The sequence below is a fragment of the Schistocerca gregaria genome, chromosome 8 (genome assembly GCF_023897955.1).
Source record: "Schistocerca gregaria isolate iqSchGreg1 chromosome 8, iqSchGreg1.2, whole genome shotgun sequence".
Taxonomy (NCBI): domain Eukaryota; kingdom Metazoa; phylum Arthropoda; class Insecta; order Orthoptera; family Acrididae; genus Schistocerca; species Schistocerca gregaria.
Window position 1 is genome coordinate 182,748,652 of NC_064927.1, and position 72,089 is coordinate 182,820,740.

General features: G+C 41.2%; 1 pseudogene; it reads right to left on the reverse strand.

The window, feature by feature from the left end:
* Positions 1–31,735: 31,735 nt before the first annotated feature.
* On the reverse strand, positions 31,736–31,853 carry LOC126285471 (5S ribosomal RNA; annotated as a pseudogene).
* Between the last annotated feature and the right edge of the window lie 40,236 nt (positions 31,854–72,089).

Below are 72,089 nucleotides of genomic sequence, written 5' to 3' on the forward strand. Positions count from 1 at the left end.
TCAGCAGGTAACGAAGTTCAAGAATTTGTACTGCAATGTTTGGACAAATAAATAAAGTTATGGGTGTTCGAGTGTAAGTGACAGCCGCTCATTTTGGCCCCTTTCCACAATTCCAACTACCTGTCCTGTCCTGTCCTGCAGGTCCAGCAGTGCGTTTCAACCTCCTTTCAAGAAACTACACATCCAATTCAACTCATCTTCCACCTCGCTTGCGGTTTCTAACAGAATTACAGTGTCATACTCAAACTCCACTTCTTCTCCTTGTACTTTAATCCTTACCAAATTTTTCCTTGGTTGCCTTTACTTCTTGCTTAATGTACAGATTAAGTAATATTGGAGAGAGGCTACAAGCCTGCTTGTCTTACCTCTCATCCCCTCTAATGTTCTTCGACTATTTTAACTGCGCTCTGGATTCTGTTCAAGCTACAAATATCTTTTTGTGTGTTATCCCTGCATCCATCCACACCATGAGTGACCACTATTGCACAGAGCTAATCTGGAGAAACTTGGGCCAAAGAAATGTTCAAAAGTGTGTGAAATTTTATGGGACTTAACTGCTAAGGTCATCAGTCGCTAATCTTACACACTACTTAACCTGAATTATCCTATGGACAAACACACACACCCAAGCCCGAGGGAGGACTCGAAACTCCGCCAGAACCAGCCAAATTGGGACAAGTAGTTAAAATCAGCACAAAGCTCTAAAAATCAGACATCACGAAAACGTGAATTTTCTATTAGTAAATGAATACATTTGCTTAAGAATTACTTAAAAAGCTGCAGTGGTAGAATCATATATGAGGAAGCAATTTATTATGAATCTAAAGTGGATAACGAATTAAGATTGGGAATGTTCTACTAGAAACATTCTAAAGGGTTTGAAAATAAATCATTAAGGTAGTAAAACATTAAAAACCGTTTGTTTAAATATTTTTATGTTCTTTAGTGGAATTTGACCATTATTACAATCTTAAAGATGAATAAAATTGTTGACGTCATTCTTACCATTTAGGATCATGTAATTTGAATTCTACAGTTTTTAGTCTTATTTCTACTACATAATTATTACTTTCATATTTCCCATTAATTTCCCTGGCGTTCATATGGGTTTTTTAGTAGTAGGACGGGGAAGGCATGAGGACAATTTTGATATCATATTGATATGCAAATTACTGAAGTTTATTTTCTTCTTATTTCGTCTAAGGTTGATTAATTGTATCAATTTTGACTGCAACTCAAATGTTACCTACAATCCACAACCCACTAGCCCAGTCCCCCACACATGTCCACTGCCACCACCACTCCCAGATGATGTCATGTGTTTTTCTCAGCCTGCACTTGGCTTCCCTGCCCCCTCCCCACGCATCTCCTTCCCCCACGTAGCCTATCGGAGGGAATTTCGAATCTTGGCTGGCATTTCGAATTTTCTTTGTCCGACGGCTGTGATGAGATCCACCCTACCTACATCCGGGAATTGGCTGTTAATAAAAAATCCCGGTGCCCTTTCTGAGACTCAAACCGTGGTCCTTCTGGACAGAAAGCATAAAATACACCCCACAACACATGGAAACTGTCCAGATGCAAGAGAAGAAGCTTAGGTTAGTGTACTTTATTTATTTTAGTTGAGAAACCGAAGTAAAGATCCTAATTACGTAATTATAAAAGTAGAGCCAAATTACAGAGCTATATCCATAGTGTTACATACGGAATGCCTAAAATCGCCATTCCGCTCAAAAAGTGACGATGCGATGCAACTGCCGTAATCCTGCTGGGAAAAAGAATTGCACCATACCACTCACAACTAATGGCAGACATACTCAAACTCTTCTCTTCACCTACGACCTGGCAGGAGAAAAGGTTTGAGTGAAAGGTACTATCTCTTACCTGACGAGATGAGCGTGTTGGACAGAGTCTAATAAGTGCATTAGCGCATTCATTGCTCGACAATCACCCTGCAGTGCAGGTAATCGTGACCAATACACGCTATCACAAGCGATGTAAAATTCTTCACTGTTCTATTTACGCATCGAAATTGTCGCGAAAAACCCAGCACTTATAACCAATAGGTCATAATGCAACACATGTATAAGGTTTGGGGAAAAATCATTGTAGTAACACAACTATCTCAAAAACCGACCCCAGAGGACTGCAGAGGGGTGGCATTTGCAGTTGTGTCCTCCTTGATGCACGGTCACGAACTAACCATCTTAGAGGCAGTCTTACTATCCCCCCTACCACTTATCATGACTCCCTCTCCTCACCCTAGGTAGGAGTAGAGGCCTATCTTGCCACTGATGGTCCACAAAGAGGTATTTCTGGTGGTACTGATATACTGTCCCCAGTCTGCGGAAATCAGTCAACGATAGACAAAAGATAAGAAAATGACACTTTGTGGAATATACGTATTTAATGTATTTCTCAGAAAAACTGAACCCCACCGAAACAACACCGAAATTCCATTGAACTTTCCAGGTCGCTTTTTCAAATATCTGCTGCTTGGAGAACAGGCAGCTGCTTCTGCCACATCTGCCAGCTACAGCCCCCACCCCACTGTGTCTGGAAACAGAGCTTCAGTCAACTGCAGCATACAGACCTTCTGCTGGCTGACAAGCACGAGATCCCTGGCTGCACCTGGTCTGCCTTGAGGCGACAGTCGAGGCATTGGCCCTTAGCCATTACAAAAGTATGGAAAGCAAACTCAATAGTACGAGACAAATGAGAGCCACAGCAAACAAAACTTATTTGTCTAAAACATAGCAACACCAACCGCCCCACACACTGCGCCCTGGCCGAACCGCAGTGGCCTCCAGCGAACACATGCACACACACACACACACACACACACACACACACACACACACACACACACACACACAGAGAGAGAGAGAGAGAGAGAGAGAGAGACTGGACAGTGCCCCACACCACCCCAACAAGTACCATCCATTCTGAATGTGAAAACACTTCACTGTAACAATTGTAGTTAACGTCCACACATCTCCTTTAAGCGAACACCAATTAAAAAGGTACACAAAAGTGACAATAATAAGTGTCCTGTTTCATGAAAATAAGCGTAGTCCATTTTTTTGCTTTGTGCGCAAAATCGGTGTAGTTTTTATGCTCTACTGCAGGATTCAATGCGCCTCTCATTATTTTGCGACAACCAATGAAGTGAAAAAAATGTACAGCACCACTGCCGATTAGTGATGACCTGACTGCAGAGGCCTACACATGCACAGCCTGCATAAAACCGGAAAGAAAACGTCCACAATTTTGCTGCGAATACTACCGATCACAGCAGAATGTCGTTATTTCGAAATCATTATCAGAGTAAAGAAAAACCGAAAATTTAAACTCTGAAGAAAAAACATCTATGTTAAGCAATGTCTTTCACTCTGATAGACAAATTACGCAACTTGAGAGCGTCTCTCGTGATCAGTTCAGTTCCTGTAAATACAATCAATTTATGTTCGGCAACAAGAAGCTATAATTCAAGAGGACATGGCTGTTTTAAAAATATCGCAGGTCCCATTTCACCAATGTGATGCTATATCATACTGGCGTTTATGAAACTAAACGTGAGAGCCTGTCTTGTACCAGAACCTCCTATAATATTTTACTGTATCTCTCTCTTCCAATACATCAAAAGCATATACCATCTGCACGCTTACATTTGACAGTCTTGATCCATAACTCCACTCTACTGACCTGTCTGTAAAGTTTCTATCATACACCAGACAAACATTAGCAAGCTACTCGTATGTCAGGAGAAACACTATCATTTTGAGATTCCACGACAAGCTATAGTTCTAATGGTGAAGTTTGGAATAACATAGGGCTTGCAGTAGCAACTATTTTTAAACACGCAACATGGCAATAATACTAAAAACAATCATTATTCCATGAGAACAGTTTCAAACCATTTCTGTTAGTTTCATGAGCAAAACCGGTGTAGTTTTGAGAGAACTATATTTATCCAGAGTTTAACCATTGTTATACCACTCCTTGTAATAGAACCTCATATAAAATTTTACCACATCTTTCTCTTACAATTAATCGAAAAACAAATTCCGCCGGCATGTTGACATTGAGCACACTACGTACACACCTACAGCTCCATTGGAGCTGGTAGTCAGTGGTCAAGTCGCTTGCACAGAGCTGTGCACAGTTTTGTCAGCTGTGTTGGAGGAAGACCATTACCAATAGACCACCAGTCACAAGAGAGGGTAGCTGTTTTGTTCCTTCATAAGCAGTTGCGTACATTGTCTTTCAGCTGTAACATCCATGCACTGTATGACTACAGCTTTGTACATCGCCATATATTTTGATTTTCCACCATGACAGCGAGTGAAGGTCATGTGCTATACTGATATTACCACATTTCATTCCATTGACCTTCACAGAAAGCTGAACATAGCACCGTGTAAACGATACAACTCCCACAACGCAGAGGTTGGTAGAAATAAAACACAGAGGTGATGTTTCTCATTGACAAAAACGTGAAAGACATCGATACATTTCCAATAGATATCTGAAGCTCATGACCTACACAGTTAATCTCTTCTTCTGCAGCGATGGGTAGTGGATGTCTAAGTCTTCCATGTTGAAGAGCATTATTCCCTAATTTTGTAGTCATGTACATGATTACTGTCTCAGTGTTGAGCATTGCCAGGACGCACTGTTCGTAACATGCATGAGGTAGTAGAAATAAAGAGGTACTGTTATCTTACTGATGATAAAAAACCATGTGGAGGGCATTGCTGCATATGGAATTAGGGCAAGTCTGTAGCATTGAGGAATTGTACCAAACAATTGTCTGAAGGTGATGACCCTACATTTAATCCTATGCTCCATGGTGACAATTAGCAGATATTTAATGCTCTGCCAAAGCTATCTCCATCTCAACCAAGTGGTGTCAACCAGTCATTATGTGGTAATCAACAGTGTAGCAATGGATGGATAGGATATATTTGTTGACATGGGACACTGTACAGTATTAAGCATGATGCATTATATATGGAACGGTGTCTAGAGGATGATTCGCAGTGCAGTGGTTCTGGGATAGTGCACGAAGGTGGATTCTCCAGCGAGAGGGCTGGGTGAGGTTTACAGAAGCTATTCGCAACACTTGCATAGACATAGGCATAGAAAAAAATAGAGAAAATGCAACGCATTTGTAGAATATTGGTTGTGAGTGAATGGGCATATTCGAGTACAGTGTTATACTGTAGCCGGCCACTGTGGCTCATCGGTTCTAGGCGCTTCATCCCGGAACCATTCTGCTGCTATGTCAGAGGTTCGAATCCTGCTTCGGACATGGATGTGTGTGATGTCCTTAGGTTAGTTAGGTTTAAGTAGCTGTAAGTCTAGAGGACTGATGACCTCAGACGTTAAGCTCCATAGTGCTTAGAGCCATTTGAACCATTTTTGTTATACAGTACTATATTGTCTGACTAATGTGCTGTTCTACCTCGTACTGTACATAAGAATAATATTCACGATGGACGCTCTCCATCCTTCCAATGAACATAAAGCACACAAAATAGCGGAATCGGGATGATAATGTGCCGTGATCATCGATCTTTAAGTGTATAAAAGGAGGTGTGACAGGCGCAGCAGGATATGTTGTTTTGTTGTTATACCGGAGAATATCGACAGTATTTTTATGAAATATTTGTAATATAACTTACATCGAAGATGTTATGCTCTTTAGCAGGATCAATTTGAGCGTGCTTACAGCCCCTGCAGAATTTTTTGCGAAGAGTTTTTCGCTATTTGCAGGGCTGTAACGGTGTCGAAAATATCGTACAAGCTGTTGATGTGGTTGAAATTAGGACCTCGTAATTGGTAATATGTATGCATACGCTATAGTATATGTGTGTGTAGAGCTGTCAGTGGCAGACGGTTGCAGTTTGAATGTATAATTTGTTAACTGTTCATTTATAAATTACATTCTGGGGGTGCGCACTCTGTAGGTAGTGGGTCTGGTGGTAATTAATTAATCAATTTAATTAATTTGCATATCAGTTTGATACCAATTTCATGTCGAAATTGTCTTCATACTCCCTTATCCTACTAGCTATATTTTGTAAAGCATATTCTTATGACATTTATCTGAATTTCTACCTTTAGATCCTCTGTTCTCAAACGATTACAGATTTTGGACCACATAAAAAAGCATGAGGAAAGACTTTCAACAGCCACAGCATTAGAGACTCCCAACGAAGTCATAAATAAAAGTATGTTGAGCAGGTTAGGAACGTAGTTTTCGAAAATCTTTCCTATTGTTCAAGAGGATGCATGTTTAGGGGTTTGGACAGCAACGTCTCAATAATATTTGAAACAGCTGGATAAGTTAGTGCATTGCTTCGTAAACATATTTTGCTTTTATTGAACTCATATTTCAACGCATTGGAATACGTTCTTGAACAAAAGCAAGTATATGTCTTTCAGCACGGCAGCTGTTTGTGTATTGAGTTGTTCCAGCAAATGGTGGCCAAAAAGTTGCTCATAATTCCTCTCTTCTAATTTGTTTCTAATTCCTATCATTGCATTATTAACTACAAAACAAAGTGTTATGTCACTTCCTAAGTTCAGGACTGCATATTGCACAACTTAAAAGAGTTTTGAAAAGGGAAAAAGATATAGATCAGTAACTGTGTCTCGGAAAATGTGCCATGATTCTGTTGAATACTGATCTTTTCTTAAGAAAATGAAATAGTCTTCCAGTTCAGGAAAATATTTAGTTTAGACTCTACAGCGGTAAGAAGCGACAAGTATTGGTGTTTTAAAGCGTGGAGTAACTGCAACATACTTTTTCCATAGAAACCTTTTAATGTATGGACGCTTCTGCCTAGTATGACAAACAACTGAATGATTTTACTATTAAAATTCTTTATCTCGAGCGAAGCATTATCAGGAGCATATTTACAATTTTTATGTACTGTGTGACTCAGGAATTCAGCAGGAATAATACAAGATCTGTTCAAAAAATGCCGGAACTATGTCCAACAATTTTTCTGCTCTTAACGTTTACGTATTGTGCGTTGTCTCCTTCGAAATACTCTCTTCCACAACTGATAGACTTCTCTCAACGCCATTTCTACTTCTGAAAGCAGTCTTGGTACGCATCTTGCTGGATCACTCGAAGCACCGCCTGCGAATTTTCTTTTATCTCGTCTATCGATGCAAGTCTTCGTCCTTTCAACGGGATTTTCAACTCTGGGAAAAGAAAAAGGTCCGCAGGGGCCAGGTCTGGAGAGTAAGAAGGATGAGGCAGCGCAGTGATTTCGTTTGTTGTGCAATGGTCACGCACCAACAGGATTGAATGTGCGGGTACTTTATCGTGGTGCAAAAGCCATGAATTGTCTCGTCACATTTCAGGTCGGTTTCATCACACATTTTTTCGCAGGGGTCGCAACACGCACCGATACTACCATCGATAAACATGTTGTCGCTGCAGCATGAATCGTGATGAACTAACCCTTCAAAGTAAAAGAACGCTATCAGCATGGCCTTGACATTTTACCTGAACTGACGAACCTTTCCCGATCCCTTCTGAAGACTGGATCTTGGTCTCATCATAACGCTATCATCATCAGTTACGATTTTTAAAGGAACATCTCGTTCTCATTTGTGCGATCGAAAAGCTATTCACGGATTGCGAGGCGAAGGTCTTTCTGGCGTGAGTCATGAGCCGTGGGACGAACTCGGCGGCAACACGATGCATTCCAAGACGCTGTGTCAGGACATGATTCAAATGAAATGTAAATTTCTTCTATAATCTCTCGGACAGTCGATTGGCATGCGCAATTTCGTTGACGTTCTTGACTTTAGCGTCGTCGGTAGACGTCGAAGGATGTCCTGAACGATATCACCTTTAACTTCCGTCCACACAGTTTTAAACCGTGTGAACCATTCGTAACACCAACTCCGGTTTAAGCACTCACCACCGTGGGCTTTCTGCAGCATTTGGTGTGCCTCTATAAAGGATTTGCTGAGTTTCACGCAAAATTTACTGCAGACTCATTGCTCCTTTAACACTGACATATCGTAATTCACAAACCGTACGACACAACGTTATACTAAATACACACTGAAGAACAACTAATAGAGATGCAACAATGTAACTTGCGGCAGTTACACAATAAACACTAGATTGTGCTGCAAGGATGCCAACCGCATTTTGATCCAACACACCACTGGCGCGAAGTTACAAAAAATGGTTCAAATGGCTCTGAGCACTATGGGACTTAACACCTGTGGTCATCAGTCCCCTAGAACTTAGAACTACTTATACCTAACTAACCTAAGGACATCACACACATCCATGCCCGAGGCAGGATTGGAACCTGCGACCGTAGCAGTCACGCGGTTCCGGACTGAGCGCCTTAACCGCGAGACCGAAGTTACAAATGTTCCGGAATTTTTTGAACAAACCTCGTACGTTTGCTTTTATTTTGAAGTAATTGGAGAAGCAAATTATGCCATCGAAAGTTGACATTAGCGTTGTCTACAGAAAAAAAGGTTAAATAGTTAGTATAAATATTTTGTGCTTGGAAATTATGTTTTTGTAAATACCCGAATCTAAATTATCTAAATCCTCATAAGGATACAGTGCACAATTTTCAAATTAGTCTGTCAGTATCAAATGTTGCATACAGTGCAAACTTTATTGTTGGACCATGATTTGAACCATCTGTTGATACTCTATTAACTGCAACATTTCGAAGATATTCGTTTTGCAATTTATTTCTTGAGTCATGCGCTTGCACACTTTTGAAGTGTATAACAATTATATCTCAAACTTTTAGTTCTGTCCAAAACACGGGCATCTTGTGTCCTCCGAAAAACTTACACGAAATAGGTAAGTGCAACACGAAAAAATCAGGACTTTTGCGAATATGAGTACAGCAATTGTATTCTGTGCGCAAAGACGTACAGTTCTACTATGATGGAGTCCCAACATCTTTCACTATTAATGCGCAAGCACAGCTCACTGTCAGGTAGGTCATGTAGGACCTGTTGCTTTGCAAAGTCTGCCGCTTGATTCTAGCTCGACCCCTCTTTCCTTAATTGTTTTTCTCTTAGGAGACTAACACTGCTCCACTTCCAAACAAAGATGAACTGACAGAACGCGTCAGTAACTCATCTTACCTACGTCTACATCTACATCTGTTGTTGTTGTGGTCTTCAGTCCTGAGACTGGTTTGATGCAGCTCTCCATGCTACCCTATCCTATGCAAGCTTCTTCATCTCCCAGTACTTACTGCAACCTACTTCCTTCGGAATCTGCTTAGTGTATTCATCTCTTGGTCTCCCTCTACGATTTTTACCCCCCACGCTGCCCTTCAATGCTAAATTTGTGATCCCTTGATGTCTCAGAACATGTCCTACTAACCGGTCCATTCTTCTTGTCACGTTGTGCCATAAACTCCTCTTCTCTTCAATTCTATTCAATACCTCCTCATTAGTTATGTGATCTACCCATCTACTCTTCAGCATTCTTCTGTAGTACGACATTTCGAAAGCTTCTACTCTATTTTTGTCCAAACTATTTATCGTCCATGTTTCACTTCCATACATGGCTACACTCCATACAAATACTTTCAGAAACGACTTCCTGACACTTAAATCTATACTCGATGTTAACAAATTTCTCTTCTTCAGAAACGCTTTCCTTGCCATTGCCAGTCTACATTTTATATCCTCTCTACTTCGACCATTATCAGTTATTTTGCTCCCCAAATAGCAAAACTCCTTTACTATAAGTGTCTCATTTCCTAAACTAATTCCCTCAGAATCACCCGATTTAATTCGACTACAGTCCATTATCCTCGTTTTGCTTTTGCTGATGTTCATCCTCCTTTCAAAACACTGTCCATTCCGTTCAACTGCTCTTCCAAGTCCTTTGCTGTCTCTGACAGAATAACAATGTCATTGGCGAACCTCAAAGTTTATTTCTTCTCCATGGATTTTAATACCTACTCCGAATGTTTCTTTTGTTTCCTATACTGCTTGCTCAATATACAGATTGAATAACATCGGGGAGAGGCTACAACCCTGTCTCACTCCCTTCCCAACCACTGTTTCCCTTTCATATCCCTCGACTCTTATAACTGCCATCTGGTTTCTGTACAGATTGTAAATAGCCTTTCACTCCCTTTATTTTAGCCCTGACACCTTTAGAATTTGAAAGAGGGTATTCAAGTCAACATTGTCACAATCTTTCTCTAAGTCAGCAAATGGTAGAAACGTAGGTTTGCCTTTCCTTAATCTATTTTCTATGATAAGTCGTAAGGTCAGTATTGCCTGACGTGTTCTACATCCACAGAGTGAAAAGTATTTAAACGGACAAAGTCTGGGAGATTGTAGGGACATCAAACCAAATATTTTCCCCTAATGTCAATTTTTTCCCTATGAGGAGTATTTAAACCGGTAGAGGAAGATTTCTCTGGCGGCAAATTAATTAAACCCAGAAACACTTTTCCATTTTTTATGGCCAGGAGACAACACATTAACACAACCCAATTTCAATTACAGTAGATTTTCAAAAATGCCTCCATTGACACGTAAACAAAAGTTACACCGTCGGATCACGTTCTGTCTGACACGGGCGAAAACCACAGGAGAATCGTGAATTGTTCTTGCTTCTGCTACTATCTGGGCAACCAGATCCTCTTCTGATACAACAGGAGTTGCATAAACAAGGTTGCGCATCTCTCCCTACACAAAGTCCAGAGGGAACATATCTGCGGATCGAGCAGGCCATGGTACAGGACCACCTCTGCCAATCCACGTTTCTGGGAACCGTCGGTCCAGGAATCGACACACACCATGTCTGAAATGTGCCGGCGCCCCGTCATGTTGGAACCACATGCGTTGTCTTATAGGGAGCGGGACGTCTTCCAGAAATTCTGGCAATGCTCTGGGTGGATAACTGGTTCCAGGTTGTGGACACGCTGGAGTCGAAAGAAGATGTATGATCTACGCAAGTCTTAACGATTGTTTCTGTCATTTTCACTGATCATTTCAGTGAAGAAATTTGTTATACGAGGGCTGTTCGGAACATAAAGAACGACAGGTCGCGAAATGGAAATCACAGTGAAAATCAAAACTGTTTTATTTACAAGAGTTAGCTACACCTTACAGCTACTTCTCTACAGTCGCCGATCAGACTTAGACATCTGTCGTAGCGTTGCACCAACTTTTGAATCCCCTCGTAATAGAAGACAGCCCACAGTGCTTTTCGACAATTTTGTACTCTGGACTGCAACTCGTTGTCTGTGTCAAAATATTGTCTTCATAGCTAGCGGTTCACTTGATCAGAGATGAATCTCAGGGGTAGCCAATTACAGGCTGTGTTGTGGGTGATCAAACAGTTCCCATCGAAAACGCTGCAGGAGTATCTTCACTGTCGCTGCAGAGGGTGGCCGAGAATTGTCGTGTAGAACGAAACGCATGACAGGTATGTTATGTGGATTGCATAGCTTCAGGCGATAATTTCGAAAACAGTTATTTTTGAAGTATAAAAAATGAAATATTTGCCAACTCATTGATAAAAATGTAACTGTTAGACAACAGAGATGTTTAAAAAAATATTCATCAGATTTTACTAGACTATACATTTTACATGGATAAAAATTGAAGTTTGGGGTGGATTTTAACTTACGCAATGAAATTAAAAATTTCCCTTGGCACCAGTTTAAATGCTCCTTGTCCAGACACTCAAGTACAAAGAGACGTGGGCTGTCCACCTTGTCACGCTCTGGAACAGCTGACTTGCTCTCTCAATCGTTCATTCATTACCCACAGTGTACCCAAACGAGGTTCGTTTTGCATTACCTCCTGCGACAGGTGCAACTCAATTACCACTATGCGGCGTAAGTTTCGTCCATAGAACAGCACTATATCTCCTGCAGCGTTACGGGCGCCTGGATCTCGCATCGCCTTCAAGGTTGCCAGATCTCAAGGTATGCGTTCTTATTATTATTATTTTTTTTTTTTGAAAGTATGGGGCTATGTGATAGAGTACTTCTACGTGCCTCTCTTTTGCAAATCGTCGAATGAATAGCGATGTTGCACAGTGATGACAGTGAATGAAGTAACTCTAGATATAGTCGCAGAAGTGTGGCATGCGTTTGACAATCGTCTGTATGTTTGATTGCTTGAAATTCTGGCTGTCAATAAACACCAATCACAGATACCTGGCTTAATCCCTAATGATCAGATACCCTTATTAAAATAAAAGCAGTTAGTTAATATGTCTCACCATAAGATAATATTAAAGGAATTCCTCGTCCACTCCCTCAAGGCCTTTGCCTACATTCCAAATCATTAAATATTCCCACCAGAGTTACCTTTCACAGTTTTAATAAGTTTATCATACACAAAATACCTAATTTCAGCTGACAGACAGTTATACTTAAGCTGATCTAAAAGACCCTGTTTAGACATTCATCTATAGAGTAGAAGGAGCTACCTACAAAAAGTCTTTCAAACTCTGTCTAAACTGTGGTTTATCGGAAATCAAGTTTTTAATGGTTGCTGCAACTTATTGTGTTCCTGAATATTGGACCCCATTTGGGACCAAGGTAAGTGAATTTAGATCTTTATTTAGATTGTTCTTATTTCTACTATTGGTACTGTGCATTGAGTTACTGGTTGTGTAGGGAAGCAGCCTACTCACGCCTTATAAAATTCACATCAGTCTTTCCATTGTGTGCCAGCCAGTCCGCTGTAACTAGCTCTGACGTCATAAATATTGTGCAATACTTTAAAATGAAGTAAATAACCTGAAACATTTCTAGCATGTCAGGAGTAATACAAAATCAATATGTGTTGGATATCAGTTCAATAACTTTAACCATTTTCAGAAATTTGGATCTTTTTCTGTAAAAATCATTGGCGCAACAGAAAAGAGCTAGAAACTTAAAACATTATATTTAGATTCCTTTTGCATAATAATTTAGTAAAAACAGTATTCTGGATCTCACAAATTAAAATTTTAGTTGAAATTCATGATTTTCTGGTTTTCGTCTTAGAAATTAGGGAAGCAAGATGGATTAAGTAGGCGAATAAATAAAGCTAGGATGTTTAAATTTAAGTAGAAGGGAGATCCGCTTTAATCATAAAAATGTGAGAAGTTTCAACAGAATAACTATAAAACTATAGCTATAGCGTATCTCCAAAGAGCAAGTCTACTGCGTGTAGTGTAATTAAATTAATTCTCTCGCCCAAAATATTTGACTTAGCCACGTCAGATTTTTATTATGATTACTTACTTGTGTGCTGATTGCACACTTAAATTGAAAGCTTCATCGGCCATCAGTAAAGGACGCAATGATTTATTCGATAACTTAAAGTGGAGCATTACTAGCCCAGCGGCTAGTCGGGAGAGAAGATTTAATCAGACGTTCCCTTAGCCGTCGGCACCGTGGCTTTATATGTAAGAAAGCTGCGCGAGAAAAGGAAGGCCTCAGTTTTCTCCAGACGCTGATTAGTGCACCAGCTGTGCCGTGAGTTCCGTTGCGTAGCGTCAGTATAATTGCTATAAACAGCCTCGGATGCCGTAATAAGTTACTCGGGATACGCGTAACCATGAAATCGCTTTCGAGTGAAGTGTTAATTCTGGGATGACTTTAATGATTTATCTTCATTTTGCGTATGTCCTATTTCCACGTGCCACCGAAGAACAGACATTCTACCATTATGTAGTGTGGTGTTTGATGAACATTATCATCAAATTATGGCGAGCATTCACTTAAACATTTAATTTGAACAGTTATAGTTTCATCGGTGCATTAGACTCTGAACTGCTCTGGTAGTTGGATTGTATGGATTCCTTTTGGTCTGTGACTTTCAGAATATGGTGAACATTTTAGAGAGAATGGTTTTTGATTATGAATCCCAGACAATCTCCTAATTCCTCAGAGCTATAAGCTGTAGCTATAAATGTATTTCTCAGATGAAGTGAACACTACGAATTCTATTTACAGGCTTCACGTTTTGCTAATCACTTTCTGGTTGCCAATATTGTAGTTAGAGAGCCAGTGTTGAGAACGGCAAACAACATCATTAAATAAATAATAGGAACATTAACAATTATTCCACCCGCCGCCCCACAGTTGGAATTAAAAATATAACACTTGCAACAATTTTCATTAATGAACAAATACACTGAGAAGAACTGGTTAGAATACAAAGTTCCTTGAAGTCATTGTTCTTGAATTTACACAACAAATCAGTCTTATTACACGATATTGCACGCAAAAACTTTTACTCAGTTTGACAAGCTACTCTAAAATATGACCCGTATGACATAATAGAATGAAAGTAAGCAGAGTATGCAAGTTTTTCTGTGTATATCCGACACTGGACATAGCTGGTAGACGTGATGGAGACGTGCAGATAAACAAATGATTACAATTTCAAAAAATTGGATGATTTATTCAAGAGAAAAAGCTTCACAAACTGAAGAAGTCAGTAACATGTTGATCCGCATCTGGCCGTTTTACAAGCAGTTATTTTGGCTTGTCAGTGATTGATAGGATTGTTGGATGTCCTCTTGTGGAATATCATGCGAAATTCAGTTGATTTGGTGCTTTAGGTCGTTAGAGGCCGAGCTGGTTGGAGGACGCTGGCCATTATGCTACAAACGATCTCAGGTGGGGTGGGATCCGTTGACATTGCTGGGCAAGGAGGTGTTTGGCAAAAACGAAGACAAGCAGTAGAAACTATCGCTGTGTGCGAACGGATATTATCTTGTTGAAATGTAAGACCTTGACGGCCTGCCAAGAAGGGCAATAAAATGTGGCATAAAATATCGTCATCGCAACGTCGCGCTGTAAGAATGTCGCGGATGGCACTCAAAGGGGTTCTGCTATGAAATGGAAGAGCACCCTGGAGCATCTGTTTTCGAACTGTATGGTGAGCGACAGTCAGTTTGGTATCCCACCGCTCTCCGTGGCGTCTCCAGACGCGTCTTTGCCGTTCATTGGGGCTCAGTTCAAAACCGCACTCATCACTGAAAACAACTCTACTCGCCAGTGATATTCCATGCTGAACAATCCCTACATCACTGCGAGCCACCAGTTGCATTTCCGATCGATGATAATGATGAAACCGGGGCTCTGAGAGCCTGTCTGACAATTGCTCGACGTTCTATCGTCATTCCAGGTCGATCACTTCCTACTTGACGGTGTGTTCGGCCGTGGGTTACCCATTGCTGCCAACATCATCGAACAGCGGCTTGACTCCAGTTCAAATGTCGAGAGGTTCGCCGATTACTGCAACCGCATTATTTGAGCTCAACGACACTTCTTCTCTCAAATGCTAACATCTGCGTATATTGTTGCCCGTCTTCGAGGCATAGTTACTATCCACCTGAGTACACGGAATGAAATTCGCAAAGACTATGTGTCCTGGTATTGACATATGCCTTGTTTACTATCCGTGTCAACTGCTCGGTGAAATTGCATTGCCACGTCAAACATTCATCCATCGGTTGCGTATACTATTTTGCATTTTCCGTCAATACCTACATGAATATCAGTTTGTGCCCAATTTGCCTAACTTTTTTCTGTCTTAGAATGTATTTATATCGTGATAAGTCTTGCAACTAAGAGTTTCAAGTTGTCCCCAGTAAAAGAATTTAGCATTATTTCGGAGGTCGCCTTGTGTCACTACCACTTATAAATCTGTAATCATCCCAGTCGATTGTATGATTAGAGGTATCTTCAGTGACGACGGTGTGACTGGGAAACATACGTATCAGAGAGTTGAAGTTTTTTCAAGATTTTTGGGAATGAGTGTGGTGGTCGATAAAAACATCAGGTCGCAAGTTCATGTTCACCCTTGAGACTAAGTCCTGTCCAACAATCTCGCATATAGTTCTGTTTATATATATACGGATTTGTATTTCTTGTCTGCTGCGACAAATACACAAATTCCATTTCTTATTAGCTTGTTCTTTCTTTATATTCTTACATTAAATGTCCCTGCTGTCATTTTCGAATTCTAGATAGCTTTCTGTAGCTAGAATATTACGATCTTAACTTCTTTTTAGGACTGTTTCAGACCCTGAGGTATTATTGCCAAAGCTTCGACACTTGATTACTGAGATTATAATCTTCTTATCTGAGCGGACCGTCCGTTTCTTTGTGTCGTACAGTATTACTTCGGGATCTCCTACAGCTGTTATCGTGAGGAGCAAATGAATAGTTGCCTCCGTTAAATAGTTGTTACTTGCCCTCCACGCACTTTCAGCCACATGTGCAGCAGCCTACGATGTGCAGTGCACGCATGATCCAAAATTCTAATGAGTCTGTTTAGCAGAGATGTCCACCATCAATGTAGCCAGGCATAAAAATGTAGAATGGTGTAGCACAATTGATGGACTCACTTCCTCACCCCGTACACAAAAGCCTAGATACGCTTGCAGTTATGCACGCAGAGTGATTTTTTTTTACGGCTGTTTCAAGTCGTGGCTATCGAAATAACACTCTCCAAAACTATTCATACACACAAAAGTTCTTCACTCACTGTTGCCTGTTCCGCCCCATCGGTAAGTCTGTTTTCCTTTGAGCACCTCACATTCCTTAATTCCCGTATTTTCTAAACGATTTATTTTGTCTAATGATGGTGTTTCTGACTTCTTTGAATTCTAATGGTGTCACGACTTAATAAAACCTTAACTGGTACAACTTAATGATCATGTCTGTCATGTGCTACGTAAACGAATGTTGTTAGGCATGTTTCTACATCTGAAAGATGAAGTCTATTGAAATATCGCGATAGTCGCGTAGTAGCGCCACATTAAGGATGCATATCAGGTTTGCTTTAAATGCGCGCCGTAACGGTCGTGAGCTTTAGTTACCGTTGACGTTGAACATGGTGATTTGACGTTAGTCAAGAATACCCTTAAGGTGAGAGAGACGGAATTATCAACAACTCACTGGGTTGAAACGACGTCGTTTAATAGTGCTAAGAGAAGATGGGCGTTCCTTCTGCGGTACTGTAGGATAACTTGGCAGGAATGTAGACCCTATTGTAAGTAGACTGTTTAGGTTTTTTTATTTGTAACGCCACCGCCACGTAGCGCTCTGTATGAAAATCACTGGCTGTGCTGTGTGCAGTCTGTGGCTGGTTGGCATTGTTGCAATATTCGCCATTGTAGTGTTGGGCAGCGGCAGCTGGATGCTAACAGCGCGTAGCGTTGCGCAGTTGGAGGTGAGCCGCCAGCAGTGGTGGACGTGGGAGACAGATGGCGGAATTTTGAAATTTGTACGAATTGGTGTCATGAACTGATATCTATATTATGACTATTAAGGTAAATACATTGTTTGTTCTCTATTAAAATCTTACATTTGCTAACTGTGCCTATCAGTGGTTAATGACTTCCGTAGTTTGAATCTTTTAGTTAGCTGGCAGTAGTGGCGCTCGCTGTATTGCAGTAGTTCGAGTAACGAAGATTTTTGTGAGGTAAGTGATTTGTGAAACATATAGGTTAATGTTAGTCAGGGCCATTCTCTTGTTGGGATTACTGAAAGTCAGATTGCGTTGCGCTAAAAAAAAATATTGTGTGTCAGTTTGAGCACTGTCGTGTATAAATTTTTCTAAGGGGAAGTTTCATATGTCGACCCTTAGCCGAGGATACCTCACTGGAATCTTCTGATTTTTTTCTTGTAGTTTGTGTAGTTAGTGTAGCCTTTGTTTATTGCTAGCGCATAATTGTAGAGAGAATTTCCTTTGTAGTTGCAGTCTTTCATTGTTGTACAGTAAAACAGGTGTGGCACGCATTTAAATTTGCACCAAGTATTTAACAGTTGCGCTTGCAATTAACTAGTTATTATTTCCAGTGCTATGTTAATGTGTTTTCTTATTTTTGCTCTTCAAATTGTTCTTTTCTGTGTTATCGTGTGAAATATTGTGACAATAATGGCGTGTGAAAAACGTAATACTAGGCTCCAAAGTAAACTGAGAAATGACAGTGAAGACGAAAGCAGTGTGTTAGTGCCACCATTTAATGAATCAATTAATGTTCAGAGTAGTAATTTGGTAATTGTACATAGGGAAATGGAGCGGGCTGCAACCAATGGTGTAGACAGTGAAACAATTAGTGAACAGGGAAGCATTATCGATCGATCGGTCGGCAACCGCTCGCCTCAGGAGTCCGAAATGACAGGACACGTTCTTGCAAATACTGTAGATTCAGGTTTTGCGTCCTCGCCGGTTTCTCAAATAAGTCAAGACACATTTTCTGTTTTTCAAACTGCGAATATTGCCGGTTCAAATGTGTTGCCGAATAGCACTAAGGAACATGTTTCAGACACCAGTGCACTGTTATTACAATTAATGCAACAAATGGGACAAAAGCTTCAAAAGTTAGACACAATGGAATAAAATCAGAGACAAACACAGCAAAAGCTTCAAAAGTTAGACACAATAGAACAAAATCGGAGACAAACACAACAAAAGCTTCAAAAGTTAGACACAATGGAACAAAATCTTTGAAAGTTAGACACAATGGAACAACACCAGAGACAAGCACAGCAACAGTTGGACACAATGGAACATAATCTTCAAAAGTTAGACACAATGGAACAAAATCTTCGGAAGTTAGACACCACACTTGAACAAACACGTGAAGATTTAACTACTGAGTTACATAACATTGAATCGAAATGTCAAAAAATCTGTAATGACGTAAAAACACAAATCTGTGAGCATTTTCAACCTATTTTTTCGCGGCATGAAAACGCATTACAGAATCACGAAGCAGCCATAAAAGAACTGCAAACTATAGTTCGTGAATATCACAACACCCTGCAAGCTAAAATTGACTCAGTTGCATCCACCGATTCGGTTACACAACTTGCAAAAACTCAAGAGAACTTAAAGGACACAGTAGATACTCTGAAAATTTGTTCAGAAAGACACATGGAGCAAATTAGTTCACTATCTGTAAAGTAGCCGAACTTTCAGATCAGTTCACTAACTAATCTACAAAGGTAGATGATGATCTGAATGACACAAAACCTGTAGCCTTCTCTGACACTGAAGAGTAGGAACAAATTAGAAAATTCGAACAGAAACAAAATCAAATCAACACACACTACAAAAGAGAAATGCGGGAAGTACAAGATCAGTTGGCTCAAGTAATACAAGAATTACATATTTCAGAGGACACTCGCGCCCCAGTATGGGAAGAGGGACATAGAAATACAGAACAACCACAAAATAATGACACAGGACATTTCGGAAATCATGAAAGAAATTGACAAGGTAAACCGAATTTTGAGGTGGAACCGCCGAAACGACGTAACAATGACCGACATGCGACTCGCTGACATGATGATTTTGGCTATAAACTTTTCATTACTGCACGTAAATTCAAAACATTTAAGAATTCCTGCAACGACATTCATCCACAAGCGTGGCTCCATCAATTCTCTCATTGTTTTCCTCCCAACTGGTCATTAGAGCACAGATTAGAATTTATTTGTGGCTACTTGGAGAATGAACCAGCTGTAAGAATGCGATCGGTCATTCACGATTGTCACAGTGAAGGAGAATTTTATCATGCCTTCCTCTCAGCATATTGGTCTCAAGCTACACAAGACCGAGTAAAACATAGCATCATGATGATGAAACACTTTGAACAATCTGAATTTTCCAGTCTCGTCAAATATTTTGAAGACATGTTACATAAGAATCAATATCTTTCAAATCCATATACCCATTCAGAACTCATCCGCATTTGCAAAATGAAATTGCCTGAACATTTAAGGAATGTTATTTTGGCAGGGCGTTGCAAAGACGCACATTGAAGCTTTCCAGGGACTCTTACAAGAATTAGAAATTGACACAGACAGTCGCGCAATGCGAAAAGAGGAAAACAATCACTACAGTTCACATCCGTCACAATTCCGTGACGACAGAAACAATAACTGGACACGACAAGTCTATTCTTACAACGCAAATCATGACCAAAACAGACACCACCCATATGACAACCACTGGCGGAGTAATAATAGTTACAGAGAAAGATCGCATTTCAGTAGTAATGACTATCACAGAGACAATCAGAGAAACAGACAATATGGAAACCAAAATAATTATTATCAAGGGAGACAGAATAACTTAAGACGCAACGGTCCAGCGCGCAGTTACGATTCAGGGAGAAACTCTCCACCACGTGACCGACAAGAAAGAAACTATGGAATCTACCGACATGACCACAGACGATATCATCGTAATGACAGACCTGAATTTCATCAGAACTGGCGGGGTTCAAACAGGTCTGGGCCCTCTCGGCAAGGTGAATTTTTAGAAGGCAGGTCTCCTAATCCCAATAACGACGCGCCCCAACAAAGAAACAGACAATGCATATGCACCACAGGCAGCCACGTGCGCCGGCTGGATCAGAGAAAAATAACATAGACGCTAACCTTGAGAACAATTTTAGCATTCTTTAGCGACGTATACCACATGATAATTGCTTTGAAGTTGAAAGTCTGCGAACTATAAAGGGTAAAAGATTGCACCAAATTTCACATGCAAAACCGTTTATTGAAAGATAATCTGCTTTATAACTTAGTCTCTGCCATAAAATTTTTCACATTATGTCACTAGTATACTTTGTCAGACTTAGAAACTGTTAACATGCAACAATGTTTTGAAGTTCACTATCCAGTCTAGAACCTAGGGAACATACTTAAACAGAAATTACAAATGCATTGTTATAGTGAACAGATGACACAGTGTTGTTATTTGTACATTCTTTCTTTTTAATTGCACGATTACGTAACGACTACTTAGAACATATACTGGTGCTGCTAATGAGATTTTAATGCAACATTTTGGTTTCTTGAAAATACATTCTAGATTTAAAGTACTTTCTGAGAGATACCAGATGACATAGTGGTTAGTTTATTTCACAGCTACACGATTTTATCACGACGCTACTAATGAGTGACAATTTACAATGTTGCTTTTGCACTGTATCTGTTTTATATCTGCACAGTTTTTCTGTATTATTCTGGAAAGTAAAACAGATTTTAGTAGTAACTTTGTGGTATAGCTACAATGAGACAGCCTTTTCTGTAGCACAACAATACGTTACAGTACAGTACTTACTTCATCACAGCAATAAGCGTAGTGACTACGATATCTATACGCAAAGCATTTCACTTTGGTTTATCATGAGGTAAGTACATTGACTTCTGTAGAACTTAGCTTTGGGAGGACGATAACTACGACACTTCCACAGAGAGTATCTTACAACACGTTTAGCGCTACAGTACGCGTATTTGAGTGACTAATTTTGTACTTGAAACATTTATTTTTAAAGATATTTGAAATACAATGATACAAAGGTTTTCCGTGATACATTTCATTCCATTGCTGTAATCTGTAACACGTGAGGACATAACTACATTAATCCTCAGGGGGGTACACGCCTACTTTGTGTACCATGTGTGTGGCAAGCACAAGGAGCCCTAGCTAATGTGGTATTTGCTTATACAACTTTACACATCGGTACCATATTTCTCTAACACATAAATTACACAGCTATCTGATCATTTAACTGAGAGAAACAAACATTTATTATACTACATCAGTGACAGATGTTTACGTAATTACACAGTTGGACAACTTCACACTTACGAAATTGTACTGTACTGTGTGAACTGTTCATACTTTTTCGGAACCATTGTGATACTACGAGAGCTTTGAATGACATAATTCGGTATGAGATCATGATTTTCAAATTACGTTTCAGGTAGCTGACACTATTGACATGAGCAGAGAATTTTTTTTAGGTTTTGAAATTATTGGAAGAAGCTACGACGATTTTGAGATTTGGCTGAGGTTTTATGATGTTATGATGACGATGTGTATTACGCTGTTGCGGTATGTTTATGATCAATAAGCTGATGCTATATGAGTTATTTGATTATGCTACGTATCTTTGTGATGAAATATTGAAGAAGTGTCGACGAATAATGTAAGGAATAATGAGTAGTGGTTAGGGACTCTGGTTTATGAAAAACGTGGTTGGAAACCCAGAATCGTACTTTAAGAGTTATGAAATGTATGTAAATGCGTGAATGTATTACAATGCCGACGGAACTTCTTTGGACACTATTATATTTAAAGGATTTTGTTTCTACAGATTTGTAACGCAAGTTCTCAATCTGTGAAAATATTTTTATATGAGACTGCCACTGTAGCGGAAACTGGTGTCGTAAATATTTCGGTATGAAAGGTAAGTGACCGTGACGTAATGCGTCGTGGGCACCCAGCTGTGCGATAGTCGCCTGGGAAAAAATCCATTAGTGTGTGCCTTTCAGAGGCACAGGTAAAAAAAAGGCCATTATCCTCGCTATTGACATTCCTTTGTAGAAAGCATAGTAAATACGACACCCACAAACTTGAAAACATGATTACACTGTAGAGTTCTTAATTTATGATATTTACTGAAATGAAATGATGAGAAACATTCCATGTCTATTGTCTTGCTAGTTGAAAGATTGTTTACTACACTATGAAACGCCATATGGCTAGTGAATGACGTTTCACGCCTTGCTTTGCCTATTTTGTTTAATATCTAGTTTATATCTGCACTGCAGCATTGGTTACTATAAAATTTTATAGATGTACTAATATAAATATTTTATGCCTACAGATCCAGTAAATAATAACTTTATGATGCACTTAAAAAGAAAAAAAACGAAGGAGCTCAAAAAGACATTTCCCTTGACAGGAATTTCAAAAATAATTTTTTTACGATTTGGTAACTTATCTGCTAGCGTATGTTCTCGTGATGCATCGCTCTAGTGTTAAGATGTGACATAGGTATTAAACATTTTTACTGTAATATTTTTTTCTGCTTGTGGGTTTGTCATGTTTAGATATAAGTTATTACATCTACTGCTGCTTGCTTTGCCAATTTCTATTTTTTTGTGATTGCTGTTTGTATTAATTGTTTTGTGCTGCTGCATTGCCTCGTCCCTTAGGTTAGCATCTGAGCTCAGTAGGTTTAAGTTAGCTTAAGAGGGGGTAGACTATATAAGAAACTAACTATGATGAATTGGAAAAAAAAGCATTCAGAAGCTATAAGAAAATGGTTTGGCCAAAAAATTAGTTACAGTGGAGGAAAACTATTTTTAAAAGAGGATGAGAACAGAATACAGAAAGCATGCTTGGATAGGATTTTTTTTGGCTGGAGCAAATGTTGAAATAAGAGGGGCGATCTATGGAATGAAGTTTTGGGTTGGACACCAGTACCAAATGTTACCCTGAAAACAAACCCTGTCCTTTCCTTTTGTGTTATCCCACTATGTGTTTGTGTACCGTTGTGTATTTATTTTCTTCCTGTCTCTGTGTACTGTTTCATAGAATTTTTTCTGTTCTAATACTAAGCTACATTCACTATGATGAGGAATACTGTTATCCTCAAATATAATTTGCATCAATAATATGTCATTTACTTTGTAAAGATGTTTAGACATTATTTATTCTATTTTGTTTTAATGCTCATGTGTGAAGTTGATGTTTCGAAATTTATTCTGATTTTTTATGTATGTGCTCTTGTCATAATTACTGTAACACTGATGTATATGTTATTTCGATTCTTTTGTAAAGCCTGTATTACTGCAAATGTTATCTGTACTATTATGTTCTTTAATGATATATTTTGTACCTTTGTTATTGTATTCTCATGTTATAAAATTGTAATTGACACCTGTTCATCAAATTAAGTAACTTGTATGTTACATTTCACTGCACAGATTTCTGTTGGTCATAGTATATGGACAATATGTGAGAAGTAGGGACTGATAGTGTTTGCACATGTGTTAATAATTCAGTAAGGGACTGGATAACAGCATTGCTGGTTCTAAGGACATTTCAAAAACAATTTTTGTGAGTGCACAAGTGGTAGTTATGGACTTGCTATATTATCCGCAAGACTCTTCAATGGTGATTGTGCGCCTGCACAGTCAAACAGATGGCTGCTGGCCATCTCTACAAGGACTACAGTGGGTCTACACCTTTGATGACCCACCAATACCATTATTTCTACAAGGACTGCAGTGGGTCTGCACCTCTGGTGGCCCACCAATACCGTAATCTCTACCTGGACTACAATGGGTCTACTCTGTCACGACCTACCTACCAATATTCTTTAAAACTTCGACTGACTCTGTTGTGGGTTTGATCTGTTGTGGCCCATTACCTGTCTGCATGTCAAGAGTCAGCACTGTCTTTCCGTTGGAAGGACAACACTACTTCTTCAAGACTGCATGGAAATCCACTACTTCCCTGTGCATTTTCTTTTACTACTCAGACTTTGAGAAAAATACTGCCATTTTACTTTGATGAATGATCAGGACTGTCTTTATGGACTGTAAGAAAATTTTAGCTTTTGACCAACATTGTGTCGCTAAGTGTGTGCATTTCATTTCTTTGTTATTGTAGTTGTGAAAATATTTTCAAATCTGTATTGGCCACTGCCCAAAACAATTTGTAAATTTTTTGTGGGGAGCATGGGGGCTATGTAAGTAGGCTGTTTAGGTTTTTTTATTGGTAACGCCGCCGCCACGTAGCGCTCTGTATGAAAATCACTGGCTGTGCTGTGTGCAGTCTGTTGCTGGTTGGCATTGTTGTAATAATCGCCATTGTAGTGTTGAGCAGCGGCAGCTGGATGCTAACAGCGCGTAGCGTTGCGCAGTTGGAGATGAGCCGCCAGCAGTGGTGGACGTGGGGAGAGAGATGGCGGAATTTTGAAATTTGTACGAAGTGGTGTCATGAACTGATATATATATTATGACTATTAAGGTAAATACATTGTTTGTTCTCTATTAAAATCTTTCATTTGCTAACTGTGCCTATCAGTAGTTAGTGACTTCCGTAGTTTGAATCTTTTATTTAGCTGGCAGTAGTGGCTCTCGCTGTATTGCAGTAGTTCGAGTAATGAAGATTTTTGTGAGGTAAGTGATTTGTCAAACATATAGGTTAATGTTAGTCAGGGCCATTCTCTTGTAGGGATTACTGAAAGTCAGATTGCGTTGCGCTAAAAAAAATATTGTGTGTCAGTTTAAGCACAGTCTTGCACAATTTTTCAAAGGGGACGTTTCACTATGTATGACTACTGTCAGCGATAGTCACGGGAGTGTACGCTCGCAAGATGACCGGACTGTGGACTTGGCGCTACCGAGGACGAAGACCGTTATATTCGGCTTATCTGTAGCTGCAGTTTGGGCAGCATTTGGCATAACAGTGACACAACAAATTGTTACAAATCGGTTACTTGAAGAACAGCCCCGAGCTAGACGCAAAGTAGCTTCATTCCACTGACTCCAAAGCCATCGCCATTTGCGATTTCAATGATGTCAAGCGAGAGCTCGTCTAGATGGCAGAGTAGAGGTCTGTTGTGTTCTCTGATGAAAGCCGGTTCTGTTGCGGCGCCAGCGATGACCATGTTTCGGTGAGAAGGAGGTCAGATGGGCGCCTGCGACCACCTTGTCTGCGGCCTAGACACATTGTACATTGTTACAGTGCGATTTCGTATGGCACCAGGAGCACTCTCGTGGTTATCCAAGGCACCCTAGCTGCAAAATTTTACATTAGTCTGGTGATTCGACCCGTGGCATTCATTAATATCATTCCACAGGGTGTTTTCCATCAGGATAACGCTCTCCTTCTTACCGCTGTTGTAACCCAGCATGCTCTACAGAGCGAAGAAATGTTGCCTTGGTCTGTACTATCACCAATCGAGCACGTATGGGTCATCACTGGACGACAATTCCAGTGTCGTCAACACACAGCATTAACCGTTTCTGTATTGACCAGTCAAGTGTAACATTCATCAACATTCTGTTTGTTAATGTACCAGCATTTCACATTTGCAATGGCTTATCTCGTGCATACAGTCACCTGTGATCTTGCAACGCTTGCAGTGTTAATCACTTAGGTATGTTACACAGACAAATGTCTTCCAGAAGTTACATTACTCTATCTTAATAACTTTTTGGTGTTGCAATTTTTTTCCATCAGCTAGCTGTTAGATTACTAAGAAACTTAGTAGTCCGGCTTCCGTTTTTCTCGAGTGGTGGTATTTCTAATGCAGTCGACCACTCAAAATTTTTTTAATTCCTTAATGTTTCCTACTTTGCTAGCCGTTTCTCCTTATCCACATTCTACTAGCGCACAAAAATTAGTTTATAGGCGTAAGTTTATGAAGTTTCATTTGTATCTTTTCTAAGGTGTCGGTACAAGTTCCCTCCAAATGCTTCGCAGTTTCTAGGAAGTATCTTTCGACGACAGAATTGGATTTTATTTCCCATATTGATGTAATAACTGCTTAAATGCTTTTTGGATGCACAGAGAGTAAGCAAATGTTCGTAATTTTCGAATTAAATAAATTTGGTTAGCCACGTATGAAGAAAGGAATAATGAGTATTAATTCTTGTTTCTTGCTTTCATGTATTGCATCTCTTGCATGTTTTCCTTGTACTCTTTGCTGCAAGATATTTTCTTAGTTCTGTGAGTTAACGAGCATTGCGCTCTCATTTAAATATATGGACGAAAGAGTAAACCTACAGGAAATGTGAAAAGAACCCTGTCATCGAGGACCGTGTGCCACAAAGGGAGCAGATTCTCCACGAAATGGGGAACTTCACAGGCGTCTGTTGTCTACTCAGGCCCCAGCGCTGTACTGTGCGAGTAAGACAGACAAGAACCTATGTCATATGGAAACCCACTGGAACCAGTTTGTGGCCGAGGAGACGTAAGAGTGTTAAAACGCCGGGCCTAAGATTGGCAATAAAGGTAAACTTTTATTAAAACTATTTAACTCTGCAGTGATGCAGGGAATCAAGCCACAGTAATTTTACTCTGTCACCCTCTTTAAATTTTCATGGTGATCCCAATAATACTTGAATACTGATTATATCTATATCTTAGGATTTACTTTTAAAGGAAAATTAATAAGTTTTGTAACAAAGACCTGACTGCTAAAATCTAAACGCTTTGGTCGAGCTTAACGATCGACATTTCATACAGAAGCGCATCATTAAAATGACAAACGTTGTAAATATCAACTCTGTAGCTTTATTTGTTTAACACTTTCGCTGCGGCATCGGTGCAGGCGCGCAACTCTTCAGAGCGGCCCGACAACGTGCGAGTGGGGGCCGGTAACACTCCGAAATGGCAGGTACCGTTCGTAACCGACGCTCCTAAGCACACCTGAGCTACAGGATGATGTCAAGACCTTGTAAAATCTGTAGGGTGATGTTCTATACCGACTTAACGATGACATCTTAGATGCATTACTTCAAATAAGCTTCGACTGTATTGTGGTCATGTTTTGAAGTCTGTTTGCTGTCTGACACCTATAGGGGTCACACAGGCGTCATTAAAATGTTCATTAGCCGCCAATACGAACAATACACGTTCGATAACTGACTACACAAAACAAAAGTTTACACTGCAACTAGACTGAGTAACCGATAGTGAGCGTGGACGCTTATAAACGTCAGCCGCTCTAGCTCATGGCTTGTTGTGACTCTTATAAGCGTCAGCCACAGCGAAAGTGTTAAGAGATACAGTAAATTTAAAGTATCAGTATTTACAGTTAAGCACCATATCATCATTTCCTCCACACAAAACACAATGAACGAAGACAGCATGACACGTTATGGAATCATTAGGTAATAGTATATTTGTTGTAAGGTTTAATGTATAATAGTTACTTTTGTTCTTTATTTATTTATCAGAAAGTACATTGGTGCAACGCTATTTGCCGTGGCATTCGAAGCTAAGAAGGAAATTGTATTGGTTTTATGTAAAAGAATTTAACGTTTTTTTATGTAATGGATATTATTGTTGCTTTATTTAGAACGTGAAAGCAGTCAAGCTTTGATTATTTAAATATGTTAAAATGTAAAATAATCTAGAATAAGCTGCAGCCAATCAGCTGCACGGCTTCAGGAAAGGGAACTGCCTTAGTCAGTTGAGCGACGATATCAGGCGCGCGGGAAACGCGGCCAGGGACGAGCAGAGGGAGTGTTGGTGCAGACGCGCGCCTGGTGTGAACTCTAACTTTTCGCGTAGATAACTAGTATTTCACGTTGAGATTATGAATGATCAAACTGTGTCAAATGGATATGCACTCGAGTGCAACAGTAACTCTAAATACGACCACTTTCGCTGTTAGTTTGCTGAATAAACATTATTCTAGCCAAGTCGAAACTGTGTGACCTACATAATTTATGGGTTGTTAATTTAGTACCAGATATTGTTATTACTGTTATTATATGTTACATTAACTTTGCATTTCGCAAACTTGCCATCAGCCAGACATTTTAACCAAAGGGTCACAAGTGTCTAATTTAGGCCGTGTAATGCGGTACGTGCGGTTCAACCCCTAGACAAGTTTGAGCCAAGACATTTCGACGAAGAGCAACCGCATGTGAGCCCGAACATCGTTGGGATGTTAGCTCGCACTGCTTACTAGCATACGTCGATAGAAACTACGCGGGCTCCTGATTTTTTTTTTTAAATAAAAAAGGTTGCACGCTTCGTCACACTGACCACCATTATTACAGATCCACTTTATCATAGCAACATATACCAAAGGGATAGCTAAAACGTGAATTCCTCGACATATGCTGGCTATGGAAAGAAAATCATCAGAATATTCCAAGAATTATTTATCACTGGGCACATATTTTGAACGGTATATGTGTGATGGGGATACGATATTACCGGATAACTTTGGAAAGGATTACACATAGTCGCGTCCAGATATTGTTAATTCATCAGGTATATAATTTTCTGGTGAGTAAAACGTAATCCTGTATTTTTAAACTATTTATATAATATGTGGATATTTATGCCACTTCTCGTTGATTGTGTGTCATTTAGTACATTTAAACCGAGCAATGTCTTTTACCAACGAACATGTGATACTCGCAAACGACCTAAGTGAAAATATTTTTTCCATGTTACTGGTTTTTTATAATATTTCTGTTTAGTTTGATTTCAGTTACTGATTATTGGTGTGCAGTAAATAATGTAACAGGTTTACTATTAAATGAAGTGTTGAGAAAACTTTTTTGATTGCAGTGCCTTTAAATTTCAACGAATCGTTGTTTTTAGATACATGACCATGTTGTACTTTAGAACATATTTATTTTCACATTTGGGTAAACCTTAGTTTTCCGGAGTAATTTTATTAACTTCAGGATAAGACCGCAGCACATAAAAAGTGAGTGCCATCATTTAAAAATAGAGTAAAAATGTATTAAAATTATATTACAGTGCTGAGTAGAGGCGAAAGTTGAGAAGTGTACCGCTCTCCACTATCACATAAACGACAGGTTGACTGAAGTAAATAGGAATAATTAAAGATGACTCTGAAATACCAACCACAGAGTACATAAAAATAGTCACAATGACAATCACAGTAATGAGATGAATATAACACGTGTGTACTAGACCAATAGAGAGCAATATTGGAAAGGTATAAAAAATGGGGAGTGATACATAAACAGAGTTAACAGTATCGTTGACGATTCTTACGTGGATGGGAATAAGTAAACTAAAACATCTTTGTTAAAAAAACGTAAAATTAAGTATTAATGCAGGGAATATTTGTATATGATAGGAAGAGGATATACCGCGATTTGAAGTACACTGAAAATCTTCTTCTTCTTGTGGATTATCAGCGGCTGGTGCCGTTTCTCCGCCCAAGTTACTATCTTCTTCTCTCTTGACTTTCCTCAACGTTAATATTCCTTTTTCCGTAGCATCCGCCACAACATTGCACCATTTGCTTCTACGCCGACCTCTTTTCCCCTTTTCTTCTGCTAGTATGGTTTCTATTGTACTATCCTATTTGATATCGTCTCTTCATTCATCCTATTCTCACGGCAAAACCACATCAGCTGTTTTGTTGGATGTAGTTAGAGATATCCCTATTCACTTTCATCCTTTGTCGGCTTGCTACTTTTCTCATCCTATCCATCCTAGCACAGACTGAACTTTGTCTTAAGTAATCCATCTCAGTGGCAAACAATTTACTCTTATTTCTTTTGCTAAAGACCCAGACTTCTGCTCCGTATAAAATTACATTCAGGACTGTAGTCTTATACCTTCTCTTCTTCGTTGTTTCTTCCTGTCTTCTTGTTCCACGAAAGAGAGTTCATTGCCCTTATTACAGCTCGTCCTTTGTTAACCCTAACAGTGATTACATCATCGCATGGGCCCTGTTTTTTAAATAACACCCCAAAATATTTTGCCTTTTCCACACCTACATTTACTTCGCCATCTATCTCCAAATTGTTTACTTTTCCCATTCCAACAGGGAACCACTCACACTTCTTCATGTTCATCTTCAGGCAGCCTTATTGAATTCCTCTTAAAGTTTTCTTGCTATATAGCTCAAATGATCTTCATTTTCTGCTAGTATAATCTGGTCATCTGGAAATACATAATAAATATCTTGTTGTTGTCTATTGTCACTCCCATAACCTAGTATTTTCTGTGCCAAGTCTGCAGGATTGCATCTAGATACAGCTTAAAAAGCGTCAGTGACGATACAAATGTCTACTGCAGACCCTTACCTACCTCGAATTCTTCGGTCCAACTATTCCCAATCTTTACTATCGTTGTGTTGTGCTAATATAATTTCATAACAGCATTTAGCAGTCTTTGATCTAACTCTATCTCTTTGAACTTTTCCCGCTGTTTGCTGTTGGGTCCATCATTATGTGCTTTCCGTAGCTCAATCAATGCAACTTGCATGTCCAGCCCAACCTTTGTGCGTTTTCGCATATTAATTTCATTGTGAAGATGTTGTCCTTTACCGATCTTCCCGAATGGAATCCCGCTTGCTCTTCTTGCCACTTGTGAGTTGGTTTTTCCCCGCAAGATCTTTCATTGTTTTCGAGTACAGTCTTCTAACGAAAGAGATAGCTGCCAATCCCCTGTAATTATTTGGGCCATTATGTGACGCTTCCTCACACACCGGTTTCATGTAACATGTTTTCCACCCCAATTAAACATCTTCGCCATTTAATATTCTTCCAGGTAGCCTCCATAGCATCTCCAACAATTGACCAAATTTCACCAGCTCTGGATATATTGATCCATGTCCTGGTGCCTTCTTCGTCTTAGAGCTCCTCGCAGCATGGTGAATAACTTTTATATCTGAGCACCGTAACTATTCCTGTTGCATCAACAATTCACTATTACGTGAAAAATCAGGCCAATTTTCTTGGAATATGTTTTTAAAACAAGTCGACCATTGACCATGACTAATATTATTATTATTATGTAACTTGTCACTAGCTGACACTTGCACTGACCTGATTGTTCTCCATGCCTCAGCACTACGAGCCCCACACATCATCCTCGCTACACAGTCACGTCTTTCATCCAAAGCTTTTTTTCCTTTTTAATGTTTTCTTTTTACTTCTCTATATAGTGCCTTATATTATCTTCACTGAAAATGGCAATAAAATAAAAGCAATCCATCTGCAGGCCACAAGTGGCCCATCGGGACCATCCGACCGCCGTGTCATCCTCAGCTGAGGATGCGGATAGGAGGGGCTTGTGGTCAGCACACCGCTCTCCCGGTCGTTATCAGGGTTTTCTGTGACCTGAGCCGCTACTATTCGGTAGAGTAGCTCCTCAATTGGCATCACGAGGCTGGATGCACCCCGAAAAATGGCAACAGTACATGGCGGCCCGGATGGTCACCCATCCAAGTGCCGGCCACGCCCGACAGCGCTTAACTTCGGTGATCTGACGGGAACCGATGTACCCACTGCGGCAAGGCCGTTGCCGAAATTAAATAAATACAAGATAAAAATGGAAAATGAAACAAACTGCGACAAGGATGTAGAAATGAAGCGCTTAAGTGAAGTTTAGGAGAGGTGAAGTACCAATCTAAAAATGGAAAATCTATGATGCAAAGTAACAGTATTACGAACAGTATAGTTGCTACTCACCGTGTCATGGAGATGCTCAATCACAGATAGGCACAAGGAAATAGCGTCAGAAAATGAGCTTTTGGCCAACAATCCTTCGTCGGAAATAGACGCAAAACACGCACAGATTCACACAAACGCAACCCACATACACATGATCACAGTATCTGGCTGCTGAGATCACACTGCGACCATCAGCACGCTATGGTGGTGGTAACGATGGGGCTCTGGCAGGGAAGGAGAGGGATAGCACGGTAGGAGTGGGGGACGGTAAAGTATTGTTTGTGATCGTACATGGACGAGGTGGAGAGAGGGTTTCATCATTTATTATTAAATGGAAACTGTGTGCCACGTTTCTGTTGATTTGCAGCACATGGAACAGATTCAGCTCTCCCCTTGTTTGCCAACTGAAGGACCTGGGAATGTAGCTAATAGCTGTAACCTTCACTCGGTACGTGCTCAGCAAATGTGGAATCAGTTTTATCCCTTATCTACGTTCATTTTTATCCAAACTAGTTGCTATGTTTCAACCTGACTGACAAAATAGGGCATATTGCAGTCGAGATAACAAATTTTAAATGCCCCACTGTTATGTATCAACTGGGTCTGAACTTTGCAGTTGAAAAAATAGTTGGCCGAAGTGATTCTGCAGTATTATGAAATTTTATTGTTGCAGGATTTCAGACTTTTTGCTACCTTCTCTGATATTTGTTCTAAGTAAGGGATAGTACACTATTCATGGAATTGGAATGAGGAGCAAAGAGAAAACCGGAAGAGGGGAATAATTTTTAGTTGTGTTTCTTACGTAAGATGTAGTCAATCAAAACGAGTTATAGACATTGCTGGAGGAAATATGGTACCTAACTCTCCATGGGAATCGTCGCTAGACTTTAAAACAGGTACGAGACAGTTCACTCTCAAGTGGGAAACTGCTTGTTTGTGTGCTGCTGAGTTTGAGAGCAAGAAGGTATTCCTGAGCCGGTCGTTGTTAAATTGCTGTCCATTCTGAACAATATGTTTGTGTTTTGATGCGAATATAAAGATTTAGGAGGTTTGTGGATTTACTATCTACCTCCATTGTGAACTGAGCCTTGTGGTACGGCCTGCACCAGTAATCAAACAGTAGATCATCTACACGTCTGACCAAATATTTAATATATGGACTCTGAGCTCGTTTACTACAGCAATTTTTTCCAAGTGGTCTGTGATAATTTTTGCCAGAAATGGAGCCAGAGGGAAACATACAGTTTAGCTGTTTAACTGCTTATACAGAGTTTTTCTAAGCGTGTCCGAGCGGTTAGTCTCAGTTCATTCACCTACAAAAGCAAAATAACTGAAGATGCTTCTACACAACATACCCGTTACACCACCGCAACAACAAAGCCAAAATCGCTTTTCAAGCGCGTCACAGTGGGCTTTCTGCCTTGACATAATTCGTAAAGATAACAACATATCGCAATACTATATGGAAGGGTAACATTCGTGTGCTTGTGGGCGCTGGAAAGGGCATATGTTGGTTTCAGCTCATACCTACTACAGGTTGCGAAAGTAGTCCCTTGTAATTGCTGAGGCTTTCATAGCCACTTGTTGAAATATTGTCTGTTGGCTTTCGTTTCAGAATCTTCGGCTGAGATAAGCTTGATGATTTTTCTGACGTTTCGCAGCACAAGTGGCTTGCGTCGTCAGACATTAACCTTCATTTGCTGGTGGCGGGCTAGAGTCAATTCCGCGACCGGAGAGTATGTTACTTGTTTATAACGCTCACCTCTCATGGTTGTTCTCTGGTTGTTTACCGCTGTCATATACAGTGGCCGTTCGCTGCAGCATGTGAGTCCAGGATTAGTTTATCTCGAGGTTTTCTTCTTTCTCGTTAAAACTATTGTCATATTTATGAATTGCTACAGCTTCCCTGAACAAACGGGCGTGATCCGTCCTCGATGATGCTGATTTCTCAATATCCATGGCTGCCGTGAATTTTGTGCAAAATGTTGGACCTCTCGCATACTGCGCAACTGCTTTGAATGTACTTCAGTCTACGAATCACGAACTTTTCATAATGTAAAGAGGCGCGTTACGCTACAGAAGCCACACTTCCTCTTTGTTGCGAAAATATGACAATTATTCATTTTCATCTACATGGATACTGTGCAAATCACACTTAAGTGCCTATCAGAGGTTTCATCGAACCACCTTCACAATAATTCTCTATTAATCCACTCTCGAACGGCTCGCGAAAGAAAACGAACACCTACATCTTTCCGTGCGAGGTCTGATTTCCCTCAGTTTCTTATGATGATCGTGTCTCCCTATGTAGGTCGGGGTCAACAAAATATTTGCACATTGCTGATTAGAATTTCGTGTGATGATTCCGCAGCAACGAAATGGTATCCATTCCAAATCCTGTAGCATGTCCGTGACACTCTCTCCTCTATTTCGCTATAACACAAAACCTGTTGCTCTTCTTTGAACTTTGTCGGTGTACTTCGTTAATCTTATCAGGCAAGAATCCTAGACACTCAGCAGTACTCCCATAGAGGACAGACAAGGGTAGCGTAAGCAGTCTGTTTAATAGATCTGTTAGATCTTCTAAATGTTAACCGCCGGTGATGCTGACTACCAGAAAAACCGGAATTTGGTTTTCTTCCCTCACAATGTGTTCTCTACCATTTAAATTGTTCCTAATTCTAATTAATAGGTATTTAGTTGAATTTTCGACCTTTTGATTAGACTGATTTATCGTGCAAACGAAGTTTAACGGGTTCTTTTTAGCACGACCTCACGCTTTTCATTATTTAGCGTTAATTGCCAATTTTTGTACGATTCAGATATCTCTTTTAAATCACTTTGCAATTTGTTTTGGTCTTCTCATGAGTTTACTAGACGATAAACGACAGCAGTATCTGAAAACAACGTAAGGCAGCTGCTCAGATTGTCTCTTAATTCGTTTATGTAGATAAGGAACAGCGGAGGGCGTATAAAACTACCTTGGGAAACGCCAGAAGTCACTTCTGTTTACGAACTATTGACGTCTCGAAGAGTAAACCATTAATCAAGTCACATGAGATATTACATTTGAACATGTGGAAATAACGGAATCAATTTGAAATCCATTGTCAATAGAACTCAACAGTTTGTGTAAATATCTAGTTGCGTTTCACAAGAACGATGTTTTCTAATTCCGTGTTGGCTGTGTGTCAATAGATCGTTCCCTTTGAGGTAATTCATAATATTCGAATACTCTATATATTCCAATATCCTGCTATCAGAGGTTAATGATATGAGCCTGCAATTTAGTGGATTGCTCCTACTACCTTTCTTGAATATTTGTGTGACCTATGAAACTTTCCAGTCTTTGATCACGGATCTTCCGTCGAGCGATCGGTTGTATACGATTGTTAAATATGGAGCTATTGCATCAGCATACTCTGAAAGGAACCTAACCGGTATACAGTCTGGACCAGAAGACTTGCTTTCATTAAGTGATTTAAGTTGCTTCCCTACTCCAAGGATATCTACTTCTAAGTTACTCTTGATTAGAAGTCTGGAATATTTACTTAGTCTTCATTGGTGAAGGACTTTAGAAAGGCTGAGTTTAGTAACTCTGCCTTCGCAGCACTGTCGTCGATAGTATTTCCATAGCTATAGTACAGAGAAGGCAATGACCGCGTCTTGCCGCTAGCGTACTTTACATACGACCAGAATCTCTTTGAATTTTCTGTCAGGTTTCGAGATAAAGTTTCGTTGTGGAGACTATTATAAGCATCTCGCATTAATGTCCGTGCTAAATTTCCAGCTTCTGTAAAAGATCGCCAATCTTGGGGATTTTGCGTTCGTTTAAATTTGGTACGCTGTTTTCGTTGTTTCTGCAACAGTGTTCTGACCTGTTCATCTTTATCTTTCATTCTTTTCATTTTTAACTGTCTTCAAAAAAGGTGAGGCAACGCCCTTGCCGTAGTGGATACACCAGTTCTCGTCAGATCACTGAAGTTAAGCGCTGTCTGGCGTGGCCGGCACTTGGACGAGTGACCATCCGAGTCACCATGTGTTGCTGCCATTTTTCGGGGTGCACTGGTCTGGTACTGGCTGCAGATTTTTCTACCAGAACTGTGAGTGATTTCTGCCGTAACTGTGTGTTCACTTCTTGTTTCTTTTCTTACTTGTTTATATATGTGTTGCCAAGTAACTATTACCAAACTAAGGATTGCTCATTTTATTCTTTCTCTGTACATCTCTCTCTGTACGCCTCTCTCTCTGTACCCCTTCTCCCTCTCTGTATCTCCCTCTCTCTCTCTGTATCTCTGTCTCTCTCTGTGTATCACTCTCTGTCACTCTAGCTCTCTGATCCCTGTCTCTCTTTCTGTCTCTCGCTCTCTCTCTTTCTCTCTGTCTGTTGTCCCTCTTTCTCTCTGTGACTGCTTCTCTGTTTATGTATCTCTGTCTCTTCTGAATCTTCAGCTCTCTGTCTGTAGCTCTGTCTCTCTTTATGTATGTCTTTCTTTCTCTCTGTGCTTGTGTCTATTTCTCACCCCCCCCCCCTCTCTCCACTCGGCGCGCGCGCGCGCTCGCGCGCGCGCGCGCGTGTGTGTGTGTGTGTGTGTGTGTGTGTGCGTATCTCGAAAACATCGGATCATAAATAGCTATAATTCGAATTTATTTGTCTGGGGTGGGGGTGCGACGCACATCCAACGATACCAAAATCTTCAAAGGAGGTCTCCGCTTTTTATTATGGATTATGATTCTACGACAAAATCTAATTACTTTTTGTGTGAAGCATTTTCTTCTTTTCGCGACAGGCGGAGCAATAGAAATGGGTACGCAATCGTTATTTACGACCTGTTACTTGAATATACAATGGCACATGGGACCCCATCTCGATGCTGCGAGGGTAGGACAAGCCATTATTTGGTAACTTCTTATTGGAAACCCCATTCACAACATTGTATTCCTTCGACATGTTGAACAGAATATTACTCGACGCGCCACCATGGCCGTGTATGAACTACGACGTATCACACACAGGCAGTCACTGCGACCGGAGCTCACGTATCGTGCAGACGTGAACAGACAGCGGCTTAAACAGTAGAATACTTCCCCAGTGTTTACTGCCTGCACACCTACCTATCATTTGGAGAATAGGCGTGCAAGTGGACGATGAATGTTGCAACCACAGAAGAAAAATACTAAAATGATACTGATTTGTAGAGAATGTAGGAGAAATGTTGAGGTTGCTGTTGCCTTGTATGCTTAGCGTTCCCCAGAGAAAGTTCTCTCTCTTTTACAGTATTGTGAAAGCCTTTATGTCTGACGGCAGCGTACAGACCAGTAAAAGGAATCGAAGCGTATGTGTTACAGGAGAAGCTAGTGAAATAGCTGTACTATCGATAATGCACCACAACCCACGGATAAGCGACGGTAATTACACCGTGAATCCAGTATGTCTGCTGGTAGTATTGTCACAACAACCATACCACGTGCACTGCATCAAGTGCTTCATGGCACCCATATCCATAACCGGGTAGGGTTTTATGAATGGGAACGTCAACAAATGCAAACGATCCCCACGTACCTTGCATGACTGCTATTTCCCGATGAGTCTACATTCACAAACTATGGTAGTGTTAACTGTCATAATATGCATTACTGAAGTGTAGACAATCCCCCCCGGGTTACGGTAAGTTGACTATATCTGTCCTTGATCGGTTAACGTACGGTATGGCATCATTGAGAACAAACTCACTGGTCCATATTTTACCGACGGCACGTTGAATGGAGGGAAATATCGAACTTTTCCGAACAGGAACTACCGATACTACTGCAGGATGTTGCCCTGGACGTTAGACAACGTATTTGGTTTCAGCATGACGGTTGCCCAGCGCATTACGCAACTGAATCGCGGATGTATTAGACCGAGTTTACATTAGTCGGTGGATCGGCAGAGGTGGCCCTATTAATCGGCCCGCTAGGTCACCGAATTTGACATCGCCGGGTTTCTTTGAGTGGAGATATTTAAAAGGTAAGGAGTACCAGCAAGTGCCAGAAGGCCGTAAAGACATGATCGACCGCATCAGAATCGCCTGTGCTATGTATGGTCATTTGAGATATGGTTCTGTCCTATGAATGGTCATTTGAAAACGGGACACTAAGAGTACTGAAGTTGGTGTTACCACGTTTGAGCACCTACTCTAATTAAGAAAGTAGAGCGGCGTTCGCCTCGAGCCACGGCCAAAGTCGTGCGTTGAGTAGTCCTCTGTTCGGTATATCGGCGAAATACAACGTTGCGGATGGGGTTTCTAATTGGAAGTTATGAAGTATTGGCCTGTCCAACCTTCGCTGCATGGGCGTAGAGTACTACGCGCCACTGGAAATTCAAAGGCCATTGAGTAGCATGTCGTAAATTATGATTGTGTACCCATTTGCATTCCTCTGATTGAAGAGCCTTCTGTGGCGAAACGAACAAAATGCTTCAGGGAAAACGTGTGTAGACTTTTCCGTAGAATCGCAATCTTTAATGAAAAACGGGGGTTCCCACCGAAAGTTTCAGTTTTCCCTCCGCCAGCCACGCATGGGGTGGCGTTGTGAGTCGATATGGTATCATGGGATTTGAGAAAAACAAATTAGAGCTTTAGCTTTTTTTGAGGCGATGTGTAGTTTTCGTGATCTCTGTCTGTTCGATTGTCTTTCTCTGTGTCTCTTTATATGTGTGTGGATGTCTAAATGCATGCAATAGCATTTATTTTGGGAGGGTGATATTTTAGCTATTCAGAGAAGCAGTTACAGAAATTTTACTGTGTTTGTAATAGCTATCAGAGAGTTGGCAATAAGTTCTATGCTTTCGGATTACTGGAATTTTTGGTTTAGAGGCTATTTGGAGGTGGCGATAAAGAGTGAGGAGAAAGAGTTGGTGGTATTATTATTGTCATCATCTGCTGAAGTGTTATTGTATTATTTTATCTGTTAATGTAAATCCTGAGTTTTTTTCGTGTACACATGGACGTTCAAAACGGTTTTCTTGTAAGCTTTGATTTTCTGTACGTGATAATTTTCTTAAATATTTGGAAGGATACAACAGTAACGTAGGGTACAGTAGTAACATAAACACAAACAACAAAATTTAAAAAAATAGCAGTCAACGTAATGCGACAAACAACAACACAACATTACACAAAATATCGTGATGTGAAATTTGTCGATGTCGTATAAGCGAAGTGGCAGTCCGACTCGTAACCTATGACCACGTGAAAGGAAATGTAGATTTCAGATCTAAAAACGTACAACTGTAAGCAGTAAATGAATAACGTAACAATTATGATGTGAATTTTTATCTAATCTATAAGTAACGCATATAAAAACAAAACTGTATTGTTGCAAAGTAAATACACTGAAAACGTCTTAATGTAAAAGGCGAAGCGTGTCTGGAACGTAGAAAATAGAGACGGCAGAAAGAAAAAGGTGATTTAATTTACGAAACAAATATTTGGGTACTTGGTGCAAATAATGGCCATCAAACGTTCTTGTTACACTTTTGACGTTTGTGCGCGAATAGCTACTCAGTGGCTTACTAATTTCAAAGATTCTGAAAGAGTCTGATTTATGGTTCGTTCAGGATTGTCTCAAGCCAGATGGTACAGACTACCATTGGTCCCGTACAAACAAAAGACCACATTTTAATATTCCACACGTGCGTCTGCGAAACACAGTCGTTTTGCGGGCTGCCTACTCTCCGCATTGTAGGCAACACCATAGGATTCGTGTCCGAAGATGTATTGAACGCTGCGGTTATAAGTATTTTGGCATGTTTCAACTAAAATAGAAGATTTTCAGCTATTCCATTTATGTCTTTGTGGGGTACGATGGCTTGATCTTTGCACAAATATTGGTTGGAACGATTTGAAACATCGATGATTTTGAGAACAGTTGGAACTCTGAAAAATAGTAGTAGGAACTGCACGTCACTTAATATTACTTGAACATCAATCTTCTAAAATATTTTTTATGCCTGACAAATTTAATGTCAACGCAGAAGCTAAATTATCAGTAAAAACTTATATTACTTCTACAGGTATGAAATTTTTTTGTATGCTCAAAGAACATCTGCAAATACCTTTGTTACTCGTTTGAAAGTATCCTCATCAAAGGATCTCTCAAGATTAAACTGGTTATTTCTCTCGTCGGATATTGCGTCCTTTGTAATTCGGAGAGTACAGTTTCGCATCATGGTCAACAGGCATACATTTCATTCAGCAGCTTTAGTTATTAATATTTTATCTACTAAAGTGAGTCAACGAAAATATTCTCAAAGCTCTCATTTGAAAGAGGCTTATATATTAAAAACAACAATACTTTCTTCCATTTATTGCTTCTCAGCGTATCAGGATTTATATAGTTTTATGAACTACGCTTCGTTGCTTGTCATTTAGTTTTTCAAACGTTACCATTTTAATTTGCCTGATTTCTTGCAAATGATTTTTTTGTTCATACAGTCAGGAAGCCGAGACCTTATAACTATAAACAGTAATATTTCAAAGCTAACAAAAGGCATGAAATAAAAAAGTTGAAAAAATTAGAAATCTTTCCAAAAGGCTGAAAAGAAAAAAAGCAGCAGGCAATAGTTACTCTCCAAAAATAGAAGAAACTATTTTTCATACAATTATTTTATTCATAGAAAGGCAGCTGGCGCCAAAGTTAAAAAAATAAAGTTGATGGGTACCATGAGTAACTGAACACTGCATTAAGTTCTTACATTGTCCATCTTAAGGGCCGGAGCTAGCAGTTGGGAAATTAATCGTTATAATTATACTAGGCATACAACTGCTAGTGCGAGGAGACTTAAGCTCCCATTCTCTTGCAATCTGTGTTAACCCTACAGAAACATGCACCTAAAAAGCACACCTCGGCAAAAAGCAAGAAACAAGTAAAGTTATTCAGGCACGAAGTCCTCGTCTTACTTTATAATCGGCAATACCAGATCCTCTGCTCCTCCTACCAATGTTACCGCTCATCCACTAGACTGTTCCTTTCCTATAGCGATAAACACCAGTCGCATGAACTCCAAGTCCCATCTGCTAGCTCTCCCTGCACTGGCTAGTTGAGTAAACATATAAACAGCAGTAACAGAGAATAGAGTCTTCCACAATTTCATAGCATTTTCGTGGTGGTAAGTTCCTATGGGACCAAACTGCTGATGTCATCGGTCCCTAGGCTTACACACATCTTAATCTAACTTCAGCTAACTGACGCTAAAGGCAACACATACACCCATGCCCGAGGGAGGACTCGAACCTCCAACGGGGAGAGCCGCGCGAACCGTGGGAAGGCTCCCTAGACCGCGCGGCTACCCGCGCGGCTTCATAGCATTCCAAAGATGTTAAAAGGGTCATGGAAAACCAACGTACCAGTGATTATCTATGCAAAACTGTACTGACGGTAACATTAAAAGAGATCCAAAAAATCGTTGAAGATAGCAATATTAGGTTCAACAAAGATTATTCTAAAACCAATCCTATCTCTAGTTATGTAAGGCGAAAACAGGTGACCAGAAATCTAGAGGAGGACAATAGCGTTTCAAAATGCACTTAGTACGGTTCTTAATCATATGTGTTTCCTGTATACAGAAGAGAAAATGTCATAATAGGAGACCCATGGCACATAAATTAAGACCATAATTACAAGTACACAAAGAACATAACCCTGTCACATCGACTGTTAATGCAAGAGGAAGTCCTGCTTGCAAACTGAAGAATTTACTAAACCTCTTCCTTAGAGGCAATTATGTGTATGGTAACAGCTACTCTGTAAGTATTAGTGTGGCACGAATTAACGGAATTAAAGTTAAGCCGATCTCTGTATTCTCCTCCATCTAGTGTCCCTGGAAGTTAAAAACTTATAAGCTAACGTCACTGTAGATGAAACGATCGAATTATTAAGGATAATTTTCTATTGCATAAGAAGCTCCCATGGCAGGAAATGTTTGAGTTTATAAAGCTGCTGTGACTTGTCTCTGGTTTTAACTATTTATCGCTTAACAACAAATTTTCCGTCCAGGGAAAATAGGCTAGCTATGGGATCAAGCGTTTTGGGAATATCGGTGGGTGTTCTTTACTGGCAATCTGGAAGAGAATGTCTTAAATTCTGATGACCATTTAATGAAATATTATAAACGCTATGTCGATGGCACATTGTTGCTCGTAGATGGAATTAAGAACATTCATGTAACAGTAGATAAATTTAATACGACAAATCTTATGTCCTCAAGATTTTCAGAAAACCAACAGTAGCAGATGTTATGACTCCTAACATGCCTTGCCACAAGCAAAGTACCAGAGTTTTGAGGCGAAATGAACAGAGCCAGTAATGTACCCATTGGAGAACTAGATAGGTTAAATGAAATAAACATTATTAATCCAAAAGCATAACATGAACTGAAACGGCTACGGAATTGAACCGTATGACGAACTCAGCACGTAAATTCACGCTTCACTTTATGACTGTATGGAAGTCTATTTTTTAAGTATGTAGCTTATTGTAAAGCATAGTACAGGTCATGCGTTTGACGTGGAAGCCGATCAAAGTAAAGAACCATCACGGCGAAGACAGTAGTTCATGGGGATGGTGAAGAGGGTTTACAGATGTTTACTGTCTCATTTTCACGACTGTATCACCTACAGACGGATTAAGAAATACCTCCATTCTTTCCTAGTAATCCTTGTCAGCCTTTACAAAGTGATCCTCTAGACAGTCACCGTTCACAGTTCTGGAAAACTTTGTCAGTAGTTCTTTTCCTTAAAGCCTACAAACCTGCCAGCGACGACACTTCCCAACAACGAATCAGCGTCACCGCAGTGTTATCCAAAGTCTACGAGCTGATCCTCTTCCTATGCATACAGGAATACCTAGCCGCCCGGGGTAGCCGCGCGATCGTAGGCGCCTTGTCATGGTCGGCGCGGCCTCCCTCGTCGGAGGTTCGAGTCTTCCCTCGGGCAAGGGTGTGTGTGTCGTCCTTAGCGTAAGTTAGTTTAAGTTAGATTAAGTAGTGCATAAGCTTAGGGACCAGTGACCTGAGACAGTTGTGTCCCATAAGACCTTAGCACAAATTTCCAAAAAACTTTTCCAGGAAAAGCTAAGTTAGCAACTACCAACCTACACATTGCTATTAAGCAGTTGGCTTCCGCCCCAGCTTCTCATCTGAGACAGAATCGTGCACCTCTTCCATGTCCTATTTTATCACCTCTGTACGAAAAATAAGCTTTTTTGTGTTCCTTTGTAGCTTTCCCCAATTTATAGTTTGTTATGCAAATGAATGTGATTGAATGAGCCGAATCGAGTCATGAAATTGAGAAAATCAGTTTTAAATAAATAGTTTACTCCTCTTTCTTCTTAGAAAAATTTTGAATGATTGTTTCAGAGTAGAGCAAATGGAGAACAACAAATACGACGAAAAGCACCACGAAATTATCAGTAACCCAAAGAAAATGAATGAAATTGTTTCTAAGTCCGGTCGTTGGTTGAACCGGACAAATTCTGTGTATTAACCAGTTGGTTATCAATTAGTGTTGTGCAACCTATTTGGACAGGCTTACACTTACAACATAGTTCACACAGGAAACCTACAGGAACACTGTACGAAATAAGAAACAGAAGTTTTTAGGAAAGTTCTAAATTACTAAATGAAATCGATGTAATAATTTGAAAGAAGGAATTCAAATAATATTGGCAGAAGCAGTTAAATGAAGAGCTGTCTGTATTATAATCAAAACTGCGTTACGTCGCAATAATGTTGACCTTCGTAGGCAGAACTCCTCGCCGCGCGGGATTAGCCGAGCGGTCTGGGCGCTGCAGACATGGACTGTGTGGCTGGTCCCGGTGGAAGTTCGAGTCCTTAGGACAATTTAGGTAAAGTAGTGTGTAAGCTTTGGGCCTGGTGACCTTAGCAGTTAAGTCACATAAAATTTCACACACACAAAAGTCCTCAACTTCAGAGACTGAGACTATAGAATTACACTGTTTTAAAAAATTTGAAACTCTTTGAATGAAATAATAGTATCCAGTGCACCTACAACGCTGAAGTGCGAACCAACAAGCGACCAAAAGAAAATACTTTCACAAAATGTCGCTGTCGCTGTGTCTCGTAAAATATGACTTGATCTCACACTGACCAACTTATCACTGCGTTCGAGTTGCACACACCCACTCTACAAGGTGTTACACAAAGGTACGGCCAAACTTTCAGGAAACATTCCTTACACACAAATAAAGATGAGATGTTATGTGGACATGTGTCCGGAAATGCTTAATTTCCATGTTAGAGCTCATTTTAGTTTCTTCCACCTAAGCTCAATGGACCACGTTATCATGATTTCATACGGGATACTCTGCCTGTGCTGCTGGAATATGTGCCTTTACAAATACGACACAACATGTAGTTCATGCATGATGGAGCTCCTGCACATTTCAGTCGAAGTGTTCGTGCGCTTCTCAACAACAGATTCGGTGACCGATGGATTGGTAGAGGCGGACCAATTCCATGGCCTCCACGCTCTCCTGACCTCAACCCTCTTGATTTTCATTTATGTGGGCATTTGAAAGCTCTTGTCTATCCAATCCCGGTACCAAATGTAGAGACTCTTTGCGCTCATATTGTGGACGGCTGTGATACAATACGCCATTCTCCAGGGCTGCATCAGCGCGTCAGGGATTCCACGCGACGGAAGGTGGATGCATGTATCCTCGCTAACGGAGGATATTTTGAACATTTCCTGTAACAAAGTGTTTGAAGTGACGCTGGTACGTTCTGTTGCTGAGTGTTTCCATTCCATGATTAATATAATTTGAAGAGAAGCAATAAAATTAGCTCTAACATGGAAAGTAAGCGTTTCCGGACACATGTCCACATAACATATTTTCTTTTTGTGTGTGTGAGGAATGACTCCTGAAAGTTTGGCCGTACCTTTTTGTAACACCCTGTATATCGTGGCTAACGCTGGGGTGACGAGTACGGACATTCTGACAAAACAACTAGAGGTTTCGTTCCTGAAATTGAACAACACTTCACCCGTATTTGGAAGGACGGTGGTTCCAATCCTTGACTAGCCATATCAGTTTGGATTATCGGTAATTTCGCTAAATATCTTAAAGCGGCTGGTGGAACTGTTTCTTTGTAAGGTACTGCTGACTGCCTCGCCCGAAACGAGCTTGTACATCATTTCTAATGACCGTTATACAACAATCTCCCTTAGCATGTACTGTGAATGTAGTATCACGTATCTGTACCATCCCGCAGGCCTCACAGTTGGCAACGGAATTGCAAGTTTCTGCCTCATGGGACCTGGCGGACTCTATGATGCACGACAGCCGATTCCCGCCTGAAGCGATTGGAGTATGAACGTCCTCTGCCTCTGCGGCATAGGACGGGAGGTGGCAGCCACTTTCCCTACTACCCTCTACACTACGATACAGTCGCCCATGCTTAGTTCAAGGAATCTCATCCTTCTTGCTGCAGTATTTGTAATGAGTTTTCCTACCCTTGTAGAAATACAAGTTAAGTAAATCCCCTTTTTGTTGTGTTAACTTGTTCGATAATCGTTTCTGCTCCTGTCCAGTTTTCCTAAGACTTCAGTTACCTTAGCACCCAGAAACCCACCTCTCCTTACCTTTGTGTACAAGGTCATACAACGCTGAGTAATGAGTAAGCCCTAGATGTGACATCGATCGTAGGATACTAAAGCCCGTACAGGGTCGGTTCGAGAACTTTTGTGGCAGACGTCTACACTATTATTCACCTTGTATACAAATTTTGTATACTATCTACAAATTTCTCAGCTTTGCTGTCCAAGCGGAGGTTAGTGTCGCTTGGGCCCTAAACCGGCCTATACAGTGCGCTTGCCACTGTACAGTTCTGCAAGACATGATTTCCTGACACGACACGCAGAAATCGGCGGGGATCTTACAGCAGACAGTTTGGTTTAAAGAACGTGACGTCTGTGAAAATATCTCTGTGACCGTTGTCTGCGCTGTTTATTACCATCAATAAAGTGACCTTGAATCCACAAAGAACCCAATGATATGAACAAAACACAATGATCTGGCCAAAAGCCGAGAAGCGATCCTACTTGGCGTTGTAAATCTCTGGGCTGTTCTAGGTCAGAGTGTGTTTCTCGGTGACTCGGTGGCTCGAGTGCGTGACTGCACAGCACAGGGCTACAGTGACGTATGGCCCGCGGTGGGTTACGCGCTGTGCCCGCCTGCCGTCCCCAACGCATCTCATACATGATCGATGGGACTCAACCTGACGTAACGGGCATGCCAGTCCATTCGCCGAACATCCTCTTCCAAGAGCTCCTCCGCCTCCGTTATTCGATGTAGGCGCGCATTAGTGTTTATAAAAATGAAGTCGTGGCTGAATGCACACCAGAAAAAAACGTATTTGGGGAAGGAGAACAGTGTCTCAATAATTTTCACCGAAGGGTGTAGCTTGATGAAAGATTTGGACGTCAGTACGCCTATGCAACATTATGCCTCCCCACGCCATAACACCTGCACTACCTGAAATGCCCTGCATAACCTGCAGGACAGGACAAATAGAATAAATTGTGGAAAGAGGCAAAAATAATGGGCTGTCAGTTACACTCGAACATACAACTTTATTATTTGATCAAACATTACAAGATCCCAATTTTATTTTTTAAACACACAGCTTTAATCTTTGAGACTTAAAACGGCTGAAGACCAATAACTTAAAATGCAAGCATAATCAGAAATTTAAAAGGCAAGCCTTATCTTAAAACAGTTCTTTAGTTAGGCTAAAGTAAACAAGTTAGATTCAAATCGGCTGAAGGCCGAACACTTAAAACTCCGAATCATAATTTTTTTTCTTTAAATACCAAAGTCCTTGCGTGAAACAATTCTTTAATTTTGGCTGAAGGCCTTAAGTACAAACAGCTGAAACTCAAACCGGCTGAAGGCCGAAGACTTAAAAATTCAAAACTTTTCTTAAATTCCAAAGATCTTAAGTGAAGCAGTAAACTAGGCTGAAGACCTTAAGAGTAAAACAACTCTAATTGAAAACACAAAACCAGCTGGAAGCCATGCAAGTTCCAACAACAAGAAAAAATAAAAAAAATAAGGCAGTCCACACAAGGGCGCACAGATGTTCGAGGTCGGCCTGCAATTCAAACACTAACACTCGCTTAGGTGAGACAGGCAGTCGGCGCAACCGTTCACGATCCGACGACAACCCAACCAACTGACAATCAGCGGACTCATCGACAAGATAACTTCCACTTCACCCGACCAGGGCACAACAGGGAGTTCAATGGAACAACGTTTAAGATATTGGCGCCCACAACCAATCATACACGGAGCTGTCAAACTACACACCGTGCTGGACAGCAACAACACGATGAGCAAACTAAAGTGCCTGAAATTTGCGTCAACGCCCCGGGCAGGTACTGGAACGTTAACGGCCACAAGGCAGAAGATTCCGCTGATGCACTTCAATTCAAATAACCAAATACAGTGAAACTCCAGCGGAGGGTGGCTATAATTTTCGAACTTCACGTTGTTGCTCGCGGGAGTCATAGAATGTGAACAGTCTTGACTCGCTGGTAGGTTAAATCAAAACTCAACTTTCGTGTCCAAGGTCGGTGAGCTACGGACCCCGTAGCAATGGGAACAGCGCCACACACTCCGACACCGCGTAGAGGCTGCCAGAGGGCCCCGCCGAGAATTCCTCGCAGCTCCACACCAACCGACGGACTCCTCAGAGTCAGTACACCGACAACATTTAAAATAACTTGACGGCCAAATACACGTCTCCCGGCCACACGACCGACCGACCACCAATCAAAGCGGTTCCCACTCACAGCACACGACCCCCGGCAAGTAATGGCAGTCCAACAAAGATAAGCGCTGCTGCTGCCGCTCATGGGCAGGCAAGGCAGCAACTCAGTGACACCAGTAATTTAAAATTAAGATAACGAGGTGGCAGTCCGAAAAAAAACGTAAAATAAGAAATGGCACGATTACGAACCACGCACGGCTCACCGCCAAAACGATCATGTCTGACAATGATTACGTGTTCCCAACTCTTTCCATGCTAGGCTACATCCAGAATCACTAATCAGACTGAATCTGCTCTCATCCGAGAGTAGCACGCGACCACACAGTAGCACGCGACCCCACCCCTCGTTCGTCCGGTCCTTATGGTCTTCCTCCTTTTCAGACTTTACCATCGATGTGCGGGTGTCAACGGAACGTAACGTACTGCCAGTCGGGCACTGAGACCAGCCTGTACAGTCTTCGCGCAACTGTGGTGCGTGAGGTTACGTGCCATGCAGTTCCGTCAAATGTGGTAGCAATTGCACCCTAATCTGATGTGGGGTCTCTTCTTGCGTGAACACACTGAAGCGGTCGTCTGCTGCTGTAGCTTGCCACGGTCGACCAGTTCCTCTCCTTCTGGGAGCAGTGGCTGTTGTTCGGAACGCTCCCTATGGATGTGAAAAAAATGCTCTGAGCAATGCTAAACACCTGGGCTACACTCGTCACACTTCGTCCTTCTTGAAATTTCCCGAAGATTCCTCCGCATGTGAACACATCCAAAAGTGTTTTCCGAGTAATTTATTGCAGAAGACCATCACAATTCACTTATTCGCTCATTGACATACATCATCTTTGCCAATTCCTTAACTGCCTCGTGTTGTGGGGCCAGCCCTATATGGCACTACAGCCACTCTGACCTCATGTCATGTGACGTCCAGCTTTCTGTGTATGACTGGGGGACCTCTGACAACATGATTCCCCCACTTTCATTCATTGCCACCTTTATCTGTCTCGTTCTTCAGTTTTGCATAGCAGCGTAGTTGTGGTCGACTTGTGCGGCGGTTTACGCGTGTGTGAACTTTGAGCTATATTGACCTCGCAAACCCATATTCCTTTGTAATTTTCGATGTGCTATACCCATGCATCTTGCATCGATTGTCATCTAACGTTCACGATCAGAGTACTTACGTCGTGCTGCCATGTGGACTACAGAATAACCTGTAAGAAATCCCTTACACATGTACATCTACAGACATACTCCGCAATCCACCCGTGGCGGAGAGTACCTCCTACCACAACTAGGTTCTTCTCTCCCTGTTCCACTCCCAAACAGAACGAGGGAAAAATGACTGCCTATATGCCTCTGTACGAGCTCTAATCTCTCTTATCTTTGTGATCTTTCGGCGAAATATAAATTGGCTGCAGTAAAATTGTACTGCAGTCAGCCTCAAATTCTGGTTCTCTAAATTTCCTCAGTAACGATTCACGAAAAGAACGCCTCCTTTCCTCCAGAGACTCCCGCCCGAGTTCCTGAGGCATTTCCGTAGCACTCGCGTGATGATCAAACCTACCAGTAACAAATCTAGCAGCCCGCTTCCGAACTGCTTCTATGTCCTACGCCAATCCGACCTGAAAGGGATCCCAAACGCTCGAGCAGTACTCAAGAATAGGTTGTATTAGTGTTTTATAAGCGCTCTCCTTTACAGATGAACCACATCTTCCCAAAATTTTACCAATGAACCGAAGACGACTATCCGCCCTCCCCACAACTGCCATTACATTCTTGTCCCATTTCATATCGCTCTGCAATTTTACCCCCAAATATTTAATCGACGTGACTGTGTCAAGAGCTACACTACTAATGGAGTATTCAAACATTACGGGATTCTTTTTCCTATTCATCTGCATTAATGTACATTTACCTATATTTAGAGTTAGCTGCCATTCTTTACACCAATCAAAAATCCTGTACAAGTCATCTTGTATCCTGCAACAGTCACTCAACGACGACACCGTCCCGTACACCACAGCATCATCAGCAAACAGCCATACATTGCTATCCACCCTATCCAAAAGATCATTTATATAGACAGAAAACAACAGCATACCTACCACACTTCCATGGGGCACTTCACCCCCGATGAACACTCACCATCGAGGGCAACGTACGGTTCTCCAAGCGGCAGATGCTTGAAAAAGCGATCTGGAGAGTTCTCTGTCATTTCGTTGTTGTTTCAGTGGGGTTCAGTTTTCTGAGAAATACATATAATATATTGCACAAAGTGTCCTTTCCTTATCTTTCGTCTATCGTTGACTGATTTCCGCAGACTGGAGACAGTGAAGGACCTCTTTGTGGACCGTCAGTGGCAAGATAGGCCTCTGCCCCTACCTACAGTTAGGAGAGGGAGTGCTGAGAGGATGACAAGACTGTTTTCCCAAACCCTAATGCCTTGAATTATGACCAATTGATTGTGAGCGCTTGGTTTTTCATGACAATCTCGATGTGTAATTCGAACAGTGAAGCATTTTACATCATTTATGGTAGAGTGTATTGGCCTCGATTACCTGGACTGCAGGGTGATTGTCGAGCAATGAATGGAGCGGCATCTCTAACAATCTCTGATGTCAAAAAGCGATATCTATAGCCCTAAGCTTCATGCGTACAGATAATACACATATTAAACTCCTCTCTGTCCAAGACACGTATCTCGTCAGGTAAATAAATTTCCTGCCAAAAATATAGTACCTTCCACTCGAACCTCTTTTCCTGCCAAGTTGTAGGTGAAGAGAAGAGTTAGTGTGTCTCCTATTAGTCTTGAGTGGCACTGTGAAATTTTTTCCCAGCAGGATAACGCCACTTGTATGGCATCGTCTGTTTTTGAGCTGCATAGCGATTTTAGGCTTTCCGTATGTAACACTATGGATCTATTTTTATAATTACGTAATTACGATCTTTACTTCGGTTTCTCAACCAAAATAAATAAAGCTCACTAACCCAAGCTTCTTCTCTTGCATCTGGACAGTTTCTATGTATTGTGGGGTGTATTTTTTGCTTTCTGTCCAGAAGGACCACGGTTTGAGTCTCTAAAAGGGCACCGGAATTTTTTATTTCGAGACAGTTCCAGGGTGGAGGTTGGGTGGATGTCATCAAAACCGTGGGACAAAGAAAATTCGAAATGCCAGCTAAGATTTGATATTCCTTCCGATAGGCTAGGTGCGGGAAGGAATTGCGTGGGGTGGGGGCGGGGAAACCAAGTGCAGGCTGAGAAAAAGACATGACATCATCTGATGGTGGTGGTGGCAGTGGGCATGTGTGGGGGAGTGGGCTAGAGGGTTGTGGATGTAGGTAAGTATAACATTTGGGTTGCATTTAAAAAGTATTGATATAATTAATCAACTTTAGATGAAATAAGAAGCAAATCAATTTAATTAAGTTGCATATCAATTTGACATAACCCGCCACCCCCCCGTCCCCCCCCCCCCTCCCATGAACCATGAATCATGGACCTTGACGTTGGTGGGGAGGCTTGCGTGCCTCAGCGATACAGATAGCCGTACCGTAGGTGCAAACACAACGGAATGGTATCTGTTGACAGACTAGACAGACGTGTGGTTCCTGAAGAGGGGCAGCAGCCTTTTCAATAGTTGCAGGGGCAACAGTCTGGATGATTGACTGATGTGGCCTTGTAACACTAACCAAAACGGCCTTTCTGTTCTGATACTGCGAACGGCTCAAAGCAAAGGAAAACTACAGCCGTAATTTTTTCCGAGGACATGCAGCTTTACTGTATGGTTAAATGGCGATGGCGTCCTCTTGCATAAGTTGTATACATAAAGAATATGCAAGACACAAATGATATTAGTTTTGAACATGAAGGTGAAGTTTAACATGGAAGATAACAAAATATAGAACGTTGTATGGGATTACGCCTATCATGCAGCATGAATTGACTTGTGGGAGCAGGAGGCACGTGACCGTGTCCACTTCCACAGACATGTACAAACATGTTAAAAATTATATCACCAGCGCTTGAAGAAAAAAGTAGAAACAGTATCTGGGCAAAACTGTATACTACCAAAGTGGGAACAGGGTCAAGAGAAATGATACACAGATTGTAAAGTAAAAAAATAATTTCTTTTTCATTTTACATTTTCATAACCAGACACTGTAAAGTAAAAAAATCATTTCTTTTTCATTTTACATTTTCATAACCAGACACGACACCATTTCCATACACCTTTCCTTATTGAGTCGATGGAGAGCAGGACACCAGTAGAATTCCAGTTCCTGAATAGTAATGAACTTGAAGATTCGATACATCTTCTCTTTGCCTTTGACGTAGATTATGGTATCCGTGTGGCCGAATAATCGAAGCTGCGTCATTATACCTGTATAGAATATAAGAGGATCATACCAGCGAATTCCACTGTACAACGATGTTAGGCACTTTGCCCTCATCCATCTTGTAGCACTCTTCCATTTTTGAAAGACCTCGGTAATGCAATGTTTGCTGAGAACATCTCTATTATTTCGGCATCTTCGGTGTATGCTATGAATGTAACATATTTAAATATGAACTGACGATGCTCATCATCATAGAAACCCAATGTGTCTTCAATGATTTTGACACCTTGAAATACCACTGTGAAATTCTGGGTATGGTTCAGCACTTGTGCATTTATGCAGCTTGCCGTTCAATACCAGCGAGTGTACAGTAATTAATTACACGGTCATATAGAAGAGAGAGGCTGCAGTGTGTTCTGGGAAATTTTCCAAAGATTCAAATTCCATTCGCACATCTATAGGTCCAGATGTAACTATCTCGTTTTGTTTTGAGCAGTCTGTAACGATGATCGGCGCCAGCTCCTTGAATTTTCGTGGCCTAAGTAGACATTCTTCCTTTTCTTAGTATGAAGGACGGAACCTCGCATACATGTTATATGCTAGACTGTGTATATTTTCATCCCACTGCATGTGTAAATTGTCATATGGGTACACTTCAGAGTTCAGATAGACTCTGGCATTAGTTAACCTGCAGTTTTCAAATTTGGTCGGATCATTTGTTATATTCCCTCTTCTATTGGTGTGAAATGGAGGTATGATGATCCTGGGCATTTCAGATTGAGTGGAGGTTTTAGTGGACCACTGCTCGGAAACCTCCCATGAACAGTTCGATAGTGGTAGAAATACACCGACATTCAGAGCTCCAAACACTGTTCATGTGATACAGTGATGTGTGGCATTTTTCATATTATTTTATTAATTGCGATCTCGTTGTCCTGCTGAAGTCGTTGAATATATGAGTTGTTATCCGTTGCACTCCATACCAGAATAAGTTCCTGTTTAACATTCAGACCAATTTGCCACAGGTCCACAAAGTATCCCGTAAGCAGTTTTAGGGGTATATATCCAGTAAATTTCTTGTATCTTTCCACTGTTCTATCCACTGGCTTATCTATGATCCATCCAGGATTTTCTAAATCTTTAAAATCCAAGGGAGAAGCAGAGATATACATTTTAAGTGGTGATGTTATGCCTAAATTGTGTGTACGATCAGTCTCGAAGCCGTTAAGTTCATTTCCTATCTCTGAAACAAGAACGCTGAGCAGTTACATGTGAGGTTAGACGCAGCTGTAGAAGTACCACCCCTTTTCGTAAATGATCTGTCAAGATATATCAAACTCCTAGATGGAAGGGCTAAAGCGTCTTGGTGCTGGATGACAATTGTAATTTCATCGTTTTTGTTAAATGTGACTTATGCATAGGGTTTATACGAGAAGTATTCCTGTCGTATAATACACTTGCATATTTCACAGGGCTAGTTATTTAGAATGACGTCACTGCAAGATTTCAGACCTACTGATTTAAGAAACTCGTAGTTTGCATTTGTTGCTGATCTGTTGTGGAGTGCTGCGCTGTGCATTGTGCACGTTGGTTTTATACCTTACGGCCATCCTGTCTTGAGGACACTAGGAGCTGCAATATCTGAGTGATTGAAGTTCGCCGCTGATGCTCCCAGCATCGCAAATTAAAGGCCGTAGCTTCTGCCCTCAACATTTCCCGTCTGGTTGATGGCCGACACCGCTTACCGGATTCTGCACGTACGAGGTCACTGCTGGTTCCACTTTAGGTGTAGTCCTACAATATTTCCTCGCCACGAAAGTCGACAAGTGGATTATCCTGGTCCACAATACGCAGCTCCAGATAGCCCAGTGTGTGAGCTGTTACTGAGAGGCCAATAGCGATGGCAGCGTCTCAGCGACATTATAACTGTTCCAACTGATCTGAAGAATACGTAAATTTTGTGAATCAATCTACTGTTGAGATAAGAGTTTGTTGCAACGTTAAACTCGACATTGGTAGTACTGATAGGAAGCATATCCACAGACTGATCAGATGTGTAAAGCTTGTTAGAATACTTCTTCAAAACCTGTCCTTTTATGAAACCCATTAACCGTCCTGTTGAACCTTTGTGATTGAAGTCAGTCGGTGTCTTTATTTGACATTTAAGTGCATTGATGTTTTCACGTAGCTCAATGCCATTTCCATACCGTTTTAAAACGTCGTTTAAATCGTCATTATCGTACACTGAAGATTCTATTTCCATACTTTGATATCCACCATTAATTTGCAGTTGAAGTTCATTGTTACCCTCTATGTTATTCTGAATGCCGTTGTATGTTTCCAGTCCAATCAGCGCAGTACTCTACTAATTGTTGCTTAAATCAATCAGTGGGAAGTAATTCGCGCGTAATGCTGGCGGTCGTTCTTTTAAAGTAAGAGTTTACGACACTGCGTATGCATCTTATCTGGTGAGTGGAAGTTTAACGCACCTCCTCATATATCCTTCTTCATAAACTTTAGGAGGAACATGGTGCGCCTATGCCCACACAAGTAAGTGTTCAAGACCTGGTAGCGATGAAAATTGTAGAACAACCATCTTCTGACGGTGAAGTATCATCCTCTGATGGCTGCAGGTCTCCAAAATAGTCAAAATCGTACACGTTATTTGCATTTTTCTTAACATATGCCAGCCAGTGGGTACCTGGTCTCCCAGAAACATCAAAATTCACAATTCCATATTCTCTGGATTTTCACAAAGTCTTCAGTACTATATCCCGCATAAACGCACCGCAGAATATTGGAATTTTGACTTATTTCCTAACAAACTTGAGCAGATCTGTATTTGGAAACGGTCTATACGGTAGGATAGCTAATAGATTATTTTTATTTATGAAGAAACCTAATTCTGGGTTTAGACATGGTTCTTTTCTGATGGCTGCCGCTTCCACTATGAGGTTATGACTAACTCTTCCTGCGAGTTTAGTGCTTTCTTGACTGTTCTGGCAATAGCTGAAACACGACCAGCCAGTTAACTCGTTGTGAGAGACGTGTGAGGAAAGGAATGAGGAAGGGGATGATTCTGCCTGACGTCTTGGGTATCGGCAGAACCCGGTGAGCACTAACTGGTCTTTCAAGTTTCAGGATATAGTTTTTTAAACATTCTTGTAATGACTTCTTCTTCATTGTTTTCTTCTTCTTCAATGCCCAATGCGTGGCGCTCGTAACTTGAAATTCACACCCAAACCCAATTTAATTTTACCACAAATGGTATTACTAAAAACTACCACGATGAGGCAAACTATCTGAAGCTCCTGCAGTAATTATACAGCAGCTGTGCAATTCCAGTGGAAGTTTGTAGAGAATACCACCGTTTCCTGCAATGTGTACGCTTTCGTGTACGTTATGCTACTGCGGAGGCTGTGCTCTGTGCAATCCATAATCTAGAAAATCGTCAACATCAATCCAGCTGTTTTGTGTTACAAGAACACCAGGTAACTTAACTTGCGCTCTATTTCCTTGACATCTTATAACATACTCTACGGGAAACACGCATGGTTCTGAGCTCTACTACATTTTCTTTGTGTAAGAGCATCCTGAAATATCAGTGCCACTGCTATTATTTGAGATATAAGTCCTGGGATATGTTCTCTGCGCTTTGGAAACTGTGAATATCTCACTCGACCAATTTGGGAGATACGAATTCTCAAATATTGCTATGTGTTTTGCAGTTGTACTGAATCACCCACGTTAAATTTATGTTTACGTCGATCCAGCGTTTCAATACGATAGTACATCGTAGAATTGAGTCGATTGTCACGAACATCGATTGCTCTCATTTTTATTGAACATTATTTGGTTCGATTATACTGTGCAATTATTTATGGGAGGATATCCGTACATTTGTATGAGCTGCAAAGATTAAAATGCATCCACATCTGGTCTTTTGTTGTCGTGTTCAGACGTTCCAGGATACTCGTCTTCAGATGGCTCAATGTTGATTAGTTGATTAGTGATGTGTTCTACACCGCTACATCACGGTCTTGAAATATCAATTGTAAAACTCTCCACTGTGATTGGTTTGGATCTTGTCCAGGCATCGGTTCGTCCCTCTCTGCAACAAACACTCAAACGCCTCCCCCACATCTGTTCCCATTCTTGCTTTATCAGGTGACGTTCAGTTAAATTTTTAGTACGTATCAATTACCATCACATATATTTGAATCCATTATTTACATAATATTCACACATATCTACAAGATCAGCCTGCCATAAGTCATCAAAACCTTTAATCATAACGTGCCTATGATGGTATGTTGTACGTCCCAGTTTGTGTGGTCTCGAACTAGTTCAAAAATGGTTGAATGGCTCTGAGCACTATGGGACTTAACCTCTGAGGTCATCAGTCCCCTAGAACTTAGAACTACTTAGACCTAACTCACCTAAGGACATCACATACATCCATGCCTTAGGCAGGATTCGAACCTGCGACCGTAGTGGTAGCGCGGGTCCAGACTGAAGCGCCTAGAACCGCTCAGCCACTCCGGCAGGCTCCCGAACTAGTCTCCATACTTATATATCTCTAAGGTCAGAGATTATTGAAACAACATTATTCGAATGTGCATTATTACCACCAGCAGCTGATGCCATGAGCAATCAAAGACAATCTATTAGCTCACTGGACGTGTTGTAGTATATATACTGCAGGGATCAATTGCTGACTCTCTTATGCTGTATGTAAACCATCACTATCTCAAGCATCTGATAGGCTTTGCAGTGGTTCTTTATTTCGTACTGTGTCGATTTCGTACTTGCTTATGTACACCACTCAACTGCAGTATTTCACTACACATCTCCAGATCTCTGGGTGAATAATTTACAATTTTTGTAGTATTTAGAAAAATGAGGTTCATTAGACCAGTTGTTGTCTATTGCTTTTTTCTTTTAAATTTATGGGCTGTGTGCGCAACATGTATGGTTTATCATCACTGACACTGAATGTTTTGTCTATCCTAGCATCGCTGTGATGGTTAATGAAATGCCATCGTTGTTGTGTCATTTGCTGAGGCTTCATTCACAGATTCACTAAATAGTTTAAAGGTTTCTGTCAGTGTCAGTACTCGATCCAAATGTCCCATCCTTATCAGTGGCCGCTTCCTGAAGAGCCTCCCTTGCTGCGAAGACCTTTTGCTTACTCCGACATATTGTTATATACTAAGAGTACACCTTTCAGTCCTGGATCCTGGATCTATTGGCGGTGGGCTGGGGTGCCCCGTGCAGCGATTTCAGGGGTGCCAAATTCATATTATTGAACGAAATTTTGATTTTTCACGTAGCAAAACGTTTGACAAACTTTGATGAGGTAATGGATTCTTTCACAGAAAGGAAAGCACACCATGAAAAACTGTAGCAAAATTAGTGAGCAAAAAATTCTGGGACCTAAGGATTGAAGAAATTTATATTGTCTTGGTTATCTCCAATCTTTACTGGTTTTATGTTGCCTATATTTTATTTTATGTCATACAAAAGAGAAATTTATTAGCTAATAGGCAATAAAGAATGCAAATTTTCTGCAAAGTTCTTGTCTTATATTTCCTCGAACATATATGGTTTATGGTGCATATCAAACTCTTCAGAAAGGTGTTCGCTGCAAAATGAACATAGTATTTTAGATTTTTTTTTTAAATTTTGACGTCCTATCTCAAACGTTCGAGGGGAAGGGGGGCATCACTATCAAATTTCTGCCCCAGTTCAGAAATGTCGTAATCTGGGCATGAGTCTCCTTCGAGGGTACACCGTATATACACTCCGTCCAGTTTTATCAACCTTTACAGTTAAGTCGCGTACATTTGCTTAATTTTCATCAACCTTTATAATTAAGTCATCTACTTTCTTTCTCAGAATGATCCAGGTGTACGTCTCTAGTTCCTTAACGTATCATCTAAGTCGTTGGTCAGTCTCAGAAGAATCAGGGCATACGTTTCTAGGTCCTTGACTTTACTTTTGAGAGGTTGAAATTTTCCACTCGTGTATAGACGCATTCTCTGCCTATGCACGCCTATCCTCTTGGCTGAGTGCCTGACAAATGTTCGAACTCGTTCATGGTGTGATGTAAACTAAATTATTCATCACTATTCACATCTATGTATTTATTCATATATTCTGGATGTTTCTTCTATATCTAGGATCATTCATTTTTCTTGATTTATCAATAACATGAAACCTGTACAGTGCGTGCAACCTGGCCATGTCTTTATGAAGCCATTGAATGATATGTGAGTTCCTACATGTACCCAGTAAATGAGATTTAAATTCAAATTGAATTGTTTGAACGCTATGATAAGATTTGAACTATCCCTGAACAACTGTTTTGTGATTCTGGAATATGTTTTGACTCAAATAAAATACGTCAACACCCATATGGTGACCAAAACGGACATATTGTAGAAGTTAATCCTGGCTTTCCACAACAACATCGTCAAACATGAACACGGTGTTTGGGTTTACTTTTTCCGCTGGAGGTTTTGACTGCTTTGACTGAATGTCGTGTATGTTACCAGGCAGCATCTTTCGCAGCAACTGGTGTCTAAGCTGAAACACCGTTTTTGAAAATCCACATACATTCTCAAAGCGAACTCCGTTCGGTTGTTTATCAGTCAAATGAGAATATTTGTCTTGCTGCAAATCGATGGACCTACAATTATCGCTCGTGTGTTATTGGGCAGGAGTGTCCCATTCTTCTTTTTCATCTGGTCTTCATCCACGTCGTCACAGGACCAGTCACTTACAACAAACGTCTAATGATATTTCATCCACCCAGCAGTGATACTGACTACATCAGGTTTTTGTGTGCAGTGGGCTTTTACAGAAAAGTGAACACTTGTAATAATAATAATAATATGTGCAGGCACTACAGCGCAATCATACTGACTGGGCCACAATGGCTACACCTTAAATTATATAACGATGGGTTGGTTAAATAAGAAAAACGATAGAAATTTGCGATAATTATTTCTTATTCACACATCAGCAATTGTATACATCGGTAAAAATGCACTGATTCAGTCTTCACAACAGTACAATATTTAACAAATAAAGCTTTCCTGTGTGCACAGAATTCAGGGCTTATTTCTCTCAAACTGACGGGTGTTACTTTAGCTTCCTCTTTTGACACCATGTTGGAGCAATTTTCTAAATCATTTGCATGCACATTATACGTACAGAGATATTTCACAACATCTTTATACACAGTTTAAACACACAGCAACCCACGGCCAGCCTTTCCAACAAAATGTATTGCACCATCCAAAGGCCAAACAAGTTTTCAACAGTCTAGTGTGCAGGTAGCGACCTCCACATCTTACCTTGAGTGTCATGGTGTCGTACAATGATGTTACAGATAGCAACAGGCAAGCACAGTAAATGTTTGGCTGTGAGGGAGATGAAGAATATTCAGAGGTGATCTAATGATTGACTTAGAGTTCTGCACAACACAGTTCATGTCATTCCAACTCCATAGACTTCTTGATACAACTAACACAACACGCAATTCACTGCCCACTGATGATTCTATGCCAATATTTAAGCTCTATTTAAGCCTTCTGAACCGCTAACTGTTAAATTATAAGTTGAAGTGAAAAGCAATGGAGCAGTGGGAGGAACTGACAGCTTCTCATCCACATCAACGCTCTGCACTTTCAGTAAGACTGGGATGTCCTGGGATGGTGTGTACGTCAGAGACCAATACTGAGCTGCACCATGTGGTGTAGGGCCCCTAGTGAGACCCAGAGACTGGCTGGGTGTCTTCATTGCAGAAATCAATGAGTGGGATGGTTAATAGCAGCTTTTTGTCCTACTCCAAGATGCTGTTCAGGTGCTAAGGATCCCATGGTGCTGCTGACGCTGCTGGCACCGATAGGCCAGAGGTCACTGCGGGTCCCGACAAGCCGGTAGGGGCTGTGGGTGATAGAGGTCACCGCAGACCTGGACACACTGCAGGCTGCTGCTGGTCTGGACATGCCGGATGTTGCTGAACAAAGAAGAAGAAACAATATGCATTCACAGACGAAGATGTGGAGTTGAACAAAGACATGGAACTGAAGCACATGTACATACTTTTACACTTCTTCATTGAAGCAGAGGTGGATGGTGATCTCGGTTCCTGTTGACACTTCATGGTTTTTCTATTGACTGATGTCATGATCATGTGACCAGATGTAGTCTTCCTTTATTCCTATTGGTTCCAAACAATTGTCCGGTGGAGGAGGGATAATGCTGTATTCCTATTGGTTTCCAACAGAAGTGATGATGGAGGCACAGAAACCATTTCAAGCACACTCTGTGGTAGTTTTGTGAACCACTACTTAGTATGCACTGGGCTGCCTTTGCACTTGCATGTGTTGCATGGGTTATGAGCAGCGTATGGCAGAGGCATAATCGCTATCCTCCGCCAGCTGTCCTAGTGTAGCACAATAATAGCGTTTCTTCTCAGAGCTGTCAGCACTTGGCACTTTGCCTGGCATCTGGAGGTGGCCAACTGACAGATGTAGCCCAACTTCCATGGCATACAGATGCATGTGCTCAGTGCTCAGACGACAGACACATGTACAGGCAATTCAAAATGGCTGCTAATATACTGCACCTCATTCAATTCCTCAGTGATTACGGTTATTATGTTCAGATTGTTCAAATGGCTCTGAGCACTATGGGACTTCTGAGGTCATCAGTCCCCTAGAACTTAGAACTAGTTAAACCTAACTAACCTAAGGACATAATACACATCCATGCCCGAGGCAGGATTCGAACCGGTTCCAGACTGTAGCGCCTAGAACCGCTCGGCCACTCCGGCCGGCTAGTTATTATGTCATGGGAAGCAAGGGCAAGGGGTGCAGACATGAGCTCTACCCATGTGGGGGACTACTGTATCCCATAAACTGCTTAAATAAAGAATATACAAATTGGACTGAACAATATATTATTATGGACACTTATTTGAGTACTGTGTCATGAGATGTTTCCTGTCCAGCACAGATTCATTCTTTTTTCCATCAGTTTACAGATGGTGGGAGGGAAGGGAGGGGAGTCGAGGAGTGGAGGGCTGGGGGATTTCCCAAACTAATTGATAATTTTAATTAATCAGTCTCTTAATTTGACATGAAAAATGTGCTCACTTTGGTGATTGGGAGGGGAGAGGGTTGGGAATTTTCTAAAGGTATTTGGGAGCAGAGGACTGGGGAAGGTTGGAGGGTGGATTAATCCGTGAGAGTCATACATCAACTCCCAGGGTGTCATAAATCAATTGGTGTAGCACAAGGTTAAGGGGAGGGGTAATTGACTCATGAATGTACTCTAGCATCTAAATGTATGCAACCTGCACAAACAAAGTGATGTAGAACCGTCCTCATCCCAGTACTTGCCTGATACTGAAGGCTGATTGCATGGATGTCGAAAATATAGTAAGGGATAAACTTTTTTTCCTTTCATCGTTTTGTGGGTTGTGTCAGCGAGAAAAAGTTACATAAATATTTGAAATTATGTGTAAAGTTTGTCGGAAGTTGCTAAGTCCTCTCATTCCCAAATACTAGATGAGTAGAGTACGCTTATGTGGAGGACATCATTTGCACTGCCTTATGACGAACACACATTTTTAACTATAATACTTGTCTTATTATGTTAAACTTTTAATATGAGATTATGTCTCTTAATGAGTAGATTATGACAGAATTTTAAACACTAAAATGCGGTCAACAATTACACGAAATGTTGAAAAAGTAATTTTCCTTGTCCCTGGAAGTCGTTATATAGCCAACTGGACTGGTACCCTGTTTCAGGACATCTGTATAGTGATACGGCTCAGACAGCAACTACTGTTTTCGTTTTCATAACGCTGATCCTTTTTCTGCTTCTTATTGTTACAACCTCCGAGCTTAGGAGTTGTAACATGTCAGAACGACCGAAAAGTATGGTTTTGGAGAGAGAGATGACTCACGCTGAAGCGTGCAGAGATCGACAGGCAATAGTGTCAATGACTTTATTACATCGGACGTATACAGCTGGCACTTCGCTGAACTCGGCAATGGCGCGGCGCACGGCAATTCCGGAATCTGCAGCGTCGGCGTCCTGTCACACAGCCTTGCGGACTAGGGCTCCTATTCAAGCAACGGCTAAGCGGCCTCCACGTGCGTTAACTGTGCCCGTGGCCCGGAGCACGGCTGATTGCTCCCTCAAGTGCCTCATAGATCCCACGTAGAACGCCGAAGGGAAGCAGCCAAGCGTTGCAGTGAGCCTTAGTAGCTGCGGCCACCCGCCCAGGGCAGTTCGGTCAACGGCCGCAGACAGGTCTGCACCTGGGAGGCTGCGAGCTCTCGCCTCGACCATGCCCCTGAGGACGGCAGCTTGCAGTCCGCTGGACGCCACCCAGCGAGAGGAGGTTAGCAGGACTCTCGTTCCTGGAGCCGGTGTAGTTCCAAGATGCGACGGCACAGCAGTGACGCGTCCGTGCGGCGGAGGGTGGAGGCAGCTTCAGCAGGCCGGTTGGCCGCCGATATCCACCACCAGAAGGTCGTCGTGATTGGTCTGCAAATCAAACAGTCCTCTTTCTCTCCAGTTTTAGACGCAGAAGGAATGACGACGTGACTGCCCGCTTCGGGCCTCCGGGCTCTTTTCCCTAAGCCTCTGACGTAGTTCCTCTGGATGGTTCAAATAGCTCTGAGCACTATGGGACTTAACATCTGAGGTCATCAGTCCCCTAGAACTTAGAACTACTTGAACCTAACTAACCTAAGGACATCACACACATCCATGCCCGAGGCAGGATTCGAACCTGCGACCGTAACGGTAGCATGGTTCCAGACAGAAGCGCCTAAAACCGCTGGGCCACCAGTTCCTCTGGACTTCGTGTCCTGTGCTGCCCTGATTACTTCATGTTTGTATGCAGTGCCTGTCGGGCCACGCCTTCTAGCCTGCGAGCGGTTAACCAGTCGGTCCCTTAAACTACTGCCTTTCAGCCATAGCTGCCCGAAATTTACAAGAATTATCCAAATCCACACCTGTACTTAATCGTGGCGCAGCGCTAGTAAAGAATCTTGTTTTGGGAATTGTTATTAATTGTATATTGCAGCGCAGAAGAAATGTTCCTAAAATTTTCAATGAACTGTTGCAGCAGCTCCATTTACAACTTGCAGATATAGAAATTTTTAGGATATAGCACCAGTAACAACGCGATTTTTGACGGTAAGACGAAGGAGATCATTATCGCTGGGTGCAACGATTACATCACAAGAATATGTGTGCTTTCCACGTCAGCCGTTAGTCAGAGATTCGGCCAAGGAAATGTGGAATCTAGATTACATCGTATCGTATCGTTCTGCGGAGTAATTGTGGTGTAGCCTGTACCCATTGAGTCAGCAAGTTTGTACAATAGACTTAGAAAAGATTATTTTCAAGATGTATCACAAGCTACGATTTATAAGATAACAGTAGGAATATAAGTTTCCAGTCCCTTTTTGTCTTCGCTTTACATGTTTAAATGAACATCTTAACTCTCATCGCTTTTCTCTACCGATGTAATAGACCCACTGAAAGACATAAGGCGAGATGGTATAAATTTCAGTACACTGTGTCGTATCCGACTAGCTAACGAATATTTTATCCAATAGATACTCGTACTAATTGGGGGTAAGGATGACGTAAGAGAAATGTTTAGGCAAGTAGCACATACTTTCCGAAAAGGATTAGAAAACCAACCCACCCACTGAGAGAATGATACTCAAAATGGTCTGTCGGCCGGTGTGCTCGAGCGGTTCTAGGCGCTTCATTCTGTAACCGCGCGACCACTACGGTCGAATCCTGCCTCGGGCGTGGATGTGTGTGATGTCCTTAGGTTTAAGTAGTTTTAAGTTCTAGGGGACTGATGACCTCAGAAGAAGTCCCATAGTGCTAAGGGGCAATTGAACCATTTTTTTTGTTTTGAGAAATTCCGAGATTAAATTTAAATAAAATCTCAAAAATAATTTTGCAACCATGCACAGCGATTTTTAATTCATGTAAGTCATTGTTTTCAAATATATATCTACGGTAACGACATATTTTTAAAATAGTAAATTCTATTCAAAGTATTTCTCTTAAGAATTTGTCAATGGGTATTTACCGTCTTTTATTTCCTATCAGCGTGCGCGGAGATGCGTCGAATATGATCGCCACACTCTCCTTCCATAGCTCAGTAAGTTAGCCGTAGTTCAGCATGATACGTACACTGAAGAGCCAAAGAAACTGATACACTTGCCTTATACCGTGTAGGGTCCCCGCCTGCACTCAGTAGTGCCGCGACACGATGCGGCATGGACTCCACTAACGTCTTAAGTAGTTCTGAGGGAACTGACGCCATGAATCCTGCAGGTCTGTCCATTAATCAGTGGAGTACTAGGAGATGAAGATCTACTCTGAACACCACGCTGCAGGAATCCCAGATATGCTCAGTAATGTTCATTTATGGGGAGTTCGGTGGCCAGCGGAAGTGTTTAAATTCAGAAGAGTGTTCCTGGGCCATCTTGTAGCAGTTCTCAACGTGTGGGGTGTAGCATTTTCCTGTTGGTATTGGCCAAATCGGTCGGAATGCACAATGGACACGAATGGATGCAGATGATCAGGCAGAATGTTTATACACGTGTCACCTGTCAGAGTCGTATCTAGACATAGCAATGGACCCATATCACTCCAGCTGCACATGCCACACCATTCGAGAGTATTCACTACCTTGAGCAGTCCCCTGCTGACATGCAGGGTGCATGGATTCATGAGTGTGTCTCCATACCCGTACATGTCCATCCGCTCGATACCAATTGAAACGAGACACGTTCTATCAGGCAACACGTTTCCAGTCATCAACAGTCCAACGTCGAGTTGACGCACCAAGACGAGGCGTAAGGCTTTGTTTCGTGCAGTCATCAAATGTGCACGAGTTGGTTCTCGGTTCCGAAAGCCCATATCGATGATGTTTCGTTGAATGGTTCGCACACTGACACTTGTTGATGGGCCAGCACTGAAATCTGCAGCAGTTTGCGGAAGGGTTGCACTTCTGTGATCCTGTACGATTCTGATCAGTCATCGTTGGCCCTGTTCTTGCAGGATCTTTTCGCGGCCGCAGCGGAGATTTCATGTTTTATTGGATTCCTGATATTCACGGTACTCTCGTGAAATACTAGTAAGGGAAAATCCGCACTTCATCACTAAGTCGGAGATGCTGTGTCCCATCGCTCGTGCGCCGACTATAACACCACGTTAAAACTCACTCAAATATTGATAATCTGCCATTGTAGCAGCAGTAACGGATCTAACAATTGTGCCAGAAACTACGTAGTTGTTTTATATAGGATTTGCCGGCCGCAGCGCCGTATTCTGCCTGCTTACATATCTCTGTATTTGAATGCAAATGGCTACACCAGTTTCTTTGGCGCTTCAGTGTATCTCATAGGACATTCTATGGATTATTCTTCCACGAAAATCTTAGCCACAACACTATATTTCTTGGATTCAGTTACTAAAGAAACTGTAAATATACGTTTGGTGGGGGATCTCATTAACTTGTTAATGCAAGGCACTAGGAAATGTTTGGAATATCTTCACAGAGACAAATTTTTTAGTGCTAATGTCACGTTTAGCGACCATTAATTTTGTTATTTTGATCACTGAATTTTTGCTCTGCGGTCTCGCAGTTCGACAGCAGGGTTTCATGCAGCGGCACCGTTACGAATGCGCCTCCACGTCTCGGAGCAATACTAGACAAAGAACGACAGAAGGCGGTCTCCCAGCGCTATCCTATGTGCATACGCCACCATGGAAATTTCTGGTATAAAAGTGGTAAAGTGCGCCAGCAACCGGCAATGGTAAACTCATGATGTCTGCATGACTGTCCACCGAAATATTGTGAAAAGTTGTCGACGTCACTCGCTTGCAATCCCGAAACGGTGAAAGGATGCACACATTGTATTGTATTTAACTGGGGACCTAGAAACAACCGAGAGGCTTCGTCTCCACCGTAGTCCTCAGTGGTTCATAACCCCACAACAGTCCACTCACCCCACCGAACCCAGAGATCGGCCCCCTGTGACGTCCCCCCCCCCTCCCCCCGCGGTAACGTCTCACACCAGACGATTGTAACCCCAAATGTTTTTCGTGGTACAGTAATTATGGTGCATGCGAACGTGGAGCAATCGTCGACATAGTGATAGAACTGAGGCGGAATAAGAGAAACGAGCCGCGTTCGCCGAGGCAGATGGAAAACCGCCTTAAAAATCATCCACAGACTGGCCGGTAGACCGAACCTCGACACTATCTGCTGGGCCGGTTCGTACTAGGGAATGCCAGGAAAGCAGTGCGTTAGACCGCACGGCTAACCGGGCAGGCATACACACATTGTCGCCTGTTTCATAACTTCTTATTTTACGCGACGGTCGGAACATAATTTTGTAGTGTTACTGGTCTTCAGTACCCAAAACCTAGGTTGTGTAAAACAAAAATTTGTGAAAAGAGGACAGAACGGATACAAGAGAGAGCTTCAATCGCAAGGTGATTTATTCTGCTGCGTTTAGTACGTATGCAAAAATATATAAAGCAATAATAGGTAATGTTATCTTTTTATATAAGTTATGTAACGATCGATCTGTAGATTAACTGAATTTTGAATTTGGAGATTATCTAGTTAGTTCAGACACATATGTCATGATTAAAACTCAAGTAGAAGTAGCTATTGTATTAACCATCCCAAGAGAAGCACTTCATTCTGGACGTGACCTGACTCCTTTGTGTGAAGGTTAGTTCACCTCTTTCACTAAACACCACTTCTAGCTTCCTAATGGCACCATCGGTGCTTTGAGACCTCGTCTTTTAACCTCTTCAGTCCCACTCTTGCATTTTAAGAATGAAAATATTATATACGTGGTAAATGCACTGTTTTGGATCGCCTTCGCATGGAATGATCTTTCGGACTCTTTCAGGCTCTCCGTAATGGATTAATATCTTGATTTATCACGTAGTGACACTAATTACAGATTCTAGAAATACATTTCGAAAAGCTACGTTCGCCTCAAAAAGCACTAGAATTTGTAAGGTTGTGTTTGATTTTGTAGAAGGTATAGATACTTTCACATGGCTTCCTTTTCTTTGATTTCTCGAAATTGATTTTATTTGAATGCTGATCGAGCGCTAAACATGTACATTAGAGAGACTAAAACACTGAATTTGAAAAAAAAAAAAAACTGGTGTGTGTCACCAAAATCGTAGTATATGTTCAAAGTGAATAATGTTTATGTTATGAATGAAGTTCGTACAATTCTCAGAAAACTCAGTATTAAATACCTACAAATTAAGGAAACCATGCCACTAGGATGTGAAGCAACAGATCTTTGCCGAATGTAATCCAGGGCTACATAAAGAAAAATCATTATACTTTTGGGCGAAATAAATGGCCACGTATTCTATAGTGTAGGGTACATTCGTATATTGCAGAATGTTATTAATATATTCTAGTACAAAATTACGGAAAATAAACGGAAATATTCTTTATTTCTCTAAGAGATGATGACACTGCGGTATACAGATTTTTTGAAACAAAAGTGCTGCTACCTACTGGGAACACACAGAAACGAAGCGAGTGGCGCACTGAGAACACATGGTGTAAATTAGGTTGCAGTCAACCACAGCGAGTTGAGTTTATTCCCAGAGCTACAAAAGAAGAATAAAATTTGGATGCAGCACATATGCTACTGAAGGATTCAGAACTATGAGGCACGTGCGCGCTCAGTAAACCAGAACATTCGTCTAAAACACTGAAAAACGATTAAACGATTAAGTCCGATTCCACGCCTTCGCCTGGGAACGATCTCTCGGATTCCTTAGGGTTCTCCGTAATTAAATAATAACTTGATTTGTCTCTCAGTATCACTAACTACCCACTTTATAAATACACTTGAAAAGCCCCCTTCGCCTTAAATAGCAGTAAAGTTGTAAGGCTACATTTAATTTTGTAAAATTGTATCGATGCTTCCACATGCCTTTCTTTTTTTCTTGGGTTTCTTGAAATTGGTTTTATTTGAACATTGATCAAGTGTGGAAACATGTACGTAATTATTTCTAGCAACAGTTACAAGAACTCTAAAGGTAGGGAGAGGCTGATAAGGACAAAGACTACCATAATTGTGTTTTCTCCTCTGTTTTCATACATATATCCTAAGAAAATAACTGAAGCTGACGACGGTGCATTCCTGTGGGGCTTGGAAAACTTATTAAACCAGTAATGATTCCTAGTGTCAGACAGTGTAACCAGTCAGACAACAGCAGCATAATTTAAAAACGACGCACGAAATTAAAATCAGAGGCGATAGTAAGCTGGTATCAGGTTACCACGAAATTTGTGCAGTTTTGCTTGATTTTTTTTTTTTTTTGATGTTTAGATGGAGCTGGGACGATTTATTCTAAATTTTTTTTTTGGATGGGTTACGCCTTCAGCGAACACAATTTGTAAGTCAGCACGAACACGAGAGTGAGACGATTTATTCTGTTGCATTAGGTAATAAATCAATAAATTACGTAATTAAAAAGAAACGTACAATTTTAATTAATTAATTAATGTATTAAAAATTACACAAGGCGAATCACATAAAACTTGCATTGCAAATATTGCAGAAACGGAGAGTGCTATTGATGTGTGATTTTTACAGAATGGATTGGTAGTCAGGAACTTGTATTATTAGGCCAATAAACAGTTTTTAATAATACCTAGGAAGTGTATTTTTTGTGCAAACATTCCCTTTTTTAATGGAACAATGCCTGTTGACTAAAGTAGTGTAAACTGGAATGTCAGTGGTTTTTGTTGCAAGATTATAATGCAAGTAGTTTACGAGACATCGTATTTTGAACAGTTTCCACAACGACAATTGTTTGTGCCATTAAACCTACGAAGTTGCAAAGTACGGTGTGTGTTCGTTGAGTGCACTGCTACTTGCTAGTCGGTGTGTGGCAGTCCAAGCTGTAGGTCGTGAGTACACTATGAGTTTTACCAATGGGAAAAAAGTCGATATGTTCATGGGTGTATGGAGAGTGTAGGAAGAATGCAGTTCGTTCTTGTACTATGCATGCGGCAATATATACCAGTAGACGTCAATTATGTCGGCAGTTATTTATCAACCTCTTCAACCAGTTACGTGAAAGTGGTACTGTAATACATAGATAACGTAACGGAAGGAACCAAGTGACGAGAGATGAGGGGGAAATTAATGATATTCCTGCTGTTGCAGTTGATCCGCACGTTAGCTTCCGCGCAATCGCACGAGGAAGTGGCATGATTCTGCCAAGTGTCCCACGCATTCCCCATTGATAGAAATTCCGACCCTATCACATCTCTCTTCCTAACCGTCGAAACATGCCCTGTAGCGTGTTGACAACCCCACTGGCTTCCTCAGGTGAAACGTCAGCGTCCAAGAAGTGCAAACGGGTGGTATGAGACAGTGAACCATCAGATCATAAGTCTCATTTTCATAGGTGGAACTCTGAACGCGCATAAGTATCGCAGCTTCGTAATAGACCATTTTCCAGGGATGCAAACTAGGAGGAACCGGTGGTACTACCGTGAAGGCTGTCCGTACGAAAGTAACCATTAACTGCGAAAAGGGTGAATAATGTTTGATACAACACTGAATGCAGCATATCTCCAAAATTTAATCCCGCCTAACACTTTACTGCCCAATGTTCCTGCTAGTTGGTATGCGCGAATGAGTTACTCCAACAGACGTCACGGAGTCGTATAATGGTGCAGATCGTGCGCAGTGTTGTTTATGATTTTAAAAAGTTTTTTTTGGTCCTAATTTTGATTCTCTAATTGATGATGTAACGAATTGCAAAGAAAGAAAACTGTGTTTCAATGATCAAGAAACTAAGATTTTGATACATGTTCAAATATTGCATCTGACATATCGAAACTGCCACAAGCTATATTAGTGGTGAATGCAGAGACACTGTAAACAAATGATAGATCGCTGTTCTTTTATCTTCTTCTTGTACTATCACCTTTTGCCATGTGGAGCTCGAGTTGGATGGATGCAAATGTCGTAGCTGTAACTATATTTTTTCTGTTGTGTGTCAATTCAGACCATTATCTTGTCTGTTAATCATTTATGCTGTTATCTGCTCATGTTGCAGTCAAAAATAGACAAGATTGGCGGCGGATCCCCAACTGCCAATTGGATGGTAACACTGCACGACAAGGTACAGGAAACTAATTTAAGACCACCCGATTAACAGCAGTATTTTGCGTAGCATGGGTTCCATAGGTTCTTGACAGGGTTCTGGGGGCTTATGTCATCAGATGAAGGGCATCACGCAGATAGCATATTTCTAGGTTTACGCAAATCATTCGACTCGGTGCCCCACTGTAGGCTATTAACGAAGGTACCAGCATATCTAATAAGTTCACAGATATATGAGTGGCTCGAAGATTTCTTAAATAATACAATCTAGTATGCTGTTCTGGACAGCGAGTGTTCATCGGAGACCAATTTATAGTCAGGAGTGCCCCAAGAAGGTGTGACAGGACGGTTGTTGTTCTCTATATGCAAAAATGATTTGAGGGACAGGATGGGGAGGAATCTGCGGTTATTTGCTGATGATGCCGTGATCTATTGTAAGGGGTCGAAATTGAGTGACTGTAGGAAGGTAAAAGACAGAAAAATTTCGAGTTGGTATGATAAATGGCTGCTAGCCCTGAATTTGGAAAAAGGTAATAAATGCGGATGATTAGGAAGGTCAAACTTTTAATGTTCGGATGCAGTATTTCTAGTGTCGCGCTTGACACAGTCAAGTCATATAAGTATCTGGGTGTAACGTTGCAAAGAGATATAAGAAGGAACGAGTATGTCAGAACTGTGGTAGGGAAGTCCATTGGCCGACTTCAGTTTATTGACAGAATTTTAGGAAATAGTTGTTCACCTGTAATGGAGATCGCGTATAGGATACTGGTACGACTTATTCTTGAGTACTGCTCGAGTGTTTGTACCAGGTCGGATTGAAGGAAGGCACCGAAGCAATTCAGAGGCGGGCTGCTAGATTTTTTACCGGTATGTTCGAACAACGCGTAAGTTTTACGGAGATGTTTCGGGAACTCAAATGGAATCCCTGGAGGGAAGGCGAGGTTCCTTTAGAGAAATACCACTGACAAAATTCTACTGCCTCCAACATACATCGCGCGTAAGGACCACGAAGATAAGATATGGGAAATTGGGGCTCATGTCACATCCATGACCGAGGCACGATTCGAACCTGCGACCGTAGCAGTCGCGCGGTTCCCGACTGAAGCACCTAGAACCACTCGGATACCGCCTCCGGCTCTGCACTCTGTCCTCATGTTGTTGTTGTTGTCTTCAGTCCTGAGACTGGTTTGATGCAGCTCTCCATGCTACTCTATCCTGTGCAAGCTGCTTCATCTCCCAGTACCTACTGCAACCTACATCCTTCTGAATCTGCTTAGTGTACTCATCTCTCGGTCTCCCTCTACGATTTCTACCCTCCACGCTGCCCTCCAATGCTAAATTTGTGATCCCCTGATGCCTCAAAACATGTCCTACCAACCGATCCCTTCTTCTAGTCAAGTTGGGCCACAAACTTCTCTTCTCCCCAATCCTATTCAATACCTCCTCATTAGTTACGTGATCTATCCACCTTATCTTCAGGATTCTTCTGTAGCACTACATTTCAAAAGCTTCTATTCTCTTCTTGTCCAAACTAGTTATCGTCCATGTTTCACTTCCATACATGGCTACACTCCAAACAAATACTTTCAGAAACGACTTCCTGATACATAAGTCTATATTCGATGTTAACAAATTTCTCTTCTTCAGAAACGCTTTCCTTGCCATTGCCAGTCTACATTTTATATCCTCTCTACTTCG